This window comes from Protopterus annectens, chromosome 13.part0 (genome assembly GCF_019279795.1).
Source record: "Protopterus annectens isolate FY-2018-M chromosome 13.part0, PAN1.0, whole genome shotgun sequence".
NCBI classification, from domain to species: Eukaryota; Metazoa; Chordata; order Ceratodontiformes; family Protopteridae; genus Protopterus; species Protopterus annectens.
In genome coordinates this window covers 1,118,207,192-1,118,279,280 of record NC_056747.1, presented here as the reverse complement: position 1 = coordinate 1,118,279,280, position 72,089 = coordinate 1,118,207,192, and the positions used below count along the sequence as shown (strand labels likewise).

The following is a 72,089-nucleotide window of genomic DNA, read 5'->3' as shown; positions in this document are numbered from 1 at the left end:
TTACTTATACCATATTGGTTTCCCATTCTTCCACCTCCCCACTCAACTTCCTGGTATATGGGCTAGCACAGTAGAAATGCACTCGTGGCAACGTACTTATGTGAAAGGGCTGTGACTTCAGTTAAGTACAGAAGCAAATGCACTGAAAGGGAACCCTAACAGGTTTTAAAGTTCTGAAAAGAGCAAGCTGTGGCATAAATACAACACAGAACAAGCTAATCCCAACTCTGAAGCTGCCAACCACATAAGCAGAGAAAAATTCCCAATCCCATTTACCGCATTTGTCTGGATACATTTTGTGATACTGTCCATCTGTATCCTTCCTGCTCTTCTTGCTAGACGTTTTCATCCCTTGGGTCTACACTAGAGGGTGGAGTCTGCCCACAGCTTCCCAGTCACCAAAAATGGAACAAACGTTTGGAAAGCTTGTTAACAAGGACAGTAACCAGGAACACTGCCACTGCAACGGCCAAGACAGAGAACCTGTACTTCTCTACTGGTACTTGAAATTATCAGTGCTGTAACAGTTTCTAAATTTGCAGCTTTGAAGATGTGTTTTGGGGATAAAAAGTGTTATTTTTCACGTGGAAAAGTGTTACTTTTCACGTGGATTCTACTTATCTCAGAGTGGCAGGCATGTCTTTTTCAGAAAGCTCCACAATGATACCCTTCAAATTTGCGCAGGTCACTCTTACTTCAGCCACTAGTACTTCAAATACAGCTTTTAATCTCTTGCCACTTGGCTATTATGTTCAAATAAGCAGAGCTGAAACTATTACTATGGTATCCTTCATATTCTTAAGTCTCTATCAGAGCTAAATTCTGCACTTGTTTTTCAAACTCATTTAGTTAATTAATAAGTTGGTTTAATTCTTGCAACCACCCCCCCCCCCGCTTGAATATATCAAAGTGTCAAAATCATCCTCTGTGCTTACGCTTTTTTATTGTGACAGCATGCAGAACATTTTTGTAGTGAAACATTTGTTAAAAATATTAAAACCAAACGATATTTGGAAATTGTAGAAATTCCTTTCAGATCCTGACACCCCAACACACACACACACACACACACACACACACACACACACACACACAACTTCTAGAGGTCGTCTAGGGCAACATTGTGGCATTCTGGATTTACAAACTAATCCTGCAATTTTATGAGTCCAAGAAAGTTCATGTCCCCTCCAGCCAGTGAAGACGGGATAAGAAAAGCTCTGCTTCAGTTAATTAACAGAACTTAACAAGGTAATAAAACTCTTCTGGACAAATAAAATGCACCTTATCCACATGTAACTAAGGCAAGTGTATTAAACTACCTGGTTGTGTTCCAGCTGGGTTAGCAAACAGCTAAAACATATTTTTTATTTCAACACTAACAGTAAGCCATTACCACGTAGCTCAGATGACAAACTGAAAGGAAAATAAGCCAGCATTCATTTGGGACACAATTTCACTTTTCGCCAATTAGGACTGTCGAATGAGAATATGGCACTTTCGTAACTTGTCCCCATACTTCCCTGCCTTTGAGCAAATTTTCAACAATGCAATATGAACCTTTCTTCTACTTACAGGGCATAACCAACTATTTCTGCAGAATGGGATTTTGACTGCTCTCAATTTTCATTTCTCTCCCTTCTTGTTAATAGGGTCTTTACTTGCTAGGCTATTGATCTGGGAGGCTCTTAGGAAGTCTAGCCTTGCATTCCCATCATAATTATTAGCCCTTAAATTTTTATACCCTACAGTCCTACATCATTAGTACAGACCCCACCCCACCAAATTTCCAAAAGCTTAGTGGAATGCCTCATCTGTTTTGCAAACAAGTTACAGTGAACTAAACTGCAGTGGGGTGCCCATGTATGTCCCTCTTAGCTCAAAATTTGATAGGGGGGTTACTTACTTCTTGGGTGGGGAGGGGGCAAGGCACACATAAAAACATGATGATACAAATGCTGAAATATGCATATAGTGGTGAGTAAATATGTAAATCCAAAAATTAACTATGGATCGTGTATGAGAAGCTCTTGTCTTCCTATTTTCATGTATTTCTTAAATTTAATTCAACGTCTCCTTTCATTTAACAAGCACACACTTCTGTGGTAAAAAAGTAGGAAGGATGTGACAACATGGCCAGCTACATAGGAGAATAAAATTAAGGCTTTAAGGATTCCTGATCAGAGAAATCAGACAGACTTTGACAAAGTACTAAAATTCTTAAGACACCAGAATTACAGCAATGAACAGTTTCAAAAAGATAAACCATCTTGAAATATAACCCACTCTTAACATGAGCAGTAAGAAAAGCCTACATCTGCTAGCGTATGAAATTCAACAAAAAAAGTGTTTGCACTGCCCTGACTAGACTACAGGCATCCAAACTGTTGGCTCTGGAAACTTCAATTTATTCAACAAAAAGATGTAATGCCTGCATTTAGATCAGTAGCATTCATGAACGGATTCATATGCTGTAATGTAATCTATTTACTGCCCTTGCAGGTAACCAATATGAACTGTAAGCACTTTCAGTAAACTGGTCTTACCTGACATCACCCACCACCCAAAAAAAAAAAAAAAAAAAAAAAAAAAAAAAACAACAAAGTCAGAAAACAAGGCAACAAATAAGATAGGGAGGGAGAGATACAGTCACCTAGTATCCATTCAGTTTGCAAAATTTCTTTTCTCTTCAAATTACATCTGATCTTAGAACAAAGATTTTTTGAAACAACTTCTCATTCTCTCATAGTCAATATTACAAACACTAAAAAATGTGAAATGTACTGTTTCAATATGGGGTAGGTCTTGATTTACGTTTTCTGATCACCATAAGGAAAACAGAACTACTACTCAATTGGGGATTTATGGCAAAAATTCCACGGATAATCCAGTAACTGCAAACATTTCAAATAAAAATATGCAATTGCAAAAAGAATTGCATATCACTTACATTGGTATAATTTAAGATGATGTTTTAATATTATATTTGGCTTCCCTTAGGAGGCGTTAGTACTGACTGCAGCCAATATATAAAATATGGACTTTTACTGACTGCTTCATTGGAAGGTGTGAAATCAAGAAACTGCAAGTCTATCGATCACTTTTGGTAACATGATGTGGCCATGCACCTTCTCACAAAACCTAGTCTTTTGCTTACTTGAAAATATTCACCATTTAACTTGTACATTATTTCTCATGTACAACTGCTATAAGTGCAACATGCATAAACACTATTTCTCATGTACAACTGCTATAAGTGCAACATGCATAAACACTATTTCTCATGTACAACTGCTATAAGTGCAACATGCATAAACACTATTTCTCATGTACAACTGCTATAAGTGCAACATGCATAAACACTTTCTCATGTACAACTGCTAAGTGCAACATGCATAAACACTATTTCTCATGTACAACTGCTATAAGTGCAACATGCATAAACACTATTTCTCATGTACAACTGCTATAAGTGCAACATGCATAAACACTATTTCTCATGTACAACTGCTATAAGTGCAACATGCATAAACACTATTTCTCATGTACAACTGCTATAAGTGCAACATGCATAAACACTATTTTTCATGTACAACTGCTATAAGTGCAACATGCATAAACACTATTTCTCATGTACAACTGCTATAAGTGCAACATGCATAAACACTATTTCTCATGTACAACTGCTATAAGTGCAACATGCACTATTTCTCATGTACAACTGCTATAAGTGCAACATGCACTATTTCTCATGTATAACTGCTATAAGTGCAACATGCACTATTTCTCATGTACAACTGCTATAAGTGCAACATGCACTATTTCTCATGTACAACTGCTATAAGTGCAACATGCACTATTTCTCATGTACAACTGCTATAAGTGCAACATGCATAAACACTATTTCTCATGTACAACTGCTATAAGTGCAACATACATAAACACTATTTCTCATGTACAACTGCTATAAGTGCAACATACATAAACACTATTTCTCATGTACAACTGCTATAAGTGCAACATGCATAAACACTATTTCTCATGTACAACTGCTATAAGTGCAACATGCATAAACACTATTTCTCATGTACAACTGCTATAAGTGCAACATGCATAAACACTATTTCTCATGTACAACTGCTATAAGTGCAACATGCATAAACACTATTTCTCATGTACAACTGCTATAAGTGCAACATGCATAAACACTATTTCTCATGTACAACTGCTATAAGTGCAACATGCATAAACACTATTTCTCATGTACAACTGCTATAAGTGCAACATGCATAAACACTATTTCTCATGTACAACTGCTATAAGTGCAACATGCATAAACACTATAAGTGCAACATGCATAAACACTATTTCTCATGTACAACTGCTATAAGTGCAACATGCATAAACACTATTTCTCATGTACAACTGCTAAGTGCAACATGCATAAACACTATTTCTCATGTACAACTGCTATAAGTGCAACATGCATAAACACCATTATAAAAACCACAGCTCATTTTAGAGAGATTCCCCTGGAGTGACAAAAAGTGTGTGGGGAGGATCCTTGGCTCAGAGGTTTTACCTGCTCCCCCCAGTGCCCTGTCCGATTTCCACAACTTTTAGAAAACAAAAAGCATGTTCTTGGTTAAACAAATGTGTATTATTATTATTCAGAATTTCGGAGTAAATATAATCATAATACGTACTACTCTTGAAGAAACATAGAGAAAGTATCTAAAGACAATCCACAGAGTCAAAAGTGAGCATCAGCTTGTGAGAGGTGGGGTAGTGGAGTTCGTAAAAAGTAGAAGTGTCAAAGAGACTGGAATTATTGAGATATGCCAAAAAAATAAAAATAAAAAAATAAATAAAAAAAAAAACACACACACACACCTTTTGGTTAAGACTGAAGCCTTTCTAGTGGACAAACTCTTAGTCCATATACCAAGACTTCCATGTACCAAAAGCTGCTTTCAACTCGCAATTAAAACTGAACTCTACCCTCAACCATAACAAGGGAGTTTGACACACTAGCTTTACTCGGGCAATATACCTTGCTTAAACAAAGCAAAAGTGATACCAGAAGTGCATCTGAAGAACTGACACACAAAAAAACAATTTAATGGCTCTGGCTCAATTACAGTTTTTTTTTTCCCTTTAAAGTTTTCATATCCCAATATGGAAAGAGGACACAATTTTAGTCCAAAAGCTTGCTTTATATAAATATATTTTTTTCCTCAATTGCTCATTAGAGACTTTAAAGTGAGACTTTTAGATAGTTGTAAAAAAAAAGTTTCGTCACTGATTGGTCACTTTAATATGTCACAGTTTGCGTTCTTTAATATGTCACAGTTTGTGTTCTACTGCTAGTACACTACGGGTGCAGTATTTTTCTAGACACCTAATGTTACACACAGCACTGTCTGCTGCTATGCATAAAAACACAAAGTGGGCGTCACATTCTGCTCTGATGTATAAAAATATAAAGTGGGTGTCATATGAAAACACGGCAGACAGACCTAAAGTATTAATTTCAGCATATTTACTGCTAATTACAAAGCAGTTTTAGTACAAGATGAAACAGTAGTATACAAACATGAGAATTGTATGCTCTATACAAGACTATACATGTTATATAAAGTTGTTACTTCAATATTAGAAGACTACAGCTAATGCAGTCTAGTTTGTTGGCCTCAGTAAGGCTGTTTTGAAAACGAACTAAATTTCAAACACCAACTGTTCAGCATTTATTTGTATGGGATCAGGCTAAATGTAGAGCTGTATGTGACTGCAAATCACTATACAAAAAACTAGTTTTAATTTGGTTTTGTTTGGGGTGTAGGTTTCTGTGCACATTATGTATATGCTATCTACAAAAGGTTCAAGGGGTATTTCTGTTACTTGAGGGAGGCCCGCTAACTATGACTTAGAAAACAAGAGTCATTCCTCAGGTAAGTAAAAAGAACAGGAAGCAACAGATTATAATTCCTTAGGGGAATATACCCAAACAAAAATACAAGGAAAACAACTTACTCTGTTGAATGTAAACATGATATTTCAATGTTGGGGGTCAAACTCTTTATGGCAACTGCATAAAAAAGCCAGCAAAGAGAAGGTCTTCTTATAGTGGGATGGGGGTAACTTTCTGGGGCAGAGAATAATGTTATTATTCGGGTTACACAGCCATCAAAACAACCTGCTAGTGAATTAAAGACAATATACTAAATACACTCAATGTAAATTATACAGCCCATTCCAATTAAGAGCTTGGACAATATTTTGTAGTTTTACGTAGTATTCCATAATGGTTCACAACCACTGAAAACCAAGTAATACAGCAAAATGTAGGATAAAACAAACCATCCTTCTCCCAATCCAGCTCTGATCTTTGCTTGTGTTACATATAAACAGGTTCAAAGCTTGGTAATCTATAAAGCTGACAGAAAAGGCAAATATCAATTCAGACTTATGTCAGACATTTCAAAGGATGTGTGCAAATCGTGGATGATGCAAGATGGATCCTTAATCAAAGCAGTTCAGTTTTAACTGTCACACATTCACACCTTAATATTTCAGAACAGAAAAAGTAATGCATTTAATTAACAAACATTAGGTTTGTTCAGCATTAAGAATCAAAACAAATGGCAGCAACAAAATGCAATGCATTAATATAAAACCGCCTTTAAGAAACGTTGCAAATTTTTCTTAAAAAAACTGTTTCAGAAGTGCCCTAGGCAAAGATAGATAGTCCAGAATTCCTGTTCAAAAGGTTATCTAAAGATGTAAAAGATTAATTTGTCATCTTTACAAAAAACTCAGTAACAATTCACAAGTGTAGTCTTTTAGAGACTTCTCAATCCCAAACTTCTTCACGAATAGAAACACTACACATGAAACAGTTAAAAAAAGAAGGTGCAATCTTTTCCATTTACAGTTCTTTGGGTGAACTCAGGAAGGCAAGACTGATTCCTCCCCAAGAACTTTTGTTTAGGTTTCTTCCTCTGCTGTCAGTGTGTGTGAATTTTTTTGGTTTTGTTAACAACAGTTTCTAAATTTGCAGCTTTGAAGATGTGTTTTGGGGATAAAAAGTGTTATTTTTCACGTGGATTCTACTTATCTCAGAGTGGCAGGCATGTCTTTTTCAGAAAGCTCCACAATGATACCCTTCAAATTTGCGCAGGTCACTCTTACTTCAGCCACTAGTACTTCAAATACAGCTTTTAATCTCTTGCCACTTGGCTATTATGTTCAAATAAGCAGAGCTGAAACTATTACTATGGTATCCTTCATATTCTTAAGTCTCTATCAGAGCTAAATTCTGCACTTGTTTTTCAAACTCATTTAGTTAATTAATAAGTTGGTTTAATTCTTGCAACCACCCCCCCCCCCCCCGCTTGAATATATCAAAGTGTCAAAATCATCCTCTGTGCTTACGCTTTTTGATTGTGACAGCATGCAGAACATTTTTGTAGTGAAACATTTGTTAAAAATATTAAAACCAAACGATATTTGGAAATTGTAGAAATTCCTTTCAGATCCTGACACCCCAACACACACACACACACACACACACACACACACACACACACACACAACTTCTAGAGGTCTTCTAGGGCAACATTGTGGCATTCTGGATTTACAAACTAATCCTGCAATTTTATGAGTCCAAGAAAGTTCATGTCCCCTCCAGCCAATGGAGAGGGGATAAGAAAAGCTCTGCTTCAGTTAATTAACAGAACTTAACAAGGTAATAAAACTCTTCTGGACAAATAAAATGCACCTTATCCACATGTAACTAAGGCAAGTGTATTAAACTACCTGGTTGTGTTCCAGCTGGGTTAGCAAACAGCTAAAAAATATTTTTTATTTCAACACTAACAGTAAGCCATTACCACGTAGCTCAGATGACAAACTGAAAGGAAAATAAGCCAGCATTCATTTGGGACACAATTTCACTTTTCGCCAGTTAGGACTGTCGAATGAGAATATGGCACTTTCGTAACTTGTCCCCATACTTCCCTGCCTTTGAGCAAATTCAACAATGCAATATGAACCTTTCTTCTACTTACAGGACATAACCAACTATTTCTGCAGAATGGGATTTTGACTGCTCTCAATTTTCATTTCTCCCCCTTCTTGTTAATAGGGTCTTTACTTGCTAGGCTATTGATCTGGGAGGCTCTTAGGAAGTCTAGCCTTGCATTCCCATCATAATTATTAGCCCTTAAATGTTTATACTCTACAGTCCTACATCATTAGTACAGACCCCACCCCACCAAATTTCCAAAAGCTTAGTGGAATGCCTCATCTGTTTTGCAAACAAGTTACAGTGAACTAAACTGCAGTGGGGTGCCCATGTATGTCCCTCTTAGCTCAAAACTTGATAGGGGGGTTACTTACTTCTTGGGTGGGGAGGGGGCAAGGCACACATAAAAACATGATGATACAAATGCTAAAATATGCACACAGTGGTGAGTAAATATGTAAATCCAAAAATTAACTATGGATCGTGTATGAGAAGCTCTCGTCTTCCTATTTTCATGTATTTCTTAAATTTAATTCAACGTCTCCTTTCATTTAACAAGCACACACGAAGGATGTGACAACATGGCCAGCTACATAGGAGAATAAAATTAAGGCTTTAAGGATTCCTGATCAGAGAAATCAGGCAGACTTTGACAAAGTACTAAAATTCTTAAGACACCAGAATTACAGCAATGAACAGTTTCAAAAAGATAAACCATCTTGAAATATAACCCACTCTTAACATGAGCAGTAAGAAAAGCCTACATCTGCTAGTGTATGAAATTCAACAAAAAAAGTGTTTGCACTGCTCTGACTAGACTACAGGCATCCAAACTGTTGGCTCTGGAAACTTCAATTTATTCAACAAAAAGATGTAATGCCTGCATTTAGATCAGTAGCATTCATGAACGGATTCATATGCTGTAATGTAATCTATTTACTGCCCTTGCAGGTAACCAATATGAACTGTAAGCACTTTCAGTACACTGGTCTTACCTGACATCACCCCCCACCCAAAAAAAAAAAAAAACAACAAAGTCAGAAAACAAGGCAACAAATAAGATAGGGAGGGAGAGATACAGTCACCTAGTATCCATTCAGTTTGCAAAATTTCTTTTCTCTTCAAATTACATCTGATCTTAGAACAAAGATTTTTTTAAACAACTTCTCATTCTCTCATAGTCAATATTACAAACACTAAAAAATGTGAAATGTACTGTTTCAATACGGGGTAGGTCTTGATTTACGTTTTCTGATCACCATAAGGAAAACAGAACTACTACTCAATTGGGGATTTATGGCAAAAATTCCACGGATAATCCAGTAACTGCAAACATTTCAAATAAAAATATGCAATTGCAAAAAGAATTACATATCACTTACATTGGTATAATTTAAGATGATGTTTTAATATTATATTTGGCTTCCCTTAGGAGGCGTTAGTACTGACTGCAGCCAATATATAAAATATGGACTTTTACTGACTACTTCATTGGAAGGTATGAAATCAAGAAACTGCAAGTCTATCGATCACTTTTGGTAACATGATGTGGCCATGCACCTTCTCACAAAGCCTGGTCTTTTGCTTACTTGAAAATATTCACCATTTAACTTGTACATTATTTATGTACAACTGCTAAGTGCAACATGCATAAACACTATTTCTCATGTACAACTGCTATAAGTGCAACATGCATAAACACTATTTCTCATGTACAACTGCTATAAGTGCAACATGCATAAACACTATTTCTCATGTACAACTGCTATAAGTGCAACATGCATAAACACTTTCTCATGTACAACTGCTAAGTGCAACATGCATAAACACTATTTCTCATGTACAACTGCTATAAGTGCAACATGCATAAACACTATTTCTCATACAACTGCTATAAGTGCAACATGCATAAACACTATTTCTCATGTACAACTGCTATAAGTGCAACATGCATAAACACTATTTCTCATGTACAACTGCTATAAGTGCAACATGCATAAACACTATTTTTCATGTACAACTGCTATAAGTGCAACATGCATAAACACTATTTCTCATGTACAACTGCTATAAGTGCAACATGCATAAACACTATTTCTCATGTACAACTGCTATAAGTGCAACATGCACTATTTCTCATGTACAACTGCTATAAGTGCAACATGCACTATTTCTCATGTACAGCTGCTATAAGTGCAACATGCACTATTTCTCATGTACAACTGCTATAAGTGCAACATGCACTATTTCTCATGTACAACTGCTATAAGTGCAACATGCACTATTTCTCATGTACAACTGCTATAAGTGCAACATGCATAAACACTATTTCTCATGTACAACTGCTATAAGTGCAACATACATAAACACTATTTCTCATGTACAACTGCTATAAGTGCAACATACATAAACACTATTTCTCATGTACAACTGCTATAAGTGCAACATGCATAAACACTATTTCTCATGTACAACTGCTATAAGTGCAACATGCATAAACACTATTTCTCATGTACAACTGCTATAAGTGCAACATGCATAAACACTATTTCTCATGTACAACTGCTATAAGTGCAACATGCATAAACACTATTTCTCATGTACAACTGCTATAAGTGCAACATGCATAAACACTATAAGTGCAACATGCATAAACACTATTTCTCATGTACAACTGCTATAAGTGCAACATGCATAAACACTATTTCTCATGTACAACTGCTAAGTGCAACATGCATAAACACTATTTCTCATGTACAACTGCTATAAGTGCAACATGCATAAACACCATTATAAAAACCACAGCTCATTTTAGAGAGATTCCCCTGGAGTGACAAAAAGTGTATGGGGAGGATCCTTGGCTCAGAGGTTTTACCTGCCCCCCCCCCCCCCCCGTGCCCTGTCCGATTTCCACAACTTTTAGAAAACAAAAAGCATGTTCTTGGTTAAACAAATGTGTGTTATTATTATTCAGAATTTCGGAGTAAAAATAATCATAATACGTACTACTCTTGAAGAAACAGAGAAAGTATCTAAAGACAATCCAGAGAGTCAAAAGTGAGCATCAGCTTGTGAGAGGTGGGGTAGTGGAGTTCGTAAAAAGTAGAAGTGTCAAAGAAAGACTGGAATTATTGAGATATGCCAAAAAAAAAAAAAAAAAAAAAAAAAAAAAAAAAAAACACACACACACCTTTTGGTTAAGACTGAAGCCTTTCTAGTGGACAAACTCTTAGTCCATATACCAAGACTTCCATGTACCAAAAGCTGCTTTCAACTCGCAATTAAAACTGAACTCTACCCTCAACCATAACAAGGGAGTTTGACACACTAGCTTTACTCGGGCAATATACCTTGCTTAAACAAAGCAAAAGTGATACCAGAAGTGCATCTGAAGAACTGACACACACAAAAAAACAAATTTAATGGCTCTGGCTCAATTACAGTTTTTTTTTCCCCTTTAAAGTTTTCATAGCCCAATATGGAAAGAGGACACAATTTTAGTCCAAAAGCTTGCTTTATATAAATATATTTTTTTCCTCAATTGCTCATTAGAGACTTTAAAGTGAGACTTTTAGATAGTTGTAAAAAAAAAGTTTCGTCACTGATTGGTCACTTTAATATGTCACAGTTTGCGTTCTTTAATATGTCACAGTTTGTGTTCTACTGCTAGTACACTACGGGTGCAGTATTTTTCTAGACACCTAATGTTACACACAGCACTGTCTGCTGCTATGCATAAAAACACAAAGTGGGCGTCACATTCTGCTCTGATGTATAAAAATATAAAGTGGGTGTCATGGAAACACGGCAGACAGACCTAAAGTATTAATTTCAGCATATTTACTGCTAATTACAAAGCAGTTTTAGTACAAGATGAAACAGTAGTATACAAACATGAGAACTGTATGCTCTATACAAGACTATACATGTTATATAAAGTTGTTACTTCAATATTAGAAGACTACAGCTAATGCAGTCTAGTTTGTTGGCCTCAGTAAGGCTGTTTTGAAAACGAACTAAATTTCAAACACCAACTGTTCAGCATTTATTTGTATGGGATCAGGCTAAATGTAGAGCTGTATGTGACTGCAAATCACTACACAAAAAACTAGTTTTAATTTGGTTTTGTTTGGGGTGTAGGTTTCTGTGCACATTATGTATATGCCATCTACAAAAGGTTCAAGGGGTATTTCTGTTACTTGAGGGAGGCCCGCTAACTATGACTTAGAAAACAAGAGTCATTCCTCAGGTAAGTAAAAGGAACAGGAAGCAACAGATTATAATTCCTTAGGGGAATATACCCAAACAAAAATACAAGGAAAACAACTTACTCTGTTGAATGTAAACATGATATTTCAATGTTGGGGGTCAAACTCTTTATGGCAACTGCATAAAAAAGCCAGCAAAGAGAAGGTCTTCTTATAGTGGGATGGGGGTAACTTTCTGGGGCAGAGAATAATGTTATTATTCGGGTTACACAGCCATCAAAACAACCTGCTAGTGAATTAAAGACAATATACTAAATACATTCAATGTAAATTATACAGCCCATTCCAATTAACAGCTTGGACAATATTTTGTAGTTTTACGTAGTATTCCATAATGGTTCACAACCACTGAAAACCAAGTAATACAGCAAAATGTAGGATAAAACAAACCATCCTTCTCCCAATCCAGCTCTGATCTTTGCTTGTGTTACATCTAAACAGGTTCAAAGCTTGGTAATCTATAAAGCTGACAGAAAAGGCAAATACCAATTCAGACTGGCAAATACCAATTCAGACTTATCTGTCAGACATTTCAAAGGATGTGTGCAAATCGTGGATGATGCAAGATGGATCCTTAATCAAAGCAGTTCAGTTTTAACTGTCACACATTCACACCTTAAAATTTCAGAACAGAAAAAGTAATGCATTTAATTAACAAACATTAGGTTTGTTCAGCATTAAGAATCAAAACAAATGGCACCAACAAAATGCAATGCATTAATATAAAACCGCCTTTAAGAAACATGTTGCAAATTTTTCTTAAAAAAACTGTTTCAGAAGTGCCCTAGGCAAAGATAGATAGTCCAGAATTCCTGTTCAAAAGGTTATCTAAAGATGTAAAAGATTAATTTGTCATCTTTACAAAAAACTCAGTAACAATTCACAAGTGTAGTCTTTTAGAGACTTCTCAATCCCAAACTTCTTCACGAATAGAAACACTACACATGAAACAGTTAAAAAAAGAAGGTGCAATCTTTTCCATTTACAGTTCTCTTTGGGTGAACTCAGGAAGGCAAGACTGATTCCTCCCAAGAAGTTTTGTTTAGGTTTCTTCCTCTGCTGTCAGTGTGTGTGCCTGGTCAAAAAATATACAACTAGTACAATTTACACAAGTATAGAAGCATGTTTGGTGGTGGGGGGTCTTTGACATAATAGTATTTGGTTTTGTTAAAGTTTACTAACCAGACTAATACCCATATAAAGGAAGTCTATGAGGAAAAAAAAGACATTGCTCTAATGGGGGAAAAAAAAAATCTAGGGAAAGCTTGGAAATTACATGTCTCTGGAAGAAAGCCTGTGTAGACTCCGATAAAGGGAGCTGAAAGATCCACGTGAATCTCTAGCTTATGAATGACACTATTGTTGCTTTACTGCACCAAGTTTGTAAATGTGAGGATATATCCCGGACCTGTGTATTACAGAGGCCTACAACTCCACCTGGGTCGGACATGTATCCATTTTACAGAATGACTTGCTGAAATATGAAATAGTTTACATTTAGGATTTAAATAATGCTCCCCATGTTAATACAAACAAATGGCAAAGCTGTCACTATGTAATCACATCGCCAAAGTCAAAATGGAAGGCTAGTACCATTACCAAAAAACAGGGTAAAAATAAAAATCTTTCCCCATCACGCAAGTCTTTATTTTGGGAATTCTGTTTCAAAAATAACAAAACATACTGATTACATAAAAACAAAAACCTTGTCAAAAATAATTTTATTCATCTATGGCCTACAATTAAACCAGACTGAGAACATTCCTTAATATTTTTTTTTTGGGGGGGTGGGGAGCTTCAGAACTATATTATTATTATGGTTAATACATTCCAACATTTCTTGTCCAGTGCTTCACAAATGGCTCTCACCACACATGGGCTTTACTTTAAATACATGCATCTCAAATTGTTCAGCATTTCATTCCAAAGAAAAGTTAACAGCCTGTAAACCAACTAAATGAGACACTAATAATGGTAAAAGAAATCAGGAGAATGGAAAGTTATAGAAATCAGGAGAATGGAAGGTGGGCAGCAAAATTCAGAGTTCTCAATATAATATTCAAAAAAAGCAGACAAAATATTGTGCTATTAACATGGAAAGAGGAACACAAAGGTGAACTCCCCACACAGCTTAACTGCTTCCCACGATGAAAAACATCTTGACACTGATGCAGCTTGCATAGCCTCTTCCCACCCCCACACAGAACAAATCACTCCAAATTATTGCCCCATCTACCCCTTCTCCTATTACATTAGTCTTGCAATATGTTAACTTACAAAACACCAATATTGTTAAGCTAGACATCCTTACGTTCCAGATGTACACATGACTTCTATTCTGCAAGGAATATCGGCACAAAATGATCCATCTGTCCCAACTAATCTGGCCCTATAAAGCTTTCACTTTTCTGTTTGCTACACTGTACCCACAGCACTTTCTGTATCAGTACTGCACCCACAGCACATTCTGTATCAGTACTGCATCGCCTGATTTTGAATCCACCAGTCTTTGCCATCTCCTCTAAAGTCTATAAAAACCTGCAAAGTATCCACGCTCTTCCCTTCTTTCACATTCTGTGCCTAGTCATGACTTTTGCTATATAATCAAACACTGTATCTTCAATTTTATGTTTGATTTATGCATTGCCGAAAATACCCTATTTAGAATCAAAACTGTTCATTTTAACTTCACAGCATCTCCTTGAGAGAAAAACACCAATCAGTTCTTTAGTTCTCTGAAATATCTGAAGGACCAAACATTTAGCTCCATCTCGGGCAAACAATAGGTCAGTAAGCCACCGCATGCTTAAACCAAACTGTTGTCCTGTCTGATAGCAGAACTGTGGTCAGCTCATGCAGTTCTGTCCTTCATGCCAATCTTAAGTATAAGGCACCCAGCTAAAACACATGTCAAAATTCATACCTTGGCTCCCAACTCATGCAACTCTATCTAGACTTCACTTATTGCAATGAGGGGCAACTTAAGACTTCACTACTGTTATTTTGGGGGGCACCATTTAACAGACCTAGTATCTAATGAGCTGTACCCAAACAGTGTTGCAAATACTGGGCAAAACATTTTTTTTATTTTTAACTTACATATTCTTGGCTTAAATACTTGGGAAACTATTTCCTTACAATACAGAACTAAAATCAATGTCACTGGAAAAATTCTTCAGAAACAAAATTATGCTCTAAACCAGTAGTTTAAAATTACTCCATGTGAATTTGTATAAAAAGCCTGCATGTTTTATTTTAGGAGAAAAATAAACACTTGAAAACAAATATTTAGAAACACATATTGCTGTCTAAATGTTTAAAAAATCTATGAGAGAAGAAACCAATAAAAACTCTTAACACAAAAGTTAAAATGCCAAGAAAATGCAGTATCCATGTTTTAATGGCACTGATCACGTCAGAAGGGTCAAAAAGCAGATCTGGAGCCAATATAAAAATTAAACAATATAGCAACAAGTGAGCCTTATTTAAGTGGCCGACACAAAGGCTATTAATTTACATTAGTACAGGGTGAGGGGACCTACTAGCTGTAAATTATCAACTGTAAAAAAAATGAGAGGAGGTTAAACTTAAACATTCAGGATACTGCATCTTTTGGTTAGTCCGATGCATAGCAAGAGGTGTGCAATAGGCCAAGGTAAAAGTATGTGTATAGCCGGAATAAAAAAAAATAAATATTTTTCCTACAGCTAGAAAAAAACGAGGCATTATGTTTGGGGTGAAAGCATAAATGTTAACAGGTGCCTTCCTGAAATTTCTACTAAAAGTAAAAAGGAGTCATTACAAAAGAACTTCAAGAGATCCTTCAAAGGTGGGTCCTGAAGCAGTTTTGAAGCCCGCAGTGGGCCAAACTGTGGAGCTTTACCTCCATTTAAGAGCATCCTGGGCCACTTCCAAAACAAAGTGGGGATCCACCCACAAGTCAAAACACCCTCCACGGTGTAAACAAATATTAAGTCCAGCAACAGTTGGATAGCCGTACATTTTAAGGTTCTGTTTCTTGGGGTCCTCGGCTACGCAACTGAAGTCATAATCGCCCCTAAATAGATTTGTTTTGTTTTGTTTCCTGGATCTCTTCCCGCATTTCTTTAAATACAAATATATATAATTAAAATTTACAAGATGTTATGTACAGGTTTTAATTACATGTCGGGAGTTAGACTTTAAAAAGTTTGGTGAAACGTTTGTAAAAAAAACTACTCTTCTGTTAGGTAGGCTGTCTTTAGACAGTAGTTTCCCCGTGTTTGCTGTTGGTCAGCCGAGTGTAGAATTTGCGCCATGAGTGCAGTGTCTTGCCGGACCAGATCCAGAAGCCAGAGGTGATACCCACAATTAGGGTCATAAGATACTTGATCATGTAAACTGTAAAATCGGGGCTCATACGGGGCGTGTATTGTAGTGGGCACGGAATTGCCAGACTCTTGCAATTATGACTTATCCAGCTACGTTCCCATTGCTCCCGGAAAGCCTGCTCATAGAAATAACAAGCAATAACAATAGTAGCTGGCACCGTGTAGAGAACGCTGAACACCCCAATGCGCACCATAAGCCTCTCCAATTTCTCGGTTTTGGTGCCATCGTGTTTCATGATGGTGCGGATTCTAAAAAGGGACACAAAACCGGCCAGTAGGAATGAGGTACCAATGAAGAGGTAAACGAAGAGTGGGGCTAACACGAAACCCCTTAGTGAGTCCAAGTTATTGAGGCCCACAAAGCAGACACCACTGAGAAGGTCGCCATCGATCTGGCCCATGGCAAGGATTGTAATGGTCTTGACTGCGGGCACTGCCCACGCGGCAAGGTGAAAATACTGAGAGTTCGCTTCGATAGCTTCGTGACCCCATTTCATGCCAGCTGCCAGGAACCATGTCAGAGAAAGGATGACCCACCAGATGGAACTGGCCATACTGAAAAAGTACAGCATCATAAAAAGTATAGTGCAGCCTTCCTTTTTGGTGCCTTGTACCACTGTCCTGTAACCATCAGGCTTGAACTGGTCATTGCACACAACCCGATCTCCCAACACAAAACCCGCTATGTATGCGACTGAGACCATAGTATAACAGCCGGAGAGGAATATGATGGGTCGCTCCGGATAGCGGAATCGTTGCATGTCCACCAAGTAGGTTGTCACTGTAAAAAATGTGGATGCACAGCATAACACTGACCAGGTTAGAATCCAAAGTCGAGCAAAACGGATCTCCTCGGCACTAAAAAACATTGAACCCCCACTCCCTTTGGAGGGCTCACAAGGGGCAGCACAGTCTTTTTCTCCCAGAAATTTGTAATTAAGGTAGGGCGGAACGTCCAACACCCGTGGACAAAAGAAGGGGTGCTCCGGAGTGGAATAGGCTGGAAGGCCCGGGGTGCCACCTGCCCCTGGGTGATCGCGACTGCTTGGTGTTGTCGGGTAGACAGTGGGTGGGTCATCGGTGTGGTTCTGTCCCACGCAGATCTGATCAGCTCCGTGTAGTGGAAAGTTTTCACAGCGTAGTCTCTCGGGCCACTGGAATCCAAACTTGTTCATGAGTGCTTCACAGCCCTGACGAGCTCGTTCGCAGATGGACCTGCATGGCGGGATAGCTTGCTCAAGCACTGTGCATACAGGAGCATACATGGAGCAGAGGAAGAACTTCAGCTCAGGGGAGCATTGAACCTTCACAAGTGGATAAAATTGGTGCACCTCCAATCCGGCATCCTCCTGATTCGTGTGACCTAGTAGATTTGGCAGGATGGTCTGGTTGTAAGCGATGTCAGTACACAGTGGGATGGAGATGGGCTGGCAGAAGCCATGGTCCGGTATGGAGATGCCCCTCTCGCCATGAAACTGAGCCTGTGCCAGGCGAAGTACATGCAGCCCGGAACTGAGCAAACCCAGCAGTAACACAGACTGCAGGCGCTGAAGGGCGACACACATTCTCCTCGTCTTTACTCCCAGCTGGGACTGGCCCTTCTGTCACCCGCAGTCCCGACAGTAAATGACCCGTCGGTTAGCTGTAAGTTTCTTTTCGTGGCGTTTTCCCCTTAGTCTTTTTAGTTACTTTTGCACTCTGTGCCCTTTTGTGCTTTTCTCTTCACTGTAAAAGTGCAGATTACAACTAACAAAGTTGCAGAAAAAATAGTATGTACAATTAACCCGTATGAAAAAGTTGCAAAAAGTACACCCTGCTTGCAAATAGTGTACTAAGCAACCGCTTTCCACAGCTGGACACCATTAGCCTACCGGCCAGGATCTTACCCCTAATTCCTTGAAGAGTACGACAGCCAGGCTCCAGAGCCTGTACTTCTTTGTGCAGTGACTCCCATCCGTCCCAATTAGTCTGTTTCAAGAACCCCCCCTCAGCCAGCAGCAAGAGATATCTCAAACGGTTTCATGAGGGTGGGCGGCCTTGAAACAGCCTTCCACGAGCCCCTTCCTACCCCGAAATACTCCACCGCATTCCGGCCAATCAGATTCAAACACTCCCGGTAAAGGACCAGCCCCCGGGGGCAGGATTGGTCAACCACTACATAATGAGATTAGAAACCAGATGGCTACAACAAAACTTTTTCTGATTTTTAAAGGGGACTCATCGAGTTGCCTCCCTCCACCCTAACAATAATAGTGAAATTGTGAAAAAATATTGAGCGAAGTGGGTTGGTGGTTATGAGCCAAGGCTAGTAGTGCAAAATACAAAAATTAAACGTAAAACTTGAAGCTACAATATTTATTTGGCCAAAATCAGTCATGACGAGACACAAAATATGTTTGTTTGGGCAAACTGTACTCTAAATTTTGGAGCTGCTTTTTCACGCCCAACACATCTTTTCGGCGGTTGCCAGAGCAAACCTTTAATCTGTAACATTTAACACTAATAAATCTGTTTGAGTATTTTGTTTAATTAGCTAACACAAACCCACCACAGTGTTTCTCACTCCGAAACACAAATCTAAGAGTTCCTTAACTACGGCATGCAGATACGGCTCTTTAAAATTAAGTTTCTTTAACGATTCCTTAATAGCTAGTTTGCTTCAAGACGCATAATTGGTCTCTTTCCCTAACAAAGGGGCTCATTATAATCACTTTTCTTCACTGGCACCTTAAAGTGAGATAATTCTTTAACGCATTGTTGTTATTAAAGCTGGGAGGCATTTTGTAGAGGAGAGGGGGGTGGGGAAGTGGAATGTTACGCTTGGGGGAATAACCACTTAAATAAATGGTAATTATGCCAACCAAAGTTTAAGGGCATTAGCACTTAGGTTTAAATTGAACGCTGATCAGTTAGGCGGCTGCAGTAGCCAGAGAAATAAATTATGAGCGCAGACCTTAGTTTGGGAATCTATGTAGTCTGGACATTGTAGGGTTGTGTCTTTAGGTTTAATTACTTTCACGCGAAAACTGCACTCTGCTTGATCTAATAGCTTTCTATGTTCACAGGTGACTGCTGCACCACTCTCGCAAACATTTAGTCTCGATTTGTATGTGTTAATATAAAACATCCACTTTGTTACCGTTTGGGTTTCCGAAGTTTGCATGTTTCTGTAAGTACCAATAGGAAAGTTTATTTTCTAAGGCTCAACTAGCCTCGCAAACGCTTACTCGGTTGGGTAATGAAGCATCCGGACCTGATGCACAAAGGGCGGTATTATTTTTTATTATTTGTATGTGTTAACCGGGGCAGAGCACTGATCTTCAACTCAGCCTGGGAATGTTGTTTGGTCAAGTGGCTTGCCGGAGTCACACGGGCAATGGAGGCCCAAGGAATCAAACCCTGTACTACTAGAAACATAACCTTAATCTTCTGCGCTGGCGTCCTCGATTTATGTCATTTACAAACATATTTTTCATCATTAAATGCGTAGTGCTTCTCTTATCGGCTTTTCAAAGTGAACAATGTCAATATTTAAAACGTGTGCCTGTTTGAACCTTGTCCTCCCCGTCTGCCTGAATTTTGGACCTTGCCCCCCCCCCCCCCCATTTTTTAATTTATTGTTCACGCAGGCATAATTCCATCGCCTAAAGTTTTGTTTTTTTTGCCATCTCCTAAAGATCATTTGGTATAGTATTTTTAAACACAGAACACCAAATAATTAGCGAAGAACAGAAAAAAAAGAACTCTGGTGTAAATGCAGAGCATTTATTGTTAAAAAAAAAAAAAAGTGGAAGGCCTCTGCCGTATTATAGCCTGCAAAGACTGGTCTATACCTATCATCTGTCCCTGATTTTCGGGGATATTGCTGATTTGGCTCAAATTTTAACTCTGCCCCTCTTTATTTTAATAAAACAGATGGAGTTCGGAAATAAGGTGGTGAATTTATGTCATGACAATACTTAGATTTATTTTACTTCAGAGAATGTATATTACTTAACATTGTCTTATTCTGTCGATTTTCTGAAGTTAGTACTAATATTTTATCCTAAAGTAGTTGAGTGTTCCTTCATAACTATAACCCACCCACCACACACACAAACACAGACTCATAAGTAGACCAGTTTAAGGTCATCTACCTAGCATGCTTCAGTAGATGGGTTACTCTCCTTTATTCCTCAAACATAATCAATACATTTTTTCACTTGCGTTTTTGCTTATATAATAGCTTTACAGTGTAGCGTAGTCCAACAGACTGTACGGTGATGAAGAGGAAAAGTATGCCAGTGGTTTATCCCTGAAAAGTAAAAGACTAATGAGACATAAAGAGCAAATGTGCACAGCAAAATAATATAATAGCCACCTGCATGACAAATTCTTAGATTTGAAAAAATCATGCAGGACCAACTGCAGTTAATGCGGCCAAAACAATATACCTGAGAAATAATCAAATTGCTTTTATGCTTTTTTTATCACCTAAATAATCCTAGCTAGTCACATTAAAAAAAACTTTGATGCTGTTATATTCCAAAATGAATTAAAAACAGTTGACTGGTCAAAACTAAAAAAAAATCTAACATTAGAGGAGGCCATAGATCACTTTAACACTAAATTCCTAAATATCCTTGATTCCCATGCTCCAGCACGTACAATAAAAACTAGATCAAATACAGCACCATGGCTCACAAAAGATACGAAAGCTAAAATCAAAACTAGAAACAGAGCCTGGGCCAGCTGGAGAACAACTAAAGCCCCACTTGACCATCTAAAATATCGTCACCTCAGGAATGATACAAAAAAATCTATTTTACTGGATAAAAAAAAGCTTCTACCAAAATCTGCCACAAAAACACCACAACAACCCTCAAAAGTTCTAGGCAGGCTTAAATCAACTACTTTGTCCAGGTCAGTCCACCACCCCAACCCCGGCTAACTACACCCATAGTTCCCTAGAGACCATAGCAAGCGCCTTTAATAACTTTTTCACTGAAACAATCTAATCCCTAGCAAATCACCTAACTCCCTCTAACTTAAACCACATGCCTAATCTACCTAATAATCACCCGGAATTTAGCTTCCAACCAATATCCATTAGTTTTATCAAAACACTTCTAAAAAAAACTAAAACCTACCACCCTTGCTGCTGACCTCCTCCCTGCAGAGTACCTACAAATAGCTGCAGATGCCATTGCATATCCCATATCTATCCTCATCAACAGAACCTTATACGAAAATGCTATCCCCTCCCTCTGGAAAATATCTCACGTCATCCCACTCCATAAAGGTGGTAGCTCCTCAGACATATCCAACTATAGACCATACCTCTCAACCTCTTAAAGCAAGAAATCTGGACAAAGCCATAACGAAAAGTGGGACAAAGGCCCAAAAATAGGGACTTTTTTAAAATATTGCTCTTACAAACTTAAAAAGTTATTAGAATAACAGGTTTTACATTAGCATGGGTTTTTTGAATGGTATGAAGTCTGAAACTCAAATGTCTGTCATTATTTTTTAACTTTAATATTTAATGATTTGCAGCAATTAACAGACCAAAAACATGAGGCAAAAATCTGGACATTCTGTGAAAATCTGTACAGTTGAGAGGCCATTGCCATTCTTTCCCCACTTGCCAAAATAATGGAGAAATGTGTACACAAGCAACTAATGCAATACCTTTCACAGAATATCTTACTATCCGACTCCCAGCATGGTTTCAGGCCATACCACAGCACCACCTCAGCCCTCCTTTCCTTTACTACTGCCATAAACCAAAACAGGAATGACAATAGGCTAACCTCTGCCCTCTTTACCTATCAAAAGCCTTTGACATGGTCAACCATGAACTTCTCATTCTTTCACTAAAATCTATTTCCCTCAAAAAGCCTGCTATCCAGTGGTTCCAGTCCTACCTGACTGGTAGACAGCAGACGGTACTATGGCAGGGCAAACTCTCCAGCCATTAACCTCTCACACTTGGTGTCTTTCAAGGGTCCATACTAGGTCCACTACTCTATTTTTATCAACAACTTCCACATTGCTATCCCTAAAGCCACCTGCATTCAATACGCAGATGATTCCACTCTCATCTGCCCAGCCACCTCCCCATCCGACTTGCAAATCTTAACCCAGAATACATTTAACACTATCGAGAACTGGCTCACCAACCAACGCCTACTTCTGAACCCCAATAAAACTAAACTTCTACCCTTCTCTCCCACTAGTAGATCCACCACACTTTCATTCTCTGCCACATCTAACAATGGTACCACTATTTACTCAGATAATCGCACCAAAGTGCTAGGGGTTATCATAGACAGTAATCTCAAATTTGACCTACAGGTCAACAAAACCATACAGACCATCAATAAGAAGCTTGGATCACTGTATAGAAACAAGACATTTTTAACCCCACTGGCTAGGACTGCAATCGCCCGATCACACCTACTCTCTACTCTTTTATATGCCTCGCCTGTACTCTCAAACCTCAACAAATCCGAACTAGGTAAGTTGTCCCATAGCTACAATCATATTGCCAGATTCACCACTGGCTCCACCTATAGAATCCACCACTGCCAGAACCTTAAACAACTAGAGTGGCTAGAACTGCCCAGCTTAATTCAATTCATTCAACTCTTAATAGCGCACAAAATCTCAATTTGAATTTTCTGATGGGTAATGATACACCTGCAGTAAAACTATTAAGGGTAGCTAGTTCTTATAACCCACCTTTACATCCTATCTTGAATACATTTGAGAAAATATGTGAGATGGATTTATGGGCTATCAAGAACCAAGTTATTTATAACAACCAAAAATACCCAAGTAACATTACCCCTATAGAACGTGACTTTATCCATCTCTTGCAAGACTGCCGTATTAGGGCTATGAAACCGGATAAAGGTGGGGGTATTGTTTTTATGGATCATTGTAAGTATGTTGAGTATATGTTTGAACATCTTGACACAACTGCTTACAAACTAGTCACCTTAAATGAGATACATGGGGCATACAGAAAAATTAACAACACCTTAAATTACCTGTTTTTAGAAGGATACATTGATACAGATACGCATAAATATCTTTCAATGCCTGCTCCAAGAATTCCGGCATTTTTCGGAACACCTAAGTTACATCCCATTTAGACCAATTGTGGATCAGTCACTCAAGCATGTGCCAAATTTGTTGACAGTATTATTAAACCTCTCATTCAAAACGAGAAGCATATTTGCAAAGACTCCTGGTCATTTTTGGAGTATATCAACAAACTTACATATAGTGAGCACGTTTTGTTTTTGACTATTGATGTCAAAGATTTATATACTGTCATACCACAGACAGTTGGACTTGCTTGGGTTAGAGAGTTTATGTTGTCTAAGAACGTGTGTGATGATACTACGAACTTAATTGAGACCCTCTTAGAGATAGTATTGGCAAATAACTTTTTCATTTTTGAAAACCAATTCTATTTGCAAACTTCAGGAGTCCACCATCCTATTTAAAGACTAACTATTTCTTAAACATGTCACCTTGTACACTCGGTACCAGGACGACATTTTTTGTATTTGGGATGGTAGGAGTGATATAATCCCCTCATTTATTGATAGAATTAATGGAACAAAACAACTGACTTTTTAGAGTTCACATAGAGCATAAGTGATACTCAAATTAACTACTTAGATATTTTGCTCATCAAAGATAGAGCCAGCAAAAGATTCAAAAGTTGTATATACAGAAAACCAACTTATTCCAACTCCCTTTTGCATTTTACAAGTAACCATCCCTACCATCAAAAGAGGGCGGTTATTAAAGGACAGATTGTAAGAGCTGCACGCATGGTAACAGAGACTCAAGATTTTATTGCCGAGTGTAACAACCTTGCTAACATGTTTGAATCTAGAGGGTACCCACCATCTTTGATAACAAATGTAGTAACTGAAGTGGCTCACAAACGTGAAGTAGGTTTTTTTTTTCTTTACTTGGAAGTCAATAACATTACAGATTCTATTCATGAACAGACAACATCTCACTTGGATTTAACTATTAAAACAAACACCGAAAATAGCAAGTTTACCACAAGTTTCTTGCATACTTATTCTCTAGATTCCATCAAGATAAGAGAAATAGTTTATAAAAATTGGGATATTATCAAAAACCCTCTGTACTCTTTTGGGAGATAGTCCCAAAATTACGTATAGAAGAGGGAAAAATTGGAAAACTATTTTGGAAAAGGTCAAGCCAAACGTTAGTTTTAACAAACCACAGGGGATGTTTAAGTGTGGATTTTGCACCCAATGTAAACATATTAAAGTTACGAAACATTTTAATATTAATGGTAAAGAATATAAAGTTAACGGACATTTCAATTGTGAGACTAAATCCATAACCTATGTCGCCCTGTGTAATCATTGTAAGGCATTCTACATCGGCAAGACCGAGAGAAAGTTTAAACATAGAATATACGAACATCAATAAGAATGATGCTACTAACGCCTTGGCTAGGCATTGTATGGAATTTAGTGGGCATACATTCAATTACTTAGTATTGCAACAAAGGGAGGTGGACATAAGGGGAGGTCCATGGCAAACACGGTTGGAAGTGGATGAGCTGTTATGGCAAATTCGTACAAAAGCTCATCTGTTTCCTGGAATTAATGAGGCACTGTCAATAAAAAAATGGCTATCTTACAATAGATAGACCAAGTTAACTAACAATTTTTTGGATGTAACTATCTTGAATGGTAACGTTCTAACGGGTTCCTGGTTTTCAACACCTATATTAGCAGGGGTTTGATTCGTTTTCGGGACAGCATATTGATTATCCCGTATTAGGATTTTCATTCATTTTGAGGCAGGTTGTGTTAGGACAATAACGTCCTTTTATATGTCAAGTATAATTTGTAACCATCACTTGCTTATTGGGCTTCTATAGTTGGTTGGAAGGAGGTACGCACACAATTTAGATGTGCGTACATTTTCCATTCATTAAGGTCTAAAATATCAAATAGCGTTCACAATAACAACAAAAATATGATAGCATGGTTTTTTTCTATTATATATAATAATAAGGGGTATGTTCAACATAGATCTAACAGCATCAAGTCTTTTAAATATGTCTACATGACTTTTATTGTTTGTTGTTACTCTACCTGCACTTGGGTTTTTATTAGACGTGGTTCTAACTCTATACCACGTATAGAGCATGTGTTTTATATTAGAACAACATGCAGTAGTATAACATTTTAATAGTAATGTATGTGATTGTTTGTGTTAACTTTAAGGTTCCTATGGTTTTTAATTGAAGCAGAATGCTAGCCCTTACGATTGGGTAATGCAAATCGCATTTAAGTATTTAAACACCAGTGTAATGTCATCCCACTGTTTGTCTGAAGAAGGTGAGTTATTTAACTTGCCGAAAGTGCTAACTTTTATTGGAACAATAAATTTGTGGATTTATCAGCTTCTCTCATCGTTAAACTGAAAAACGCCAAACAAACTGTGGAAAGACAAAAAGTGCAAAGAGAGCACCCAACCAGAATCCGATAATCCCACAACTACAATGTGTCCAGATGAATGAATAGAATGAAAAGGCAGGAACTTTGGTCTTCAGTGTTAGAACTTTAATTTTTAAACAAGCACTTTTCGAAGTGTATCCTTCCTTCCTTCTTCTTCAGAAAAAACACTGAGTTACAAAGCAACTCCCCATTAAATAGGGTAATAATTAATTAATTAATGACATCACAATTAAAATTGATCTACTATAATTTCACTAAATGCCTTAATGTTGTTTAAAAAAAGCTCATTTAAAAATTTCTCCATAGCTTATATTATCCAGACAACTAGTTATACGCTATCATAGATGTTAACCTACAACCCTCTTAAAAATATTAAACTACAGGTTTTAATATAGTGTGAATGCACTTAATCTGTGTACTCAGATTCTATAAAGTATGTGGGCACACAATAAACAAACACAATAGTCTTCGTTTCATTATTCAAAGACAACTTGTTATCAAATTTTCTTCAGCCACTGTTTAAAAGCCGGATAGTGTAGTAAAATAATCCTGGCGCTAAAAGGTCGATAGTAGACGAAAAATAATCCTGACTAAAATGATAACTTCGTGCCTAGATGTATGTTAAGTATAATAAAAGTGTAACAATGGTACAAGATGAAATGTTGTTTATACCTTTTAACCTGTTTTATATGTATTTATTTATTTAAAATCTATAATAATCTATAATATTTACAAATGGTTAATCAAAATAAATACATACTAAAATGAATTCCTACTTAAAATAATAATATATGCTAATATAATATAGTATAGTATAATGTAAACAGTTTATGATATTAATGTTGTGATATATACACCCTATACTTATTATAGTTACTATCTCCTTAAAGCTAAAAGTTTTAATATACAGGTTAAAGAAATAGATTCATTTAAACCTGGATTTATATGTGCGGCCGTCCTTATTTGCTAAAGCAATTCCTCTTTCTCTAACAGGATTTGCCATGGGCCTGACCTAGAATCATCCTTAATTTGTTTTAAAACAGCAAAGTTAAAAACATGATCATGATCATGATATTCCATGATATGGCAAGCTAATGCATTGTTAACGTCTTTCCTAGTTATTGCATACAAGTGTTCGTATATTAAATTATGCAAGGCCCGGCGGTCTTCCTATAGAATATAGAAAGCCTTGCAACTGCAACTAGCTACCAAACACAGCGCTTTAGAAGCACAAGCTGAAGTGAAAAATCTTATATTTCTGTCTATTTATAAACACATTGTTCCCTTCCTGTATAGATTTACATTGGTGACAAGATCCACACTTGGTCATCCCTTTTATCCTTTGGAAAGCGGTTTTGTTATTCCTTTCTAGCAAGGATTTCAAGCTAAACCCTTTTCTATAAGTTATCCTTGGTGAGGCTCCAAACAAGTGCTGTAGATTTTTAAATGAGCTTTTTTTAAACAACATTAAGGCATTTTAGATCAATTTTAATTGTGATGTCATTAATTAATTAATTATTACTCTATTTAATGGGGAGTTGTTTTGTAACTCAGTGTTTTGTTTCGTCTGAAGAAGGAAGGATACAAAGCCTAGTGCTTGTTTAAAAATTAAAGTTCTAACGCTGAAGACCAAAGTTCCTGCCTTTTCATTCTATTCATTCATCTGGACACATTGTAGTCGTGGGATTATCGGATTCTCTCTTTGCACTTTTTGTCTTTCCACAGATTTTACAGTGGTCTGTGAGTTTTTCGTTTGCACAAAATTTTGTACCAGCCTGAGAATACCCTCTCACTTAAATATATTATTAAGCCATATAGCAACCTAAGATCCCTACGGTCAGCCGATAAACTACTGGTCCAAACCCACAAAGCTAATAACTCTGCTGGTGAATCCATGTTTGCCAGCTTCATTGGCAAAACCTGGAATTCGTTGCCAAACTATATAACCCTACAACCCTCCAAAAGTCTCCTCAAAGAAAAACATCAAACAGTATCTCAAAGTGAATTGGCTATGCACATGTACCAACCCTGATTAAGTTATAAACTAAAAGCATATTCTCCAATTATCATAACTTGTAACTACATCACCAAGCTCTGCTTCCAATCTGATGTCTCTTACTTTTAATTGTCTGTCCATGACAATTGTGAGTCCCTACTAGAGAACACTAATAACCTATTGCATATAATCACTTTGTTTTTATAATTGTTTGCTATCTTCTGTGTAATCTCCGTAAGTTTGTCTATATGGAGCTTTTCTCCCTGGGCCTCCGCTGAAAATGGACATGTATCCAGTCAGACTATCCCGGTAAACAAATGTAAAATAAATAAATTAAAATCACCCTTCCTCTAGTAACGTTTTAGAACTATTTCTCATCTAATGATTTTAAGCTATATCTACTTACATCAGTAGCATCAAATGTCAAACAGGTGATACGGCCCCAAGCCCACCTCGTGTCACTGAGTACAGCATATATTTGAACATATTTGAATATTTGTTAATAAATACTTTTTCAAGGATTTTAGCTTGAGGGCAAATATTGGCAATAGACTTCAAGTCACTTTGTGAGGTAAGATTATTAGACTTGGGCAGAGATATGATAAGGTGTGCTTTAAAGCCATGTGGGACTATGCCTGTGATTAAGGAGCGGTTGAAGGTAAAAGTGAATAGTTTATAGAGCTGCAGTACTGAAATTTAGCATGAAGGATGTAGAAATGTGGTTCATAGATTAGGACTAGGCTAACAGCCCTTCTGGGCCATTTTAAGCCTAGCCAATTACCCCATGTGAGAATCAAACCCTGTACCTTGTAACTTTAAGGTAAACACCTTGATCATTATACCAACCTCCCACATCTACACCTAAAAGGTAGTTTATATTATCAAATCATTGTTTCACCATCTTAGTGGAAAATACTCTTGAAGAAGAATAAAGGCTTGTAAAGCAGATTTTGGAAGATGGGGTGGGGGGCAAATGTCTGTGAAACAGGGAGTGAACAGAGAGAGGGCAGCATATAGATTTCTTAATATGTTTGAGGAACAGAGTTTTGAGCAGTGAGATGGTTGCTTGTGAGGAAGACAGCTTGATTGAGTGTGCAGCTTGCTTTATTGTTTACGGAATGGTTTGAGCTGACTAAGCTGAGATATTTGGAGCAACTGGAAACAGGACAGGTTTGCATTTGTTTTTATTGTGGTTTCCTCTTTTCTTTTGGAGTTGATACTGGGTATATGCCATTGTGTCATTAGGGCTTTTTCTTCCTAAGTTTCTCAAGCATAAGTTGGCCTAGGGTAGCTATGATCCATGGGGAACTGGGTTTTATTCTAGTCCACCTTAGGGGAAGCAGTCTGTTTTGGAAGGGGATGTGTAGGTTGAAAGAGCTGAGGTTCGATCCAAACGGGAGTGTAGTAGACACCAGCTCATGTGTAGGATTTGTAACTGGGCAGAGGATTCAGATGATTTTTTGCAGAATAGATCTTATGAAGTGAAGGGAGAGTGGTAGTTTAAATGTCTTGAATGAACAGTATGAGAAAAGGGGAAATGTTCACCAACGTAAGATAGAATAATTGACTAGTGTAGGATTTTATTTGGGAAACTTGCTATGATAAGGTTAAGAACTGAAGTTTTGTCTGAGATAGGGTTGCATCTGGTACTGGTAGTAACAACCCAAGTAAAACTGCAAAGGGAAATGAAGGCGTTAGTGTGGACATGTCTTCTTTCCCAATCAGTGCTGACATTACCCAAGATATTTAGCCAGTGTTGTCTGGCTTTCTGTCGTATGACAGGCAGGGTGTTTTGGAATACTTGGGGCAGAGGAGGGATGTAGATTGTGGCTAGAAGGATTTTTTGTTTGGTTGCTCATGGTGAGTTGAAACATTGCCTATTTGGGTCCTTTGTCACTGGAGGAGTTACATTTGGCCAGTAAAAATGGGAGTGACTTTTTGCTTTTTATTAGTGTTAGGGTGCCACCCCTTTTATTTTCCCCAAGTCGATTATCAGTAAAGATATGGTAGTAGGCTCACAATAAGAGGTCTAGGTTGTATATTTTAGATAGGATTCTCTAATGTCTAATATGCTTGGGTTGTGGTACACTAGACTAGCCCATTTGTTGTTAAGACTAGCAATATTTGTATGGTCAATTCAAAGTTTGTAACTACGTGCAGAGAGCATTGGCTGAGGATGGATGAATTTTGGAATGACTTCAACATCACCAAATAGAAGCAAAATAATAATATTAAGTTTTAGTAAACATGATAAAATTATAGAAGGGTAAAGGTTTAATGAAAGAGTCAGTGACTGTTGGCAGGCTGATATCATGGAGATGTATCTAAGAAGTCAGGGCCAACAAACAGGGACACTGAAATAGAGAGAGAAATATTGCCTTGTTCTATTGTGGTATATATATATATATATATATATATATATATATATATATATATATATATATATAGGGTCTACTTCTGTTTGTTGAAAACACACATTTTCAACAAACAGAAGATCGAGCCCACTTAAGTGCACTTTCGCATAAGCCAATTTATCAAAGCACATTACAGTGGGGGTAAGGAAATACATAATTTTCCCCACTGTAGTGCAATCTCAGAGTTAGTATATTTAAGTATGGGGGGTGGGGGGCACATCCCCTCATGGGGGGTGCAGGGGGGCTTGCCCACCTGCAAAATAGTGTTTAGTTTGTTTTTAATCGGCTTTTGCGAAAGTGCACTTTCGATGTAGTGCACCTTCGCTTAAGTGGGTTTCTATGTTTCTTGTTCGAGATTGTGAAATTTCAATCAAGTAACGTAGACCCCATATATATACATATATATATATATATAGATATATATATATATATATATATATATATATATATATATATATATATATATATATATATATGGGTCTGCATTGAATTACCAAATTCACACTTCAAGCGAAACCCACTTACACAAGACCAGTTCTCCGAAAAGCCAATCAACCAAAACCACTGACTGCTGAAAACCTTTCCCTGTGAAAGGAACCACTTAGCCACCTCGAATAAATCCTAAACAGAGCAAAATGAAGCCCACCCAAATGGAAGTTCTTCACCCACACCCCCCCCCATTTTATTTTTTTTTTTTTTGAGACGGGGGGGGGCAATGCAGTGTTTTGACAATGGAATGTAAATAACTTAAATGAATAGTTTTACTTTCCTGGTCGTCCAATTGACTTTGTATTAACTTAAATGAATAAGGAAAAGATGAGCAGTTGGCATAATGAATGATAGCATGTGATGCAGAGATGAATATTCAGCCAGATCTATTAGTGGCATTTTCAGTAGGGGTGTGTAAGATGGGATGTGACTACTTGTGGTTGTTGTACTGAAGTGTATATAATTAGGTGGCAGTCAAGGGAAGGAAGTTCTGTCAGTATAAAAGTAGTGAACTTGGGGTGGCTGAGGGTGGGACAGGAGAGGAGTAGACCACTAATTGGAGCAGGGCTAGTGAATCAGGCCACACATGCTGAGGCCCTAACAAATGCTGTTAGAGCACAAGTGGTCAGTCTATGTTCAAAAGAGAAAAAAGCAATGGCAAGGTATGTTAAACTTAAGTACAGCAGGGGTTTCAGGGGAAGAGCCCCATGCAAAACAACCAAATGCAGTATATTGCTTCTGCAACTGCGTTAAAAGCAAAAGTGAGGGAAAATATGGAGAAGAGCTAAGAAAGGCATACATGTGGAAGAGAGTGCAAGTATGAGAAACTGCAGTTGTTGATGGGTTGGAGTAATAGAGGGAAAAGACTGTACAAGTTGTGCAACAGAAAAGATATTTAGAGTAGTTAAAGCCAGAACCAAGAGAAGAAGAAAGGGGAACAAACTAAGAAAAGTCGGGGAGCTGTTAGCAGGGAGAAAGTTATTTAACAGCAAGAAAGGGATGTTCACACAGCACAAGGGAGCTTGACAAAGAGAAGTTAATAAAAGATCGCTCTTTCCAAGGACTTGCAGACTTCAGAACAGACATGCAGAGACAGATACCTAGCTAAGTGATAGTGGGAGCCGGGTCAGTGTACTGCGTTTATTCTAAAAGGGCAGCTTCCTTGTTTTACATGGCACATGCACTAGGATTCATTAAGGTTAGACAACATAAATAAAATATCTTAAAAATAGCAAACAATAGCATGACACAAAGTGCCCACACAGGAACTACAATAGCAGATCTAATAAGAAGTCTTATTTAAAAATAGACAATGTTAGCAGTGTAATGACAAATAATCCAATGAATGTCATTGCGGCAATCACCTTTGTATTCCTAAACAGTGTACTGCTATGATCACTAAAACATAATTCAGGTCAGACAATACAAAAAAGTAGCCGTCAGTTTTGTCATGCATTTCAGAACAGATGTAATGGACACATCCTAGCCTCACAAGTGTACTTTAAAATGTTTATAATTTACATGCCTTGATGAGAATAGTCGTGGAGAAGTAAGGAGAATAGGTGAAAACTTTCACAGCAGCAGGCAGTAGTGCACTATCACAAACTGTGCTACAATGTCTTCACAAACATGCACTGTAAAAACACATCAGTGGCAGTAAACAGCTGTGAAAAATAACTGCCTGTCACCAGCAGAGAAATATACACAAATGAAATAAAATGGCTTATTTTGCATGCAAAACTTTCAAAATCAGTACAAGTACTGCTGAAACTGTGTTTTTGTTTTATGAAATACTCTTGTTTGGATTAGAAGGAAGAAAATGACTTTGTAGTGAGAAAATCATGACATTTGGGTCCAGCTGTCCTTTAAATGAAAACTTCTTTATTCCGGGGCAACAGTTCTACTTCTTCATGAAGACTGCTATCCCTAAATTAGTCCAGTCACAGAATCTTGTTTTGGGTTTGAGGAAAGTGTAGATCTTTATGGATCCAGACTCTACCACCAAACTACTAGGTGTCACCATCGACAATAATCTGAACTTCGACATCCATATCAACAATACTATAAAGACTGTCAACAAAAAACTATCCCCCGGATTCACGAATCCTCCATGTAAGACTTAATAAGTCTTACTCGGAGGCTGCAGTTGAACGGTATGATGCCAGCGTGCCATGAATATTCATAAGGGCACACTGACTCAACCGTAAGTCTTACACGGACTGGGTAGGAAAGCAGGGGGCGTGTCTGACTGCTGAGCAGTCTAAACGGCCACACCCCAGCAAGGTTTGTAAAAGGAAAATGAAAGCACACAAGAGCGAGTCCGCTCAAATGTCCTAGCACCAAACACCACACTCCCTGACATTGTAAACCCACATCACAGTTATGAAAAGTAAAAAATTAATTTTATTTTTTTTAAATTCCCGAAATAGCTGTCCGTATTTGCGCATGTGTGGGCGGGTGTGCCCATTGCTTAGCTGTAGTTAGCAATTCCGACATGGAAGAGCATAAGAAAGAATGTTTATGCAAATCACACCAAATAGCAATATTGTAATGGTAGAGCGTTCGCGCAAAGAAGAGGCATTCACGGTTCGAGCCCCACCACTCCCCTTCTTATTTATGTTTTAAATCAGTACATGGAATAATACCTGACACATATGATTAAAATATCATTAAAAAGCAGTGAAATGGCCAATGTATCAGTGAACAAAATATAAAACTTTTAAAGGATCCTGATACATAATTGCTTGCAGTTAAGCAGCGCTTTACCCAGCACAATAGAGTTGCCCATAGTTTAACAGCGCTTTACCCAGCGCAATAGAGTTGCCCATAGTTTAATAGCACTTTACCCAGTGCAATAGAGTTGCCCAAAGTTTGAGTGCTGTACCCAGCGCAATAGAGGTGCCCATAGCGAAATAGCGCTTTAACCAGTGCAATCTGTTTGCGCGGACGTGCGCACCGTGCCAACCAGCGCACCATAGGGCAACGTGGAGCAATGTAGAGCAAAGTTGCTTAAATGCAGCCACACCCCCTAGCTTGTCTGGACAGTATGAAAATAAAATGAATGACAAGTTTCGAACCCAGGACTCTGTGCATCCTAATCAAAGCACAGAACCACTAAGCCATGACAACTTGGAGAAACAGCCACTGTTAACATACATATACTTAGTAATGGTAGATTAACCATTACTAAGCAGGTCTGCAGTCAGCCGAGAATTTTCAAAAACGGCCAATCACAAAAAAGTGCGGGAAATGCAGCATATTTAAGCACCATAGGCAGGAATACTCACCATAACTGATTGTAGCTCACATCTGCAGTTAGAATGGCTGGTGCAGGAGAGGGTACACGCTTCTCAGTGCAACATTGGGGCATCGAGGAGTCGAAATATAATGTTTGGCTCCTTGTCCACCGTCATGAGTCAAGACTCCTGCAGGGCCAGTTCCAAGGGACGGAGTACAAGGCAGAGGCTTGGAACCGGTTAGCTCATGACCGCACCAGTGTCACAGGCATTCCTCGGACTGGTGAGCAGGTCCATCACCACCATGCAGACCTGAAGAGATGGAAGCAGGACTGCCTGAACCAATGGATACAGGAGGTCCGTGGGATGCAGGATGCCCCACAACTGAGTAGGTAGCCATGGAATGCAGTATGTAGGAATTAATAATTGATTCTGTATAATGGATAGGTATGTCTCAATATCCCTTAATTTACTTTACAGCTGCAGGTGACCGTGCTGCGAATCAGCAAGCCTATGCAGATAGGCTGCTAAGGCTGCACCACCAGGTAGGTTAGTGATTATTCTGCATGTATTGTTATAAAAAATAGGGGAGAGAGCATGAAATAAAGTGTTGTAGTCCAATAATACAGCCATAAATGGCCTGAATAACTCCTCTGCATGTACTGTCAGATGAAAAAGTCAGAGAGCCAGAAAAAGAGTGTAGTAACCCATTAAGAAAGGTAACATATGTATGGAATAATATCTCTGCAGGTACTGTCATATAAAATAAGTGAGTGAGCCTGAAAAAGAGTGTTCTAACCTATTAATAAAGGTATAATATGTCTTGAATATGTCTTCCTTATGCACTGTTATAACAAATAAAGGAGTGAGCCTGTGGAAACGTGTGTAATGTCATTAATAAAGGTCTAAAACCCGGAGTGTGTCTGTGTCACTTAGTGTGAAATGTTGTTGTACCCTTGCATTATACAAATAGTACTGTTTTAAAAAGTGCTGGCAACCCAGAGTTGTGCAGTCCCATATAAAGTGGCTGATGGAAGTGCTAGTAGCTGTGAAGCATATATACAGTCCTCAACAGTCAGTTACTGGCTGGCATGCATAAGTAAATCTGGCACACGAGTAGCATGTTAATATGTTCCCCAGAAATGTGAGTGTGTGTCAAGAAATGCAGGGTTCTGTACAAATAGAAGTGAAAATGTCATGTGAAAACATCCAGATATATAGATAAAGAAATATAAATGTAATCAAGGAATGTGTAGCAGTAACATCTGCATCTTGGACAGTTAGTATGTCAGATATAGGTCAGTTATATATTGAACTAGCCAAACCTATTATACAACCTAATGCATGGTGGCAAGTGTAATTATACATGTAGGAGATATACACCTGCAGTCATTAGGAATGTAGTGTAGAGTAAAAGTAATTATAAGATGTTAATCAAGGTTTTTTCTACACCCTACTGTATGTGCATAAACCATGCAATTCCACACCTCAATGGGTATGTGTAATCTTAAATATTTGTTGGGACATATGTCCTATTGTTCTATAAATATTTGCATTCACGTTGATGCATGTGCCCTGTTCAAACCCCACAATCATGGTGGCCTGTTGCTACCAAACATCGCTGCATGCTGTTGGAATATCCACCTGTTTTTCAATATATGCATGTGTTATGCTTGCTGTTCATCTGTTGGAACCATGGTGTGTTGGGTTAATGGGGATATTACTGCATGCTGTTACAACTAATCTGGAATGCTGTTGTTTATGTTGTAATTAAACACACCTAATCACAGAACGTATGGGAAGGCCGGTCCCAGCGGACCCACCTGTACCTCCTCAGCTGGCGAGTGCACCTGGCACCAGCAGGTCCTGTGCCCAGCCCGGGCTCCCCTCCTCTGTTGGTCCTTTGCCACATTCAGGTGGAAGCGCTGCAGGGGATGGGGCTTGTCCCCCCTGCAAGCGTGGGCGGAGAAGGGCCAACTGTCACCCTTCGAAGGGTCCAGGCTGTGGTGCATAGGGAGATCCAGCGTTCAATCGCTGATCCCTATGCCAGCTCGAGGCGAGAGTGGCACGTCTCATGGGTGAGCCTGCCTGTCCTATGCAGCCCCCAGCACAGCCACCCTCAGGGCTGTGAAGGTGCAGTGGTGACTGCCCATGGGTGGGGATCTCAATTCCACTGTTACCATCTGTGGGCTCATGGGCTTGTGATTTCCAAACTTCCGTCCCCGTCAATTGTGTTCACCCACTCCATGTGTCATACACTGCCCCTGTATGCGTCTTGTCTGTCTTGTCTGTTTACCTCCCCAACCTACCTCCCTGAACATACCTACTTCCTCTACTTCACTTTCCACTCTCACCTGAAAAAAAAAAAGGGCAATCTGTACCCACAAAAAAATTACACCCCATACATAGCTTCCCATTTTGCATACATGTCCACTGGACATGTAAACTGATAATTACAATTGGCAATCCAACATACTTTGTTGTCCTCACCCCTCTTCCGGGGTGGAAGGTTTCAAATTTCACTCCAAATTTATTGCATATGTACAGCTGTTGCTGGTAAACAAATGGGCAGATATGGACCTTCCCTACACCCGTCCTGCACATCCCGAGCTTGTTTACCTACTATCTGTTCCTCTTTGTGCCCCCTTTTTCACCACTTTCCTATCTCCCCATTTTCTTTTCTTTAAAAGAAATTAGCGCTGGGGTTAGTGGAAGTAAGCACTTTTAAGTGGTAGTAAGTGGGTTTAAGTGAGTGTGCGCATGTGTGCACTTAGCTAAGCATTGCTAAGCGTCACGCAAACCAGCTTACAACTGCTTAAAAGTGCCTTAGTCACTCTATGGAAGGGCCCTTGTTCTGCTCAGCAGCAAAAGAAAAGACCTCTGCCAGTCTCGAACCTCAGACCATTGACACAATAGACTGCATGAATTACCACTAAGCCACAGCAGATATACAAATAACTTGGTGCTGACATAAATATATCATGCATTACAATGAGGGAATGTAAATGGAAATTAGGAATGGTATAACACAAATCCTGTTCTGTGGGTCTTTACCAGCAGTTGTTGTGGAATTGCATGACATGACTGTGAAAAGAGAACCAGCCATCCAAGCAGGGAATAATGTTACAGTAGCACCTTACAAACACCACACAATATCAGACCAGGATAAATATTGGCAAAGTTGACTAGGGCAGAGGGCAGACACCCCAACTGTGACTGCTTTACAGGGATGTCCCTGATTTGTAAACAAATGTTAGCTGTGCCCCACTGAATCACTCTGGAAAGTACTAACTTTAGGCAGACAAGTATGGAGTCACACATAATGAATAATCTCAATAGGTGAGAGTAGACACTGCTTGCACATCAGAAAAGGTGTAGGTATACATATGTTCTGATTCCCAAGAAAGTCTCAACTGCAATATGTCTGTAATATATTGCAGGTGTATCTAACGTATATGTACCTTTTACTGAGGCCGTTCAAATACATACCTGAGAGTATCTGAGGCCTGGCAGAGGCAGAAATACACAGGCATATCAGCATTACTGCTGTTACATACTCTACAAATAGCTTTGGAAGGAGTTCCACAAGTATGCCCTTATGTAGGAGTACAACACAGAAATATCACATGATGTAGCGATGTACTGCTAACAACCAACTGTGACAATGCCAATGTGCCAGTGCTGAAAAGACTGGTGTGGTGCACAGACAAAGTATAATAGGCTAACCTCTAGCTACCATCTGGATATGTCCACAGGTGGGAGCTACGCAGACAGACTACTTGCATTGATAGACTAACAGGAACACATCAATCCTGTATGTTCAGCAAGATAAACCTCACATGATAATAAAAAATGCTCTTTGCAGTTCTGCACCCCTACCCAAAGGTACAACACACCTGTGTATTCAGGTAAAAACCAGGGTGTAGGTAGGCATACTCAGTACTGAAATATGTCCAGTTGTGTTGAGCAGCCTGTGCCAATTGCAGCACAAACAAACCACAAACTGTTCAGAGGTGAGTAACGTAATAATTACAGTATAGCAGTTCACAAACACTGCATGTGCCACAGGAATACAGTGCACTAACCACATTTGTATGACAGTTAAATGTCTAATTCAGAAAGAAAGTGCATACTGCCATGTATCCTGTGTTAGCATTTGGAGGGGTGAGTACATGTCTACACTGAGAAGTGTGTACTGGAAGCAGCAACATTCAGGTTTGAGTACAACATGCATATCACTGGCTACAACCCTAGCTTCAGATAAGAGACATATACCAACCTTCTGACTGACACAACGGTGTCCAGAGCAAACAAGCATGGGCCCCACCTTGGAAAGCTGAAAGGGCTACGCCTACCTAACCTAGCATTTTATAGCAGTGGGCTACAATCACAGTGAGTAATGCAATCAGCACACAGCAGGCTGCATGCAATTACTGAATGGTGGGCAGCAATTGGTGCAGAGGCTGTCACATGCACAAGTGCAGATACCTAGAAAAGCAGGCTGTACCTGCTGTCCACACATGCAATAATATCATTGCAGGTACAGGGAGATAAAGAGCGAGAGACACAGACAGAGACAAAGACAACAGAGAGGGAAACCGAGACAGAAACAGAAACAGAGGGAGAAAACCCAAAACAAACAACCAACCAAAAAAAAAAAAAAAAAACCTACAAAACTGTAACAGACAGATGGAGCAGGGAAATACAAAGGTAAGGTATGTGTAACTCATATGTGTTGGCATGTAGTAGATGTTCCTGAAGAGCACTCTACACACTGCAAATCATCCATGTGTGGCAGCAGTATGTTTCTATCTGTATCTGCATATGTGCATAGGGCAAGGGACATACTGCAACTGTTAGTGAAGGGTGGACAGATATTTGTTGCTGAAGGTTGTTATGTGCATATATCTATGTAGGTTGTAGTGTGTGGCATAGAAAACAGCATGCAGTGCTGATATATGTCATGTGCTAGTTAAACGCTGTGGGACTGATTTGTCAGATCTGCTGTGTTACAGCCAGTGAGGCCTGCTAAAGCTACATGGGCCGAGGACACCCACATGCATTCTGCACAACACTGTGCAATATAATCACATAACTGTACATCCCACAACTGTCGCATAACTGATATCCCCACCATGAAAGGTGGACTGTACATGTGCCTATATATACATCTATGTGTACAACAATGGATGTGTACATGTATGTATATAGATATGTATATATATATATATATATATATAGAGAGAGAGAGAGGGAGAGAGAGATGGGGCCATATGTACTGCAACAGGAATATGGTGACCAAGGCATGGACTGTAGACAAGTGTAGATACTGCAGTGCCATTCCTCCTTTCCAAAACACTGTACCCATTAACTACCACATAGGTAGAGATCTACCCAACACCGAAGGTGTGATAAGGGAACATGGGACACAGGTGGACAGTAGCCACCTCTTTGATAAAGACAGTGCCACACTAGACCTGTAATCTGTCTGTGTGGTATGTGTCATGACAACAGGTGTGTCATCTAGGGAAATATAGGTCAGTGTTCCCCTCTACTCATCACAATGTCCTGTGTGGTATGTACCTCACATGACAACTACAGCAGGTGGAAAGGCCACAGACATACCTCACAGAGGGTACTACTGGCCGCAAACAGATGCCTTATGCAGACTTACTCACAAAACCACATCCAGACTCTATTGCATACCGGCCACACAGAGGTGACCTCTGCCGGACATACAGAGGTATGTCACACCCATAGCTGGGTGACAACCACCAAGGCAACATATCACAATCCCTCCGGGATACACGCCCTAGGGCCCTAAACCTCGTCAGCTCACTAAACAGCACATGCTGGAGGGATAGGTTCCTATCTCAGAGATATGCCATACACTGGAATAGACCACCTAGCAATAGCAAACAAGGTTCCCCATCAGCAGTTGTCATAAATACCCCTGAGGAGTTTTTGGGAGATTGGTAATACGGGATATTGGTAATACACCCCAGGAACCCCCTTTGTGGTTCTGGTTGGCAGGGGCAAGTGAAATCAAAGTACATGTGTGTCAAAGGCCAGGGTAGCATATGGCTAGGCTGCCGTAGGCCCTAGGGCCAATAGCATATAACCTACTCATGACACTATGCACTCACACATGTACTCAATGCAATACCTGCTATGTGAGGTTGAATAAGTGTAACGCTGAATGTGTGCAAGGTGTGATAGGTTAGTGTGAAGTTGTATCTGACATGGTAGTGTCTATCCTAGCTGTGACGCCAGGGAAAGATGTGTATTGTACTGTTAGGCAGACATAGTAGTATGGCATACGATGTGACGTAGTTCCTTGTTGACGACCGTGGTGTCTCATTGTAGGCTAAAGCAATACATGTATGCTTAGTGAGTGGTACTGCTGGTGAATCCAACTCCCATAGGAACTGTAGTACTACCTGAAGCTGTAGGCCTAAACATCACAGTATGGTGTGAGTTCACATTGCCTGGAAACACTGTCATGTGTGTTTCCTATAGTCTGCACAGAGGACAAATCTCAGGCATAAGGGTCTGTAAGTAGTGGCACACAGTACTGTATGGTACACAGGTAATGCTCATCTGTGTTGGCATACAGTGGTGCATTGTATGTTTGTCTGATGTGTGTGTAATTATGCCTGTACCATTACTGCAATCATATGTGTGTTACAGGGTATACGTGCGTATCCAGCAACATATATACTCTGTGACAGCAGTATGCCACCTATAGTAACAACTGTACACATATGTTAGGCAGGGCTGTATCATCAATGACTAGTGTGGTTGAATGGTACTACTGTAACTGTACTTTACATTCATTGCAATGGATGACATCTCTGTTCGTGCATTGGCATGATATATACCCCTATGTCGAGGTTGTGCATTGTGTCACAAAAAGTGTGCCGGGTACTGTTGTATAGTGCTGTGATATATGGAGTATGCCAGGCACTGTTAGTCAGTTGTGGCCTGAGAACCAATAAGTGGTAGTGAACGTGTGTAACCCCTGACAGAGAAATGGATGGTATATATGTCAGTAAAGTGATATCTTTGGTTAAAGGTTTAAAGTGTGCCACAGAACTCGCTCACACATATTGTTCATATCTTTTTCAGCCAGATGGCCCACCAATGCAATCCATTGTATACTGCAGCGGAGGAAGAGGAAATTGTCCAAAGCCTGGTGCAGCAGTACACTATGCTGTTTTCCTGAAGCAGCCAGCACCAGCAGGAGCGGACTGCACTGTGGCAGGATCTTGTTCGTCGGGTAAATGACATAGGCATGCATAACCGGACATATGAGCAGGTACGCCATCACTGCAGTGATTTAATTAGACATGTCCGGCGGCATGCGTCTGATATCCAAAGACAACAGCTTGCCACAGGTGGTGGGGTGGCCATTCATCCCCCCTTCACCAGAGTGGAGGAGCTGCTCCTAAGCGTGGTGGCTCCTGGACAACAGCAGCAACAACCTGTGACATGTGTTGTCATGGAGGTCGGAGCCACCCAGCATGTTCACATGGAGCGAGCAAGTAACATGCCCTATCTGTAGACTACAGTTAACTGTATTGTTAGATTATGTCTACGTGAGATGTGTACTGTGTGTTTAGCAGTTGTGCTGCCTAGTGTTATGCAATACTGATATTTGGAATATTATCTCCACACCTGTGACTGTTTTGTGGCCACTGACAAACTCTCTTATATTCTCGTAGGTCCCTCTGGTGTGACAGCAGGGCAGACGATCCATGCTGGTGAGTGTGGTATACCTGCAATGTTGGTAATGAAATTTGCATGTCATAGGTGAGGTGTAGGCCATGTACACGTAACACACCTATGCATAATGCATGCCGTGCATGTTTGCTGTAAGACGTTGCACAGCTCAGTAATGTCAGTAGCTGCCTCAATGACATGCAATACACAGAGCATCAGACACAGTTGTGGCAACACCGTACTGCACATTGGATAGGCATAGTTGCTACAGCTGTACACAACATAACACATTTATCATACGCAGTACACAAAAACATGCTACATATGGCGTTACCACACACCCGCTGTAAGGTCACACTTCAGTATTCCACATGTCATCCACACACACATGATGTACTTCAGGGGTAGAGGCCTATCATGGGGCTGTGCAACACTCTTCAACACATAACACAGTCGTGTTAGGCAATGCTCTCTATTGGGCACCTCACACACCCATGTACAAAGTGGCTATGTAATTGTGAACATAGCCACGGCACTGTAGTTCAGGTACAGCATGCTAGGTGGAGGTCTGTCACACATTAGTAGCCATGAGTGAACACAAGATGCATGATGATGATGGCATATGATACTACACCCCATCCAGTTACAGTGACCACAGTACTACACATAGCAGTCATTGCTTTGCACCTTAATGTTGTATGTGTGCAAACATATGCACCTATATACAATATGCATAGCATGTTGTGTGCGTGCTTACATATGCCAGTATACACAATATGCACATATATGTCCCGGAATGTTATTGGGTGTATAGGTCACATGACACACCTTGGGTATGTGTGGTGTTTAATGTTGCAACCATAACCACTGTACAACTGCCATGTTGAGCATTGGGATTCCTTCACGTCTACATGCACCACTCATCCCGTCTGTGTACATAGCATGCATGTGCTACACCTGTCCCTGCTATTATCTGCTATGGACACAGACACTGTAATCACACATGGCAATCTATGTGCCACACAGATAACACATGCAGCCATGGTATGTATACTTGTGAGTGATGGTGCACAGGACATTGCAGAGCTGATAATACATGCACAGCAATGTTGTGTCCATGTACACATTGTGTTCCAGGGTGTTGCCAATCACTGAACAACTACACACATGCATCAAAGCCATGTATAATGTCATTAAATAGGGCCCTCTACACTTGCACTGCATGGTCTTGAGTAACACATATTCTGCATGCTGACACGTGTGAGGTGACTGTTTGCCTTGTGATACTGGCACCCACCTTCACCCATTATTGAGTATGTGTTGGATTGCTGGTGTGTGTGTGTGTGTGTGTGTGTGTGTGTGTGTGTGTGTTTGTGTATGTGCTGTAGTGAGGAGTGTATTTGTGTGCATGTGTTCATGTGTTCATGTGTGTTAACATCATGTACAGATTGTAAAGTGTGTTTCCTGTCTTCCTCTCACAGGTGCTGAATTTGGGGTGGCTGACAGCAGCAGGGAACCTGAAGTCACTGCCACTAATAGTGGAGATGATGAGACATGTATTTTGGCACAGGAAGGTTTGACAGGGTCTGTCGTTGGTCCACCAATCCACAGTACACAGCGTTCAACCCCATCTATGCGCACACTCATACTGCCGATACATCCCTCATCACCAATGGCCTTAGCCGAGGGACAGCATACAGTTGGCATTGACCAGGAGAGTGTGGTACCCATGACACTTGCATCCCCTCACAGCAGCCATAGCCGGATTCCTGGAACGGTACCACATAGGCGGATGTCCAGGGGTTCTCGGGGGAGCACCACTGGTCATATTGCCCCTGGCAGACGTGCCCCCAGAGGTATTACAACCTCCAGTATGTTCCGGGCTGTAATGCAGGCACAGGCACGTATGGAAAGGTACACCAGACAGGGACTAACGGCGCAGAGGGCCCATTACAGCGCTATCAATGATAGCATCCGTGACCTTGCCTGTGCCAACCGGAATTTGACCGAGGTCATTGATAGATGTTGAGGGGAGGCAATAGACGCCCTCCACAATGTCCCTTCCATGAGCCAGGACCGTGCGGGATGGGTGAGACGTCGACGTGGACGCATGCCAGGAACAGCAACAGCTGGCAGTTGACACGGACGGCACACAGATCACAGCCGCTCCCATAGTGGCAGTACTAGCCCCAGCAATGCTGGGGCTGGCCTATCTATTGACCGTCCTAGTAGACCACGTGCATGTGGCTCTGGCCAGTCCCAGCAGGGATATGGGTCTAGTCATCATACCTCTGCCTCTGATGATAGTACCCAGTCAGGGTTGGTACCCGATACTGCCCGTAGCACCCCTGCCAGGCACAGGTACTATGTCCATGCCCAGAGACAGTGATCTGTACAGCCTAGCAGGTACAGTCTGTGGCTGTCCCACAACCGCCTGTATATGGCAGCCACATGATGGAGCTGTGTGCATGCAGACACACACACACAATAACCAAACAAGTAGGGCTCACACATACACACACATATTACATCAACATTGTCCCATGCTGTACTGTTGTCGTCCCCCCCCCCCCCACACACACACATATGTCGATTGGATGGGTCAATGTCAGGCTCTGGCAAACCAACAACACACCCTGTGCATATGATGACACCTGTACCACCTCCTGTCATCTGTAACATTGATGCAGGAACAGGCTAACATGGTTCTGATGCACAGGGTGACATTGTAGCAGTGTAGCAATATTAGCAAGTTGTCAACAGGAAAGTGTAATGATATCCATGTAGGTATATCTGAGCAGGCATTATGCATCACAGCTCTGATTGTCAATGTAGCATTGTTTACACCAGTGTTAGGTCTAAGTATGTATTGTCCACCCATGTGCCACTTGGCTGAAGTGTACAGTGTTGCCAGCATGTGTTAGTGAGTGAACAGTACGTGTGTGGTGTGTGCATTACAGATTAGCAGGTGTACATCTGTGAACATGGTGGGTGCGCACTGTCTGCATGTACATGCATAGTGGACACATGGAACGTGTGACATACCCTGTTGTACAGATTGTTAGCATCTCATAGTATCTTTCGATGGCCAGTATGCATTATACTACAGATATGTACTAACATGGGTACACATGTGTGTGTGACATGGGTCGACAGTATGCTATGGGTGATACTGTTGATACCTGTCAATGATTTGCAGTCTGGTAGTATACACAACCTCAACAGCATGATTATAACCAATCATTAGATGATGTCCTGACAAATGACACAGTTGTAGGGAACTCAGTAACAGTTGGGTCCTTCCGGTACTATACTATAACAGTGACCACTGGTATTGATCGCCACCTGTACCTGGTACGACACCTGTTTGGCATATAGCCCTCTTAGGTACATGCAAACACACTAGGGATATGTCCATCCACATCTGAAAATGCATGCATTGGCCTACAATGCATTCCCTGGATGGGATGCATATCCTACACAAGGGTATCATACAGACAGATACCTGTTGTCCAATACATGCTGTATAGCAGTAAGCCGACTATGGCATAGTCATCCACATTTACTATACATACTATCCTGACAGTACCACATAGGTGGTAGCCCTCAACATGTATGTTGGGTAACGATGTGTACATACAGCCACTTGTTATGTCATCTGTCCCTTGGTATCCACATATCCATAGGTATTGTGGAGTCCCTCAGTGTGTCACATAAGACATTAGGGGCCTGAATGCATATCCACAGGGCTGTTGTACGCCTATGATGACTGTCCATTATTGCCAGTTGTTGTTGTGTATGAACATGTCTGACATATACCCCAGGCATGTACCCTCACTCACAATACTCTATAGTAACTGTCATGGGTGTGTGTGGCACAGATGATCTTGGACACAGATCACTACAGTGGCCGGGCTTGTCACATACATACATATGTGACCTACGATCTGAGAAGCAGTGGCACAATCTGTCAAAGGTAACAAATCTATTCATGTAGTATGCAGGTTTCACACCTATGTACTGATTGAGGTCACATGTACACATATTTATTTGCCATGCAGATACCTGATGTGTGCAATGCACATACTGTTTTAATCATGATATGTCATACCATAGTAAAAGCAAAACCCACACTGCATTGACCAACTGTGTCTCACACACACACACACACACACACACACACACACACACACACACACACACACACACACACACACACTCATCAATTGCAGGATTCAAACCCCTACCTATGTTATGATACTAGAGACATACGCATTAATATGGCACGCTATATGCTTTGCTGGGTGGTTTCTTTTCTCCTGCTATATTTGTAGGATGCTGACATCATCTGACTTTCCAAAGAGGAATGTACCTCTTGTAATTTGTTTTCCCAGTCTCCAAAAAGGGCACTCCTCTCACAGGAAATCACACACATAAACCCCTCCCACACACACACACACAGTCACCGTTTGCAGGATTCAAACCCCTACCTAACTATGTTATGATACTAGAGACATACACATTAACACGGCATGCTATATGCTTTACTGGGTGGTTTCTGTTCTTCTGCTATATTTGTAGGATGCTGACATCATCAGACTGGACATGGTAATGTGTGTACACTTTGTTTTATGCAATCCCAGGAATGAGCCATGTGGGTCGGCAGGTGTCAACAGCTTGAACAGGGCCCCATAATCCTCACCTTGTGTGATCTATCTGTGGACACATTGACATCCCTTCATATGTCAACACATTTTTATGCACATATTGTTGGTTTTGTGGATATGACATGTGTCAGGGGTGTTGATAAAGGGCTATTCAAAGTCTATGTGGGACAAGTGTAGCTCTGTTCAGTGATGTATGTCCTGGGTGTCTACCTTGCAAACAGTCTAGCATGTTTGGGAACCATGATCTGCACATGAACATACCACAGTTGGTAGGGTTGTGTGTTTGTCAGCTTCCAATAGCTCTGTGTATGACTTCAACCATTAACCAAAGTGGAACAAAACAAACAATAACTCTTAGGATAGCAAGCGTAGATCCCCTGGACTCGAGCCGTGAATCAGAAGCAAACTCGCCTGTTGCTTTTTGTCACACAACTTTATTCCATAACTGCCAGCACCACAAAGTACATCTAGTAAGAATGGTTGAGCGCTTTCATCTGCATTTACCAGATTTCTTCAGAACCATTTACCTTAACATGTCACTTCCTTTATATACACAAATTTTGGCCAAAAGTTAATTACATAATTGGTTAAAAACAAAATTGTTAATTAAAAACAAAATCACTCAATTGACATTTGTTGTGAATTAATTAAAATGCAATAAAAAAGTCACAAAAATATGTATATTAACCACTGTCATAAAATGTACTATATACTAGTACTAAAGTGCTTTTATACAGTGCATAATACATTTCATTATTGGGTCCCTTATACTATCTACCCTATGCTAAAATTTTAAATTTATAGTAAATATATATAAATAAGTAAAAATATATATTGTGTGTTAATGTATAAAATATATATAAAATGTACTCGGCTGATGAAATTTCCTTACTCTAACGCCAGAAAAGGCTTAATACTTATATAGTCATTTATACCCGGGGGGGATGTGGCATCTAAACATATCTGCCACTTGCTTTCTAACCAAGCTAAATATATTTTCCAATTTCCTCCTCTGTCATTTACCTCTACCTGGTCTATAATAGCAAATTTAAAACTATGTTCACTTCCCTTTTCTATAATGTGTCTACTTGGAGCGTTCTTAGTATCTCCTTTCCTAATACTATACAGGTGCTCGTATATACGAGTTTTGAATTTCCTCTGTCTTTCCTATATAGTATACGTCGCATTTCTCACACTCAGCAATATACACAATATGCTGTGTATTGCAATTACCCTTCTTAGGGTATACTACAGATTTCACAATATTCTTAAGTCTCATCCTACATTTTGTGTTAATATATTTACACTGACTACATGCACCACAACTCATAGTGCCCTTCCTACTGTTTCCTGTGTAGGCCTTTTTCTTAGTCTCTATTATTCTTTTTAAATTCAAACCTGTTTTATATACTATTTTCCTCACAGTTGATGTGAAAGATTTATTTTCCAGTATACCGGCAGATATTGGTCTTGAATATTTTTGTAATAGCATGACCAAGTATTCAGGTTGTAGTTGGGACAGGATCAATCTCATCATGGATATGATGGGGCTGGTCCTAGACCACAACTACATCTTCCACTCGGGTCAACACTTTAAACAAACTCGTGGTGTTGCAATGGGGGCTTCTTGTGCCCCCATTTTTGCTAATTTGGTTATGCTCGAGTGGGAGAACAAGTACATCTTCCCAAGTGAATATTACCAATACATCGGATTATACACTAGGTTCCTGGACGACATGTTTATTTTATGGAAAGGCCCAGAAGAGAAGATACAAGAGTTCTTAGAGTACCTTAATAACACCACGGAATTCCTCAAATTTACCTACCAGTATGACAAAGTGGGAATAGCATATCTGGACACTTGGATTAGTACTACAGGACAAGGGTTTGAGTCTAGAATATACAGAAAACCCACGTTTTCAAATGACTACATACATTATAGCAGTTGTCATCCTGGCCACATCTTTCGTAATGTAGTTAAAGGCCAGTGCATAAGGATAGCCAGGATGTCATCGACTAAGGAGATTATGCAAAGTGAATTAGATACCCTTTTTAAGTTATTTTTAGATAGAGGTTACCCTAAACACATGTTGACCAACATTACGTCTTATGTTAAGAAATGGGGTAGTAAATATGTACCACTACTGGGTACAGGCAGTATGGTGAGTACTAAAGTCCAAATAGACCGAGATAATAGAGTATGCATCATCAGGTTTAACCCCTATACCAACATTATGACAGAAATTTTAAAGAAACATTGGGACATAATTACTAGTAATGTACCTATTGGAAACATACTAGGTACGAAACCCTCTATAGTATATAAAACAGGTTTGAATTTAAAAGAATAATAGAGACTAAGAAAAAGGCCTACACAGGAAACAGTAGGAAGGGCACTATGAGTTGTGGTGCATGTAGTCAGTGTAAATATATTAACACAAAATGTAGGATGAGACTTAAGAATATTGTGAAATCTGTAGTATACCCTAAGAAGGGTAATTGCAATACACAGCGTATTGTGTATATTGCTGAGTGTGAGAAATGCGACGTATACTATATAGGAAAGACTGAGAGGAAATTCAAAACTCGTATATACGAGCACCTGTATAGTATTAGGAAAGGAGATACTAAGAACGCTCTAAGTAGACACATTATAGAAAGGGAAGTGAACATAGTTTTAAATTTGCTATTATAGACCAGGTAGAGGTAAATGACAGAGGAGGAAATTGGAAAATATATTTAGCTTGGTTAGAAAGCAAGTGGCAGATATGTTTAGATGCCACATCCCCCCCGGGTATAAATGACTATATAAGTATTAAGCCTTTTTTGGCGTTAGAGTAAGGAAATTTCATCAGCCGAGTACATTTTATATATATTTTATACATTAACACACAATATATATTTTTACTTATTTATATATATTTACTATAAATTTTAAATTTTAGCATAGGGTAGATAGTATAAGGGACCCAATAATGAAATGTATTATGCACTGTATAAAAGCACTTTAGTACTAGTATATAGTACATTTTATGACAGTGGTTAATATACATATTTTGTGACTTTTTATTGCATTTTAATTCATTCACAACAAATGTCAATTGAGTGATTTTGTTTTTAATTAACAATTTTGTTTTTAACCAATTATGTAATTAACTTTTTGGCGCCAAAAATTTGTGTATATAAAGGAAGTGACATGTTAAGGTAAATGGTTCTGAAGAAATCTGGTAAATGCAGATGAAAGCGCTCAACCATTCTTACTAGATGTACTTTGTGGTGCTGGCAGTTATGGAATAAAGTTGTGTGACAAAAAGCAACAGGCGAGTTTGCTTCTGATTCACGGCTCGAGTCCAGGGGATCTACGCTTGCTATCCTATGACTTCAACCATGATGGACTCCATGGCCTTTCAGATCAGACTTCATAGGCTTACTGGACTATACTTCCCATGGTGTGTTGTGAACCTACACTTGTGGGGAGTGCCATATGTTGCTGTAACACATTCAACGGTTCCAGATCCTGTGGAGAGGGTGAGGGTCAACAGACTGTTCAGGTGCAGGGTCTGTTTGTTCTGTAGTTCATGCATGACACATATTGGGAAACAGTGTAATCCAATTGCTGCCATGCTTTTGGCTTTGGGGGGAGCTGTTCAGCCATTCTACATGTGATATCCTCTGGTATGATGACTGGGACTATGGTCAGTGGGAGGTGGGTATGTCTATATGGGCCTGTCTGACAGGATGTCGGCATTGTCAGTCAGGTACAGTTGGCCCTGACTCAGGACATATATGAGTGTACATTGCTATTTATGACATAGCTGAAGGAGGTGTCATGATTCAGTCTGGAATCCTTCTCAGCTACTCTTTACAAAACACCAACAAACCTGAGCACTAATCCCTGTTATACTCTTTTGAACACTTAACACCCTACTGATCCTTTGTGATCAGGCTACGGAGTATGTCAACATAATATCCTGCCATGTCCAGTGGTCAGTTTCATGTGTACTCTCCAGTCCAGCTAGTGAATACTGTGGTTTTGACACATTGTCACATCTGCCTCATGTACACAGACAGCCCTCTCCTCCTCCCAACAAACTCAGATATATGTGAGAGATGCAACAATATTGATATACAGGAGGCTGAGCTCTCTTGACCCATGACTGGCATAGTCTATCAGGTGGTGAAGGTAACCACACACACCACATATCAGTCACACATAAACCTATAGCGAAAGCAATTAAACAACATTATCACACATAAACATACTCAGAGGATCTACATAAACTCTGCCTAAGCAGCAGAGACCTCCAAAGCAGACACACAAACAACTGCTACCCCACTACAATACCCACATATCACATAGTTCACAATGTCAGTGTGCCACACAGTCACTGCCCTTCGGGCTAAACAACACACCTAATACACTTGTAATAGATGACACTAATTGTCAGACACACTGATGTCCCACTCACCAGGCCAAACAAGGGAATAGTCACTTTGAGCTGTCTCTCGGGTGGCAGGATCCACAACATAACACATGCACTCAAGTCACTCCACAGCAAGTGCAGGACTGGCTCCAGCATTGTCCATGCTGGTGCTTACACCCTCAGATGTCCCTCCCTGGACCACATGACATGATACATAGAGGAACTCTCTGATCATGTAGCCCAGGCCAGTATGACCCTGACCTTGTCTAGCATCTTACACCCACCAAGTATGATGTCACAGTATACCAACAAACTGATCACGTTTAATGGTTGGCTAACATATTGTGTCATTCACAGGGGATACAGTGTCTGTCAGCCTGGGGTGACATGCTCAACATGCCACGTAGCTTTCCTATGGACAGTCTGCACCTGTCACCCTTGGACTTTCGAATACTGGCTAAGGCAGTTGTTACCACCATACTGCCTTTTTTAAGCAGGGCTCAAAAGACAAACCCACCTCCATAGACATTACAGAGTACATGACACTGAGGGTAATGCTGCTCAACACCAGATGTGTTACCCTCAAATTGCAACCACTCAGGAATCTCCTCAGTATGGACAACAGCAATATCTGTGCACTAACAGACACCTGGTTCAGGCTCCCAAATGCACACCAGCACTACCAGGTTATATTTCATACCATGCTTTCTGACCACAAAACTCAGAATGGCCAACACAAATAGGGGGAGTATCCATATACATGACAGATACACATACCTTCAGGTTGGTAGCACTGCACAAAGCATCACAGACCATACATATGCACCTAACATTGTGCATATCTGTCTTTTGGTTTGTTGCCTGCTACAGACTACCCTCCCAAACTCATGAACCACACTCGGCTTTCCTGGGAACACTGGACAATATGAAGGTCTCCCCAAACACCATTATATTGGGTGACTTCAATTACCCACATATTGACTGGGGATAGTACTCAGGCCCCAACACCCTCGCCCAACAGTTGCTACTATTTGTACACTCATATGCTATGGCACAACCGGTCACGACACCCACAAGAGGGGACAACATATTGGACATGATCATCACCAACATGGGGACTCTATGTTCCACACCTGAGATGTACCCCTCGTTGGTAAGGTCAGAACATACATTTATCTCACTGGACATCCATATCCCGTCCACACACCCATCCTGGGTAATCTTGGTGAACTTCTCAAAAGCAAACGTCACACTTCTCCATACCAAGGTGGTATCCTTCAGAGACCCTGGGACAGTGGTAAGTATGGCTCTGACTGCTGAATCCTTTACATACACATTCTATGGACACCTAGTGGACTGCATGGATCGTGCTATCCCAAATAACAATTGGACTCACTCCTCCAATGGCAGGAGACCTGTCTGTTAGACCCTGGCCATTAATAAGCTATACAACAAAAGGAGGACGCTACTACATGATAGAGCACAATCCCAGACAGGGAAGGCATTTGTGATCTGTACTACCAGACAGCTACAATCACTCATGTATTTATGTCAGGCCTGCTTCTCACGGACAATTGCACCAGACACGTAGGACACTCACATGCCCTTCTTCAGTTAATTCAGGTACCTGGGTGGACACTCACTGATATGCTGTGAGTTACTGCATACTGACTAAACATACCCTGAACCCACAGACATTGCCAACATCCTGACAAACAGGTTCAGTGCAGATGTCTCCCCACATCCCTACTAAGGAGCTACTGTCCATCCCAACAGAGTGTAACCTCCCTGACATCACAAATAAACAGGTGAGGGCTGACCTCCCCACAGCAGACAACACAGCATCAATGGGACCAGACAGTGTCCCGGCCTGCGTCTTACACGGGCTTCATGACAGACGTAACCCTCACATTACGTCACTGTTCAATATCAGAGTTACTGCAAGATATGTACCCATGGAATGGCGTACAGTGATAGTGGTCCTGCTCCACAGAGTTGCTGTCACAACTGACCACAGCCAATATCAGCCTATAAGGCTAACAAGCCTGTTCTGCAAAGCTATGGAGCGTATTGTAATGGGACTCATGCACAAAGACATCAGGAACCTACAGACACTGGGTCCTACACATTTCTGCATTGTTGTGGGCAGATCTTGCCTCCTGGACCTGTTCGTATTCTTTAAACAGTTACCAGGTCCATCGGTGTAGGGATGGTCATCCACACAGCCTGCCTGGACCTTGCACAATCCTTCAACACAATACCCCACTCGAACATTATGCATAGGCTCACCGACGTCAATATCGACACATATCTCACACGATGGATTGCTACCTGGATCAGAGATAGCACCCACATACTCAGTATTGCAGGTGCCATGTCTGACTATACACCAGTTACACATGGCATCACACAAGGCTCAGTCCTGGGACCTCTCTTGTTCAGTATATATTTGTGTGACGTATGGCTAACACAGGAGGAATATGGTTGACCATGTTTGCAGATGACTGCAAACTGGGTGCCATAATCAACTCTCCGGCTGGCACTTGCATACTCAAACGGGGTCACACAGAGATAGGATGACTGGTGCCTGAGCCATGGACAACAGCTAAATGCCATTAGTTGCATAGTCATCCCCTTTGGGAATAACAACATGCCCACACATTACCACATAGGTAGTAATCCATTACATACGGTAGTAGTTGTTATGGGTTTGGGGACACAACTTGTTTGTACTCTTGCCTTTGACAATCACGTTGCCAAAGTGGTTAGACAGAACTTCTATATAGCCCACCTTATCCCATATGGTTTCACATGTTGATCAAGTGAGGTCATTGTGCCCCTATACTCATCATAACCATGCTTGGTTACAATGCCACATTTGGGATGTACCTTACCCGACACCTGCAGCAACTGTAATGGCCACAAATGTTCCACAACAAGCAGATGTAGGGATTCACATGGATGTCCTGCACAGTTCAGATACAGTAACTCCAGCTCTACTCAGTCGCTTACCACCTACACGGATGTGTTGTGTGCCTGTAGTTTAAGGAAATATCCAAACCAGATTTAATGGACATGCTCCACCTCAGGATATCCAACTCCCTTGGAGCTACACACTCCAGGGACATATACCTCAGCACAGATGTTAATGGGACATGCTGGAGGGACAGATTCTTATCCCAGAGGCTCCACTCACTCCGGATTGTAATCCCGGTTTTGCATGGGCAGAGCCACCCACTGACCACCTACAAGAGACATCTTGACAAGTGGATGGGTGATCATATGTTTACCCATGGGATATCTTCTGGGTCCCTGCTAGACAGAGGCACAATACACTAAATATAAATGGGCTATCTTGTGTGACCTACTATTCACAGGCACAGTGTTCTACTTTGACAGGGTTGAAAAAGCCAAACACACTCTGGCTAGGCTTGTACATGCCCTAGGGTGGATAGGCTAGTATCGACCTCTGAACCTATGCTAATGTTCAGGATGCACAATGTTTATTGCTGATACTGTTTGCAGGTTTTATCGTCTTTGCTTTCCCACTTTCTATGAACAACTTAGGTATCTGCAGAACATATTTGATAATGACAGGGTTCCACTATATTATATATGTGTCTGTTGTCCTATAACTGTGTGCACAGGGCAGATTGCTGGATAGTGAGAGGTTCCTGGGTTAACACATGCAACTGCCTGATATGTATGGCCCACTGCTGTACTCCGACATGGCCTAAGTGTGTGAGCATGACCAGTTCAGACTGTCAGTGTTCTGTTGCCTGACATGTGTCTCATTTATTCAAGTGTGTGAGCATGCCCAGTATGACCTTTCAGTATGTTGCTGTCTGAGGTCCACTACATCTGTTGATGTATGTGAACATGTCCAATATTAACATTTCTACTGTGTGTGTTGAAAGTCAGGTTCTATTCTTACTGCAGGACTCACTTTTGTGTCATAACTCGACAGGGATTATGCTGTGCTTGCAGGGTTTCCATGGAATACTTAGCATAGACTTATCAACATTTCTTCATACAGGCTGACCACTGCAATACTGTCATGGCTTAGTGGTTCAGTACTATGACTATAGTGCACAATATCCTGGGTTCAAGGCCCATCACTGCTTTATATTTTCATACTGAGCAGACCAGACTGCTTTAGGGCCAGTAGAGCAAATATGAGCATATTGCCTTTTGTTCAGTTATGCCCTACTTAGGTTCATAGGTTCATACTAGACTATCTGCCCTGAGGCATTTACAAGCCTAGCCAGAGTGTGTTTGGCTTTTGCCACCCTCTGAACTGATTTTACTGTGCCCTTCTTAAGGTTAGTTTACTGTGCCTCTGTCTAGTAGTGACACCGACGTAATTTCCATGGTAAACCTACAATCTCCCATCCACTTGTCAAGATTCCTCTTGAAGAGAGTCAGTGAGGGGCTCTGCCTAACATGGACTGGGACTCTATTCCAGAGCGAAGAGAGCCTCTGGGTTAGGAATCTGTCCCTCCAGCATGTCCAATTTATTTCTGTGCTCAGGTTCATGTCCCTCGAGCGCATAGCTATATGGTATTTGGATTTTCTGAGGTGGAGCGTGCTCATTAATTCCGGGTTGGACATGGCTTTATATGTCAGGCATAGATCGCCTCTAAGTAGGCGGCATGCAACTGAGTAGAGCTGTAGTTTATTTAACCGAGCAGCATATGGCATCTGTTTGAGTCCCATGATCCTATTTGTGAGGTACTTTTGGGGTCTTTCTAGTTGCTGCAGGTGTCAGGTAAGGTACATCCCAAATGGGGCATTGTATTCAATTATGGGCTTGATGAGGGATGAATAAAGGGGCACAATGACCTCCCTCGATGTAGATGTGAATCCTTTCATGATAAGGTGGGCTATGTAGAAAGTCTTTCTAACCACTTTGGCAATGTGGTTGTCAAAGTGGAAATTACTGTCAACTTGGGTCCCAGGTCCCTAATTATTTCTTCCATATTTAATGGATTCCCACCTATGTGGTCATTTTTGTGTACTTTGTTTTTGCCAAAGGATATGACTATACACTTTTTAGCGTTTAGCTTTAGGCCATGGCTCTGGCACCTGTTATCCATCTCTATGAGACCCTTTTGGATGATGCTTGTGTCAGCTGGAGAGTCAATTATGGTGCCCAGTTTGCAGTCATCTGCAAACCTGGTCAGCCACAGTCCTCCCGTGTTAACCTCTACCTCCGAAAAATATATGCCGAACACAAGAGGTCTCAGGACTGCGCCATGTGGGACGCCACTTGTAACTGGTTTAGAGTCTGACATGGCTCCAGCAATTCTGACTATGTGGGTTCTGTCCTTGAGCCAGTTTGCAACACATAGGTTCATAGGTTCATATCAGGCTATCTGCCCTAGGGCATTTATAAGCCTAGCCAGAGTGTGTTTGGCTTTCGCCACCCATTTTAAATTAATTTTGCTATGCCCTTTTTTGAGGTTAGTATACTGTGCCTCTGTCTAACAGTGACACAGAAGTGATACCTGGGGTAAACCTACGATCCCCCATCCACTCATCAAGATTCCTCTTGAAGAGAGTCAATGAGGGACTCTGCCTAACCTGGACTGGGATTTTATTCCAGAGTGAAGGGAGCCTCTGGGTTATGAATCTGTCCCTCCAGCATGTCCTATTTATTTCAGTGCTGAGGTTCAAGTCTCTCGAGCGCGTAGCTTGATGGGATTTGGATTTTCTGAGGTGCAGCATGTCCATTAATTCCCGGTTGGACATGGCTTTATACGTCAGGCACAGATCGCCTCTGAGCAGGCGGTATGCCACTGAGTAGAGCTGGAGTTTCTTTAACCGGGCAGCATATGGCATCTGTTTGAGCCCTTTGATCCTCTTGGTGAGGTACTTTTGGGGTCTTTCCAGTTGCTGCAGGTGTCTGGTAAGGTACATCCCAAAAGGGGCATTGTACTCAATTATGGGCCTGATGAGGGATGAATAAAGAGGCACGATGACCTCCACTGATCTAGATGTGAATCCCTTCATGATTAGGTGGGCTATATAAAATGTTTTTCTAACCACTTTGGCCACGTGGTTGTCAAATGAGAGATTGCTATCAACTTGGGTCCCCAGGTCCCTAATTATTTCTTCCGTACCTAATGGATTACCACTTATGTGGTAATTTGTGGGCACTTTGTTTTTGCCAAAGGGGATGACTATACACTTTTTGGCGTTTAGCTTAAGGCCATTGCTCTGGCACCAGTTGTCTGTTTCTATGAGGCCCTTTTAGAGGATGCTTGTGTCGGCTGGAGAGTCAATTATGGCGCCCAGTTTGCAGTCATCTGTGAACTTGGTCAGCCACAGTCCTTCCGTGTTGGCCTGTACCTCTGAGAAATATATACCGAACAAGAGAGGTCCCAGGACTGAGCCTTGTGGGATGCCACTTGTAACTGGTTTTGAGTCTGACATGGCTCCAGCAATTCTAACCATGTGGGTTCTGTCCTTGAGCCAGTTTGCAACCCATCTAGTGACATAGGAGTTTATATTTAAGCTGGTGAGCTTATCTATAATGCCTGAGTGGGGTATTGTATTGAAGGCTTTTGTGAGGTCCAGGTAGGCTGTGTGGACCACCTTCCCCTCGTCAATGGCCTTGGTGACTGTTATAAAGAAATCGACCAGGTTTAAGAGGCAGGATCTGCCCTTAACAAAGCCGAACTGGGTAGGATCCAGTGTCTGTAGGTCCCCAATATCTTTATTTATAACGTCCATGATGATCCTTTCCATAGCTTTGCAGACCAAGCTAGTCAGGCTTATGGTGCGATAGTTTCTAGGATCCATTGAGGCACCACCTTTGTGGAGAGGGACCACCGTTACTGTACGCCACTCTTTGGGTACATATCCTGTAGTAAGGCTGAGATTGAACAGTAGTTTTATGTTTGGGTTTAGCTCTTCTTGGAGTTCATGTAGGACGCAGCCTGGGACACCGTCTGGTCCCATTGATGCTGTGTTTTTTGCTTTGGAGAGGGCGGCTCTTACCTGAGCACCTGAGATGTCAGGGGGGCAGCACTCTGCTGGGATAGATATTTGCCCTTTTGGTGGGGAGGGGGGTGAGAAGTTTGCGCTGAACCTGTCAGCTAGGATGTTGGCAATGTCTGTGGGTTCGGTGTATTTTTTGTCATTTTGGACTAATTCTGAGCATATCTGGGAATTCCCACCCAGGTTCCTAACATAACTAAAGAAAGCCTTGTGATTATCCTTAGTGTCCTGTGCAATTTTTCTCTCGAAGCTGGCCTTAGACGATTTTATGAGTGCCCGTAGTTTTTTGCTAATACTGATCAGAGATGCCTTCCCTTTTTGGGATTTTGCTCTATCGTGTAGTAGCTTCCTCCTTCTATTGTATAGTTTGTTTATGGCTGGGGTCCACCAGACAGGACGCCTGCCTTTGGAGGATTGGGTCTTGGTTTTATTTGGGATTGCATGATCCATGCATTCCTGAAGGTGTTCATAGAATGCGTTTATAAAGGATTCTGCAGTCTGGGCAGTATTTTCCACAGGCCCGGGGGCTTTGAAGGATTCCACCTCTGTTTTGAGGAGTGTGAAATTTGCTTTAGAGAAGTTTTTCACTGTGGTTTTCTGGGCAGGGGGTCGGGATGTGAATATCCAGTGAGATTAGTTTATGGTCTGATCTTACCAGTGAGGGATACACTTCTGGTCTGGAGCATAGAGTCCCCATGTTAGTGATGATCAGGTCCAGTATGTTTTCCCCTCTTGTGGGAGTGGTAACAAGTTGTTCCATAGCATTTGAGTTTATAAATTCTAGGAACCTTTGGGCTAGGGTGTTGGAGCTAGAGTAATGCTCCCAGTCTATGTTTGGGTAGTTGAAGTCACCCAATATAATGGTGTTTGGAGAGACCTTCATATTTTCCAGTGTTCTCAGGAAGGCCGAGTGGAGTTCCTGGGTTTGGGAGGGTGGTCTGTAGCAGGCTATAAACTGGAAGGCAGTTTTACCCACTGTTAGTTGCACATGGATAGTCTCTGATGCTTCGTGCTGTGCCACCAACCTGGAGGTGTGGGTATCTTTGACGAATATTGATACTCCCCCTCCTTTTGTGGTTCGGTCCAAGTTTTGGGGCCGAAAATCATGGTATGAGGTATAACCTGGTAGTGCTGGGGTGCTCTCGGGAGCCTTGAACCTGGTTTCTGTTACTGCACAGATATCGATGTTCTCCATACTAAGGAGAGTTTTGAGTGCATGCATCTTGAGGTTTAGACTTCTGGCGTTGAGTAGCATTACTCTTAGATTCTTATCCCTTGTGATACCTATGGAGGTGGGTTTGTCTTTTGAGCCTTGCCTAAAAAAGGCACTATGGGGGTAGCAAGAGCCTTTGCCAATATCCGAAAGCCCAGGGGTGATAGGTGCAAGCCATCCCTAGTGAAGTATCATGGCTTGTCGAGCATGTCATCCCAGGCTGACAGGCATTGGATCCCCTTTGAATGACACCAGTACTTAAGCCTATTGTTGAAATTGATCATCTTGTCTTCATATTGTGGCATCATTCTTGGTGAGGGTAAGATGCTACTCAAGGTCAGGGTCATACTGGCCTGGGCTACATGCTCAGAGAGCTCCTCTATGTCTCTTTTCATGTAGTCCAGGGAGGTACATCTCAGGTCATTCACACCAGCATGGACAATGACTGAGTCATATTTGTACTTGCCTTGGAGTGACCTGAGTGCTTGTGTTATGTGGCGGATCCTAGCACCCGACAGGCAGCTCACCATGACCTTCTCCTTGTTCAGCCTGGTGAGCGGGACGTCAGTGTGCCTGACGATAGAGTCACCTATTACATGTGTATCAGGTGTGTTGTTTAGCCTTAAGGGCTGTGACTGTTCGCACACTGGCTTTGTGAGCTATGTGTTGCACGTGTTTTTGGGGTAGCGGTTGCTTGGGTGCCTGCTTTGGAGGTCTCTGCTGCTTAGGCAGATTTTTATTTAGAGCCTCAGTATGTTTTTGTGTGTTTATGTGTTTGGTTTGCTGTCGTGGTAGGTCTATGTGAGACTGGAATTGTAGTGAGTGTGGTTTCCTTTTCCTCCTGACTGGTTACGCCAGTACTGAGTTGAGAGAGCTTAGCCTCCAGTTTGGCTATATGGTTGCATCCCTCACATGTGTTGGAATTTGTTGGGAGGAGGAGAGGGTTGTCTGTGTACATGAGGCAGTTGTAACATTGCCTCAAGATTCCCAGATTCACCAGCTGGACCGGAGAGGAGATTGACAACTGACCTTTGGACATGCTAGAATAGTATTGGGAATTCCTTTATAATTGAAAAAAAAGGGCCAATGGGGAACAAGGTACTCAAGGGGAGTTTGTGAGGGTGTAGTGCTTTTCATTTTTTAGTGCTGACCTATATAATTGCTTTAGTGAGCAAGTGCCAGGTAACTTAAATGCAAAAACGACAAACAGTAACTTTCATTCAAGTGAAACAAGGAAATAAGTACACTAAGCAATGCAGATATCACTAGGGATCCACAGAAGCGCCGAAAAGCCGCGTTTTAGGTGGAATTAGCGTTTCAGGGAAATAACAAGCAAACAAACAACAAGCATACAAGCAAAGCTAGATTCAGCAGGCCTGGATCTAGTCTATGCTACAGCAAACAAGGTGTACCAATTTCAGTAAGAAACAGTTCAAATATGCAGGTACTATAAGCCTTTAACCCGAAATTCCCAGCTCAGAAGGGCAGAGTCCAGCCTCTCCTCCCACAAGAGTGCAGACCACAAACCTTCTTAATGTAAAATAACTGGCCTGAAGCCCAAGTGCTTAAACCAGAACTAATACACTTTTAGAATAACAGACACTGAGCCCTCAATCAGCAGTTCCCAACTTAGAAGTATGTAAGCTACCTGTCCTGCCACCACAGTGCAGGCCACAAACCTTCCTAATGTAAAACAACTGGCCTAAAGCCCAAGTGCTTAATCCAAAAGACTTAGAATGATAGCTACACTTTAATCAAGTTACTACCAAGCAGTAATAAATACAACTGAATACTTTAAAGAATGCCTGGATTAGTGCTCAAGTTATACAAACAAAGCTAGATTCAGCAGGCCTGGATCTAGTCTATGCTACAGCAAACAAGGTGTGCCAATTTCAGTAAGAAGCAGTTCAAATATGCAGGCACTATAAGCCTTTAACCAGAAATTCCCAGCTCAGAAGGGCAGAGTCCAGCCTCTCCTCCCACAAGAATGCAGACCACAAACCCTCTTAATGTAAAATAACTGGCCTGAAGCCCAAGTGCTTAAACCAGAATTAATACACTTTTAGAATAACAGACACTGAGCCCTCAATCAGCAGTTCCCAACTTAGAAGGATGTAAGCTGCCTGTCCTGCCACTACAGTGCAGACTACAATCCTTCTTAATGTGAAACAACTGGTCTGAAGCCCAAGTGCTTAAACTAAAAGGCTTAGAATGAGTTACACCAAGCAGTAATAAATACAACTGAGTACTTTTAAGATGACGCAAAAGCAAAATAAAGTAGGAAGAAACACAAATGCAGTAAAAGCAGATACATTTTTTATCTTTTTTTACATCTTATGACATAGGGGTTTATATTTAAGCTGGAGAGCTTATCTTTGATGCCCAAGTGGGGTATTGTGTCGAAGGCTTTTGCGAGGTCCAGGTAGGCTGTGTGGACTACCTTCCCCTCATCAATGGCCTTGGTGACTGTTTCAAAGAAATCAACCAGGTTTAAGAGGCAAGATCTGCCCTTAACAAAGCCAAATTGGGTAGGATCCAGTGTCTGTAGGTCCCCAATGTCTTTGTTTATGAGTTCCATGATGATCCTCTCCATAGCTTTGCAGACCGGGCTAGTCAGGCTTATGGGGCGATAGTTTCCAGGGTCCATAGAGGCACCACCTTTGTGAAGTGGGACCATTGTTGCTGTACGCCATTTTTTTGGGTACATATCCTGTAGAAAGGCTGAGATTGAACAGCAGCTGTATGTGGGGGTTTAGCTCTTCTTGGAGTTCATGTGGAACGCAGCCCGGGACACCATCTGGTCCCATTGATGCTGTGTTTTTTGCTTTGGAGAGGGCGGCTCTCACCTGAGCATCTGAGATGTCAGGGAGGCAGCACTCTGCTGGGATAGATATTTGCTCTTTAGGGGGGGAAGGGGGGTAGAAGTTTGCACTGAACCTGTCTACCAGGATGTTGGCAATGTCTGTGGGTTCAGTGTATTTATTGTCATTTTGGGCCAACTCTGAGCATATCTGGGAGTTGCCACCCAGGTTCCTAACATAACTAAAGAGGGCCATGTGATTATCTTTAGTGTCCTGTGCAATTTTTCTCTTGAAGCTGGCCTTGGATGATTTTATGAGGGATCATAGTTTTTTGCTAGTACTGATCAGAGATGTGTTCCCTTTTAGGGATTTTGCTCTATCATGTAGTAGCATCCTCCTTCTGTTGTGCAGCTTATTTATGGCTGGGGTCCACCAGGCAGTACACCTGTCTTTGGATGATTTGGTCTTGGTTTTGTTTGGGATAGCATGATCCATGCATTCCTGAAGGTGTCCATAGAATGCATTTATAAAGGATTCTGCAGTTCGAGCCATACTTTCCACTGGCCCGGGGGCCTTGAAGGATTCCACCTCAGTTTTGGAAGTGTGACATTAGCTTTTGAGAAGTTTTTCACTGTGGTTTTCTGGGCTGTGGGTGGGATCAGGATGTGGATATCCAGTGGAATTGATTTATGGTCCGATCTTACCATTGAGGGGAATACCTCTGGTATGAAGCATAGAGTCCCCATGTTGGTGATGACCAGGTCCAGTATGTTATCCCCTCTTGTGGGGGTGGTGACTAGTTGTTCCATAGCATTTGAGTTTATAAATTCTAGGAACCTTTGGCCTAGGGTGTTGTGTCTTGAGTACTGCTCCCAGTCAATGTTTGGGTAGTCGAAGTCACCCAATATAATGGTGTTTGGAGAGACCTTCATATACTTAGACCCAGCTTGTCCAACATTGCTCAGTATTAACCAACAGTGCTGGACGTTGCCCAATATTACTCAACATTGGCCACAGTTGTGCTAGTTGGTGTGTGCAATTTTCTTTACATATACTACATGGTGGTAAATGCTGTTTAGCATTGCTTTATATTGCTTAACACATGTCAATCATGCCTCAGGTGGTGCTGCAGGGCTGGCTATGTCGGATGCACATACTACACTCCCTATACATGTTTGGAAGCAGGTGGTGTCAACTTAGGCATCCCTTTTACTATATGTGCGAGTCAGAGAGAGGTATCATTTCCAGGGTTCCTACTGAGCCAGTGTATATGCTATACATTGCCTCTTTGCCAAGGCCAAAACATACTGGGCATGCCTCCTTCTGCCTACTGGGGCAGACTCAGGTTGTTCCTCCTCTGAGTCACGCTCTGCCTGTGATGGCCTTGGCAATGGTGGGGGGCTGTTTGGCCCAGGCCTATGCTGGTCCTGCTGCAGCTGTTTTTGCAGGATCATATTATGTAGCATAGCACATACCATGACAATATGGGTACATGTAGTTGGTGAGTACTGCAAGGCTCCACCAGATGTGTCCAGGCACCGGAACCGTGACTTGAGCAGCCCAAACACACGCTCATTTACATTTCGTGTTTGTGCGTGTGCCTCATTATGGCGTTCCTGTTCAGGTGTGTGTGTGTGTTTCTGATGGGTGTCATCAGCCATGGCTCCAGTGCATAGCCAGCATCCCCCACTAGGTGACCATGTGGGAAGTTCCCATTGGCAAATGTCTGGTACAGCTGCGTCAGATGCCAGATATGGGAATCATGGTAGCTTCCAGGGCAGCCAGCACACACATTCAGTATTATGCCCTGGGCATCACACATGACCTGGCAGTTGATGGAGGGGAAGCCCTTGCGGTTGAAGTAGACCCTACCCCGCTCACCGGCTGGTGCTTTGATGCATATGTGCGTGCAGTCTATTGCACCCACTACCTCAGGGTATTCCGCTATTTGCTGGAAGAGACGCATATTGCTGGCCAATTCCTCATGGGAATTGGGGAAATATACATGATCACCGACATGTGCTGACATGGCATCCAGGAACTGGTGCAGTACCCTGGATGCTGATGCCTGTGATATCCCCATCATATCACCAGTTGGTCTCTGGAAGGTACCTGTTGCTAATATTCTTAGGCCAGCACATACCTTGGTTTCCACTGGGATGGGTTCCCCTCTGTTGGTTCTGTGTGTGAGGCATGGCCTGCACAGCTCAACAATTTGCTGCAAGAGGTCTCTTCTCTGTCCACTCTATAGCTCTCCACTATCTCCAGCTCATGTAGCCCCTGGTAGGTTACCCTGGACCTGTACACTCTTCTCCGTCTCCTCACTGTGGGTTGTCCAGCAGCATTTGCATTATCACCACCCTCAGCATGTTGCATATGTCACCTTATAACAGCAATGGCAGCCCCTAACATTTCTTTGTCCCAGTGAAGCTTTTTCAGTTTTCACTTCTATTAGCTTACTGCAGTGTTGCAGTGTCTCTTGAGAGAAACATAATGGACTGTTGTTTGCAGAGTTTTAAGTGTTGGGATGGGCTGGGCTAGTGTACTGCCTGTGTAATTGCCTGATTCTGACTGTTTTCACCTGCTAGCTCTGCTAGTACTCCCTGGTAACTTCCTACTATTTGGTGTGATTCCTTTTTCCTTTCTGTTTCCTCAGGGGGGAGCGCCACGCACACAAGCGCAAACACGCTCACAGCAGCTCACACGCGCGCACACATGCTTACACGGAGTAAAACCTGCTTATTCTTGTTTAAACGCGCGCTCCAATAAGCTTCACTTCTTTCATACATGCCCCCCTCGTGATGTCACCTATCTTCTACTCTGTTACTCCCCTTATCCTACTCCTACACTCCACTGACTGTGCTCATTTGCTATGTAAACTTGCGATTCACTATCCTAACCCTCATTTGCATGGGATTGCCTACTAATGCTTGGTTACATCTCTTAGACTGAGCTTCCCCCCTTAGCAACCTCTACTCGGTGGCCATGTTGTCTTCAGCCTTTCATTCACTTGCATTGTAAATTCATATCAGCTATAAAATCCACATCTGTGGATCATAATTATTGATTTTCTGTTTTTTAGGGTGCAGCACTTTTGTGCGGCGCTGTGCTACGCTTAAACCCCAGAGATCGGGATGAAAAAAAAGTTATTTATTTTTATTTTGCATCGGTGAACATTGCCAATGGCCGTATTTCTGGCCATTGGTATGCTTCCTCCTGTAAATGCATCCTTTTTTTTGGAGCTGTCACGGCTCCGTTTTGCTATTTGCAGAACCGTACTCAGCTGTCAACTGAGTACATTTCTGCAAATAACACTACTCCTACTCGGACAGGTTCGGGTTTCCTGGATCGCAAATTTACCTCATTTGCATAGCTTTCACCTGCAATTGAGGTAATTTGCATATCCAAGCCCTGTCTGTGTAGGACTAGTTTAAGGAGCTCTGTTACACGCCCCTACCGGCTCTTCCTGGATCGCTCGGCAGACATGTTGGCTGCATGGAGTCTTACTCTACTCTTAGACTCCGTGCAAGCCTTCGTGAATCCAGCCCTATTTTTATCCTCTGTACATACCTATTTTTAAGTAAGTCCTTAGTAACATCACTACACAACTAACTTCCTTTCTCTACTATTGACTTTACTTGTATGATGTTTCTGTACCTTCAATTTGCACTGTTTATGACTCTTGCCCTCTTTGTACACCCTGTGATAACCGCTATGCTGTACTGCACGTTATCATTGTTGATTATTTTTATTATATTTGCTATTTTTATTACAATATTTGCTTTTTGTTGTTTGTACTTGTATTTGTATTTTATCGTGTCTTGGAGCTTATCTCCCCGGGCCTCTACTGAAAATGGACATATATCCAGTTAGACTAGCCCGGTCAACAAATGTAAAATAAAAATAAATAATAAAGATGGTGTATCCAGTGATTTAGGCTGAATTTTGGAAGGGCTTACCCCTTAATAAATTTTTTCTGAACAGAATGATAGGTGATCAGCAATTACTACAGGAATGGAATGTGAAGTCAGTGACTTTAGGGCTATATTTAGGGTTTGGAATGCAGTTAGATTTTTTTTTTCTTTGTTAAGCTTAGGTTTAAGTTTATAATAAGAAGCTATGTGATATATGTAGTCTACCACTCACCACCCCAACAAGCTCTAACCAGTCAATGGCATATCGCCACCCGTACCCCCCTCTTCCAAAAACCTCTAATTCTGACCTGCTCTTAACCAATTTCAGTCTCCATAGCATCTTAAGTAAAGCTACTGAATTCCATGCTGCCCTAGCCACCTACTCTCCGGATGTAGCTGTGATAAGTGAAATCTGGTTAAAGCCCCACATTAATGACAAGGAAGTTATCATTACTGGCTATAATATCATTAGACTAGACAGATTAAACAAAAAAGGTGGTGGTGTTGCTGCTATGTATAAAGACACTCTCAAAGTTGAAGAACTAAACTGTTCACTTCCCAACCTACCTGAAATCCTAACTACCCGCCTTGAGATTAACCTAAACAAAACTGTAATCATCATAGCCACTTATCTTCCACCAGGTTTTAACTTAACACACCACTGAAAGCCTAGTCTCTTGGGCATCTACCAATTTTAACCAAGAAACCATAATTCTTGGTGAGTTCAACCATGATTGGCAATCCTGCTCATCCAGCACCCCCTCCAACTTCCTAAACCTTTTCGGCTTAACACAAACCATAATCTGCCCAACTCGCACAGGCAAACACTCCAAAAGACAATCAACATTAGATTGGATACCGATTAATAAACCCAACCTTGGCTGCCTAGCCAGCTGTCTGCCAGACTCACTCAGTGACCATTCTACAACTTTCCTTTACAGAAAACAAGTGCATACCCAAAGCAACATCACCTACAAATACATCCGTAGCACAAAAGAGCTTTCTCACAACTCTAAACAATCTTGCTCCCTCTAGGAAAAGTCGCTCAAAAGCTAAGCACCTAAGCACCTATCCTGGCTAAAAAATACCACCAAACTGCTACTTAAACAAAGGGATAGAGCTTGGTCAGCTTATCATACCATCAAAGATAAAGTAAACCTCTTAACATATCAACAGCTATAGAATCTAGCTAAGAAACAAGTTAAAATAGACATGTAAACTTACTTCAAGACCTGTCAACAGAAATACCTAAATAACCCCCAAAAATTCTGGCAAAGCATTAACCATTTCCTTAGCCCTGAGCAATCACCAACCGCAGCACCAGTCACCTCTAACAAGACTGACCCTATTGCAAATCAAATAAACTCTCACTTCATCAGTACTATCACCTCCCTGCTAGGCAACCAGCCAAATTAAACTCTAACCCTTCCCACTCCCACTCCAGAAAATCCCTACCCCTTCACTTTCACCTCCATTCAAACTAGTTACATAAAAATCCTCCTAAGCAAGCTAAAACCTTCTGTCTTGCAGCAGACCAGCTACCAAACAAATTTCTAAAAGTTGCCGCTCCTTCTATTGCATACCCCTTATCAATACTGATTAATCGCTCCATTGCAGAAAATATGTCCCACTCCTCTGGAAAACATCACACATCATTCCCGTCCTCAAATGTGGACCCTCTAAAGAAATAAACAACTTCCAACCCATCGCCATCCTCCCCCCACTTGCTAAAATTTTAGAGAAATGCATTCACAATGAACTCCTCAACCACTTCCAGACCCACAGCCTGCTGTCCACTTGTCAACATGGCTTTAGACCCAGACACAGCACTAGCACTGCCCTAATGTCTTTCACTAACACAGTTCACCATCTCATGAATGAAGACCAGCTTGTTTCATCCATCTTTCTTGATATATCCAAAGCTTTTGATACCGTTTCCCATCAACTACTTCTCAGCAAACTCTTATCATACGGCCTCAGTTTATCTGTCCTGTCCTGGTTCCTTAGCTACAGGAGCAGCCTTAGGTCAACTGGTGCCCTAGGCAAAAGGGCTGCATGGTGCCCCCCCACACCACCCGGTGCCCCCATACTGGTCTACCTACACCAAATAAATACTGGAAAAGCGCCCCTGCTACAGCGGCACCCTAGACGGCACCTAGTTGGCCTATGCCTAAGGCCGGCTATGCTTAGCTATCTTTCAAATAGACAGCAAGCCACCAAATGAGATAACACTCTTTCACCCCTACTCCCCATCTCAGTTGATGTACCCCAAGAATCCATCCTCGGCCCTTTCCTCTTTACTATATTTACTAACAACCTCAGCTCAGCAACTCAGCTTGCCTCCATTGTCCAGTACGCCGATGATTCTACCCTCATCTGCTCTGCCCCCTCCCCCCAAGAACTACAAGCTACAATGCAAACCTCATTTCAGGACATCGAAAAATACCTCACTGAACACCAACTCATACTTAACCCAAATAAAACAAAGATTATAGTCTTCAGAAATAGTAGATCCAAACCACCCCAATCCCCCTTCACAATCTTCTCCTCAAATGGAACCAAGATAGAACCCACAAACCAGACTAAACTTCTAGGTGTCACAATTGATGATAGTCTAAAATTTGACAAACATATCTCTCTGACAGTCAAAAATGTCCATATTAAACTAGGCACCCTTTATAGGGCAAAGCCATACCTTACTCAAAGCACCAGGCTTGTCACTGCTTGGTCACACCTGCTCTCCACCCTCCTATATGGATCCCCTATATTCACCAACCTAAGAAAGACTGAACTCATTACCTTGAATCCTGCTATAACAAAATTGCCAAGTTTGCCACTAACCACCTGCACACGTCACCACTGCTCAGCCCTCTCCCAACTCAACTGGCTAGAACTCCCTAATCTTTTATTACTCAATCAACTCACCATGGTCCACAAAATACTCCACCAACCCAGTAACTGCCCTGCTCTTTCTAGCCTAGTCTAACCTAGTATTAATCACAGGTCACTCAAATCATCTGACAAACTAATGTTAAAGGTTACCCACTCCCACAACTATCATGGGGATTCCCTCTACTCCTACAAAATTGCCAAATTCTGGAACACTCTCCCTCAGCCCATCGCTACAAATTCTAACTTTCAAGAATTCAAACAACTCCTAAAGGTCTACCTTGCTAATCATTGGCTCTGCTCCTGCCATACCCCAGGATAACTCCTTGCAATTCCCTAGCACTGCCACTCCTATCCTCCCTACCCCTCTTCTCAAAGCTGAGTTGCTCATATTTTTTTCCTGCCTCAGCTTCACTTTGGCTCGAGTACATTTTATAATCATTTCTGTAAATGTACTGCAACTGTTGTTGTCTCTGTTAGTACTCCACTGTGCATTGTATTCTGCATAAACTCTATACTGTATACACTGTGCTCACTGTTTGACTTTATACTTATGCTTTGTACTTCATAATAGGGATGATAATGATTGTATTAGCATTTTTAGTGTCTTTTCTGGAGCTTTTCCACCAGAACTCTCTGTTTGACTTTATATTTGTATACAAATAATCAAACCTGTGAAACTGGTATTTGTTTTGTACTTCAATAGTGATTGTATTAGCTTTGTTTAGTGACTTTTCTGGAGCTTTTCTTCCTGGGCATCTGCTGAAAACGGGCTCCTGGCCCAGGTGGATGTTATCTGGTTAACAAATATAATAAATAAATAAATATGTGCCCTGCATGAGTGCAAACTTTCAGTCCCACAAAACTACTGGGAATACTTATGCATATGATTGTGTCGTGTGCATTTGCATGATAAAATGATTCTCATTTTTTTTAATTTGTAGCTTTCTACATTCAGTCATTTTTGTCTTTGGAACTGGTGTTGACCAACGAATCTAAAACTACAATGAAGCACTGTATTCCACACTTCTAACATGCTGTGGACCAAGCTGGTGCTGTAATAGTCTAACGTACTTAAAACACTTGTAATACATGGACCATTCTAAATGCACTCCAAAACCAAGAAAACAGTAACCTTGATGTAATATACTTCATACCTGAGAACCTGCCTATAGCAAGCATGTTATGGTAAGGTTCAACCATATAAACCTTGTTATTAATAAATGTCATGCTACCACACAGACAGCAGCACCATGGAATTCCATTTGAAACCTTCAGATAGCTTTTAACTCTATAACACACTTGCTACCACAAAAACAATGAAAGTGTGGCACAGCAAAGCACCAAACAACTTTAAAAGCTGTTGACTGATAAGAGGTAATTTTACTTCTGGCTGATATTTGTGTGGCCATGCAAAATATGAGACATCTTTTAATGTTGCCAGACTGTTTCCATTCCTACACTTTTTTTAACTTGCTGTACATCATGACAATTAAAACTCCTTATGTATTACAAAACATCATGATTAGATATCCAGCTATACTCATTTGTCAGCGTGTTTATGAAATGGATTAAAGAAATTCACCCTGAGAATGTCCTGCAGACTACAAGAGCAACAGGAAGGAGAAAAGAGATACTCTAAGTGCCTCCATTTTGATTTTTTCATAATTTACTGCTCTTTGCACTTTTTTGTCATTTTTAATTTATCTGCATTTATTTAAACTGTATTTGCCTTAATATTGCTCACAGCAAGAGGTTCTCCGGTTCAATCCTTGGCTGGGGTGCCTTCTGTGCGGAGTCTGCATGTCCTCCCTGTGGTCGTGTGGGTTTCCTCCGGGTGCTCCGGTTTCCTCCCACATCCCAAAGACATGCTGTAGGTGGATTGGACACTCTGAATTGGCCTTAGGTGTGAGTGTGTATGTGTGTGTGCCTTCTGTGGAAGGTTGGGTGCCGGGCTGGCAACTCAACACCGTAAAACTCCACTGCCAATCATGAGCGGACATGTGATCTGCTGTGGCGACCCCTAACCGGGAAAAGCCGAAAGAAGAAGAAGATTGCTACACACTCAAGTGTGCTAGCTTGTACTGCATTTAAAGTGTTTTTGCTACTGTTCTGCAAAAAAAAAAGTTCTAAGCTTAACTATGTAACTAGTCTAATACAGATACAGATTTGTTGTATCCAGGACTGTTTTGTAAGTTTCTGAGCCCTCAGACATTTTCTGTGTTGGAGGGAAGCCTTCTAGCTTATCAGCGGGAGTGGGAAGCACTAGGTAGCCTATCTAACTCAAGAGGAGTGGTTTCCGGTCCAGAAATTGTAGTTTATTGTCCGTTTGGGCATTTTTTTCCATACCTTTCAACTTTCTGGTTTAAAAACCCATGTTTGCACATCGTGCAGCAGCACACAGCAGAGGTAAATCATTACTGGTGCCAGAAAGTCTGCTCTTCAATTTTCCCCTTAGAACGTGCTTGTTCTTTTACTTCTTGCACTTCAGTTAGCATAATTAGGTAGCACTTTAACAGGCTTTTGTAGCATTTATAGTAGCACACTTAGGTGCTATCAGCACTAGCTGTTCCTACGCAGTAATAACACCAGTACTTATTAGTTATGACCACCCCTCCTGATATGATTGTAGGGCAATTTCCTGTGCTTTCTCCTGCTAACCTGGTGCACTTGGGCATTCTGAGACAGTGTGGCAACTGTCTAATGTACACAGACAATCCTGTCCTCTTACCTCCCAACACTCATACCTGTACTATACTTATATCACCAAACTGGAAGCAGTGCAACTCCAACCAAGACTGGCCAAGAGAAGAAGGTCAACACCTGCAACTCACTACATAGAACACACAGCCTTCCAAAACACCAACCATCACAACCCCCATATAGAAACACAAATCATACACCTACCTTCGTGGAGGTTCTCAATAAAAATTTACCCAAACAACAGAGAACCCTGAGACAGAACGCACTCAACCACCACAACACAACACCAACCCCAGAACACATAGCTCACCACCACAGTGTGCCCCTCAACCCAAGCCCTTAAGGCAAAATACTTTGCCCAATGTACAATCATAGGAGACTCAATTGTGAGGCACACCAATGTCCCACTCACTAGGTTGAACAGGGAGGAGGTGACAGTCTATTGTCTA

The 72,089-nt window shown here is 41.0% G+C and overlaps 1 protein-coding gene across 1 annotated transcript; it reads right to left on the bottom strand.

The window, feature by feature from the left end:
* Positions 1-13,886: 13,886 nt before the first annotated feature.
* On the bottom strand, positions 13,887-18,653 carry FZD2 (frizzled class receptor 2). The gene has a single exon (XM_044055091.1). The coding sequence runs from the start codon at positions 18,224-18,226 to the stop codon at positions 16,532-16,534; it is 1,695 nt and encodes a 564-aa protein (XP_043911026.1). The 5' UTR covers positions 18,227-18,653; the 3' UTR covers positions 13,887-16,531.
* Positions 18,654-72,089: the final 53,436 nt, after the last annotated feature.

What these genes read in the sequence shown, in the direction of transcription:
- FZD2 (XM_044055091.1), bottom strand. Translation starts at nt 18,226, where the DNA reads ATGTGTGTCGCCCTTCAGCGCCTGCAGTCTGTGTTACTGCTGGGTTTG.